The sequence below is a fragment of the Symphalangus syndactylus genome, chromosome 11 (genome assembly GCF_028878055.3).
Source record: "Symphalangus syndactylus isolate Jambi chromosome 11, NHGRI_mSymSyn1-v2.1_pri, whole genome shotgun sequence".
Taxonomy (NCBI): Eukaryota; Metazoa; Chordata; class Mammalia; order Primates; family Hylobatidae; genus Symphalangus; species Symphalangus syndactylus.
This window is the reverse complement of record NC_072433.2, coordinates 38,029,117-38,086,248: the sequence shown is the minus strand read 5'-3', so window position 1 is coordinate 38,086,248 and position 57,132 is coordinate 38,029,117. Positions and strand designations below refer to the sequence as shown.

The window sequence follows — 57,132 nt, the reverse complement described above, 5'->3', positions numbered from 1 at the left end:
TCAAATAGACTGTAGGAAAGGGGCAAAGTGGATGCAGTTGATTAGCTGGGCAGCCGCTGCATTGCCATAATTCAGGCAAGGGCTCCTGGATGCTTAGGGCTGTAGTAGTGGGGATGGGAGGAGTGGTTGGAGTCTGGATATTTTTGAAGGAATAGCTGACAGGATTCACTGATGAACAGGATACAAGGGGTAAGAAAGCGGGAGGAGTGGAGGATGTCCTGAGTTTTCTAACAGAAGCAAGGTCATACCCACACAGGGCAGCCTCTTGGAAACTGAGTGGACAACAATCCCTTGTCATTGTTGCTGATGGCAGTCTTCCCACTTGGCCGCCACCCAACTGGGGCAATCCTGTCTCTCTCCTCAACTTTTATTCTCTTCTACTTCACATCCTCTCGCCAATTCCATGTCTCATAGTGCAGCCAGACTAGCCTTCCTTAACAAAGTTAGAGCACATCCCTCCCACCTCTTAAAAGCCTGACATTCCTTATGAGAGAAATCCCCTTCCCTCCATGGAGTTAGTCCTTCAAACATATCTGCGTGTGCACCATGTGCCAGACTGTGCAGAAGGTAGGCTCTGCACCTGTCCTTCCCTCTAAACCCTGCCCCACAGCATCGCTGCAAGCCCAGGACATTTGGGTGTTTCTGGAATTGACCCTGCACAGTGACACCTGTGTCCTTTTGCTAATGCTGTTCCCACTGTTTAGAAATTCTCACTCCTTTCCTCACCTGTCAATACCATTCACTGCCCAGAGCCCACCGCAGGCGGGCAGTGCCTCCTCCACGTAGCCTGCCCTGCATCTTCCTTCCAGAGGGGCTGCTCCTCTTGCTGGCCTCCCATGGCAGCCCTGCCTGAACTGCACAGCCTCTCAAAGAGGCTGGACTTGCACCCCAATCCTGTTCTGCATTGTCAGCCATATTGGATTACGATCTACACCTTGTCCAGCTGGGTGTGGTCTGCTTTTCAGAATATCTCCCCCAGGCAGCCCGAACTAGCTCGTCATTCATTGGCTTTTGTAGAGCAGACCAAAGGTCCCAGAAGCCATAGGGTGTCAAAGGCTAGGAATTGTCGAGTTCCATCTGATATCCAGGAGGGAAATACAGCCCATGGGGCATGGAGCTGGGAAGATGGCACAGAGGACTGGGGTCTATGAGAGGGACGTGCAGCAACCCTGCTAACAAGTAATACCTAACATTTATTCAGCCCCTCCAGACACCAGGTGCTGCGCTAAGTATTTTGCATGTATTCAGCCATTTAATCCTCGCAATAACTCACCTCTCAGATGAGAAAAATGAGGCCCAAACAGGTGAAACTCCCAGCCAGTAAGTAGCAGAACCAGGCTTCAGATCCAGTTAATCTGGTTTCAAAGTCCATGCTCTGTTTTTAACAGCACTGTGACTAAATATGAAATATAACTGTACCCAGAACAAGCTGCCCTGATGGCAACACATGAGTCGGGCTCTCTCTAATCTGTGACCATATAAAAATTATTCATCAAAGGTAAAACCTAAAATTAGGACATGGATCAATATACTGCGAGTTCATCACTGATTCTTTTATTCATGATTTTCTCTGTAATAGGGAATCATGTCCTAGTCTAGGCTCCTTGAGTGATGAGGGTTCAGTACCTCCTGAAAGCCACCCATGGATCAACAGCAGCTCTTGTTTAAATATAGATAGACGGAACTGGAAAAAACTACTTTAAAGTTCATATGGAACCAAAAAAGAGCCCACATCGCCAAGTCAATCCTAAGCCAAAAGAACAAAGCTGGAGACATCATGCTACCTGACTTCAAACTATACTACAAGGCTACAGTAACCAAAACAGCATGTTACTAGTACCACAACAGAGACATAGATCAATGGATCAGAACAGAACCCTCAGAAGTATGGCAACAAAAGCCAAAATTGACAAATGGGATCTAATTAAACTAAAGAGCTTCTGCACAGCAAAAGAAACTACCATCAGAGTGAACAGGCAACCTACAAAATGGGAGAAAATTTTCGCAACCTACTCATCTGACAAAGGGCTAATATCCAGAATCTACAATGAACTCAAACAAATTTACAAGAAAAAAACAAACAACCCCGTCAAAAAGTGGGCAAAGGACATGAACAGACACTTCTCAAAAGAAGACATTTATGCAGCCAAAAAATACATGAAAAAATGCTCATCATCACTGGCCATCAGAGAAATGCAAATCAAAACCACAATGAGATACCATCTCACACCAGTTAGAATGGCTATCATTAAAAAGTCAGGAAACAACACGTGCTGGAGAGGATGTGGAGAAATTGGAACACTTTTACACTGTTGGTGGGACTGTAAACTAGTTCAACCATTGTGGAAGTCAGTGTGGCGATTCCTCAGGGATCTAGAACTAGAACTAGAAATACCATTTGACCCAGCCATCCCATTACTGGGTATATACCCAAAGGACTATAAATCATGCTGCTATAAAGACACATGCACACACATGTTTATTGTGGCACTATTCACAATAGCAAAGACTTGGAACCAACCCAAACGTCCAACAACGATAGACTGGAATAAGAAAATGTGGCACATATACACCATGGAATACTACGCAGCCATAAAAAATGATGAGTTCATGTCCTTTGTAGGGACATGGATGAAACTGGAAACCATCATTCTCAGTAAACTATCGCAAGGACAAAAAACCAAACACCACATGTTCTCACTCATAGGTGGGAATTGAACAATGAGAACACATGGACACAGGAAGGGGAACATCACACTCTGGGGACTGTTGTGGGGTGGGGGGAGGGGGGAGGGACAGCATTAGGAGATATACCTAATGCTAAATGACAAGTTAATGGGTGCAGCACACCAACATGGCACATGGATACATATGTAACAAACCTGCACATTGTGCACATGTACCCTAAAACTTAAAGTATAATAATAATAAGAAGAAGAAGAATAAGAAAAAAAAAACTGATAGAGGACAACATAAATTCAATTAACACTTTCGAAGGATGGCATAAATTAAGCATTTTTAAATGCTGTGAAAATGCTAGGGAGAAAAAAGAGATGTTGAATATGTTGTTTAAAAAAGAGATAAGCTGACAAAATAAAGCCATGAACGGTTCAAGAAAAAAAATAAATAAATAAATACAGATAGATAGCACAATCTCTTCCTCATTAATCATGGATTCTGCGTTTAAAAATTCACCTGCTTCCTAAAATGTCCTTATAACCCCCAAATCGATACTGGTGGCACTTTCATGGTCACACACAGGCAGGTACAGAGCAGGGGAAGCTGGATTTGCATGATGGGCACGTTCCATCTGAGATCCGGCGAGGCAACCTTGTCTTCTTGTTTCATCTCTCATGCTAACAAGTGTCCTCTTCACGGTCTATTTAGTGCCATGTGTTCTGCATTTTTGTGTTTTTTCATGGTGATGTCACAGTTTAGAGTGGCCCCCAAGGGTAGTGCTGCTGTCTGGCATTCCTGAGCTAAGCAGGCTCTGCTGTGCCTTACTGGGAAGGCACCTGTGTGAGACAAGCTTGGGTAGTGCTGCTGGCCGTGCATTTGGTGTTGAAAAATCCACAAAACTGCACATCCAGGAAAAGGAGGAGGAAATTGGCCAGTTCATGCATGAGGCTATGATGGGAAGTGCTAAAGTAACACCTACTGTGTGTGCTGGAGCTGTGGAAAGATGGAAAAGCAACTACATTGGGAAGTTCATGAGATGATGAAGGAACTTTTAACAAGCAGGGTGGACAGCACTGTTGTAAGGTTGAAAACTAAGGACATTTGCAGTGATGTTACCCTGGGTTACAAAAATGGGAAGGCCTTTCCAGCTGGAGTTTTATTAAAAATAATCCTACTTATAATTAATTCTTTGTAAGACTTATGTATTATATAAAATGTCTTTCAACAGAAACCCACACCATCATGAGAGCTTGTTTGGTGGCCAGGCATTGACTTCATCAAGAGTCATCATTACTGCAGCCATTACTTGAACTTTGGGAAACTTCTTCCTTTTGACACTCAGATCTCTGCACAGAAATCACCTTATGTTGACATCTGGCAAGGACATTCCAATATTCTGTTGTAATTAGGTGGTCAGAGTTCCTGGGGTCAGCCCAGTTCTAGGACTGGCAGAGGCAGAGATCTTGCAGGAAACTTTGGCCTTGGGGTGGAGCTCAGAGGGGAGAGGTGCACTCCCCATGGGCATAAGTGGGGGGATACCTATACCCCAACTTTTACAGGTATCCAATACCCCTAAACCCAGAGAGTCTTTTCTGTCTCTATTCCGATTGCATAGGTGCATGGTGGTATCTTTCTCTCCATGAGTTAACGTCTCCTTTTTCTGTTCTAAAACTAGTTCTCATCATTCTGTTTGCCTTCTAGTGTCCAAAATGCTGTCATCTCTTCTTTCACAATTTGTCTATGTGGTTTTGTAGCTTTAAAAACTTTATTTCCTTGTTTTTTTCAGGATAATTGGAGGAGGTTAATAAAAAATTTTGGATCCCTCTTCTTTCGCAGGAAGTGGTGAACCATTTTTCCTTTACACAAACATTTAAAAACAATTTTTTCTAGCTTTTTGAGAGCTACATTGCATTTCATTGTATAATACTCAGTAAATTATTTAACTATCTACTATTGTTAGCAATTCAAATGATTTCCTATTTTGTACTGTTGTCAACTTCCCTGAGGTTGATACGTATATCTTTGGGCTCGTTCAGAATTATTCCTAGAGAATAGTGCTTTAAAATAAAGGTTTTATCATTATTTAGGTATGGCAGGGCCAACAGATCAGATGTCAGCCATTGAAAAAACAATTGCGGCTGGGCATGGTGGCTCACGCCTGTAATCCCAGCACTTTGGGAGGCCAAGGTGGATGGATTACCTGAGGTCAGGAGTTCGAGACCAGCCTGACCAACATGGAGAAACCCTGTCTCTACTAAAAATACAAAAAAATGAGCTGGGTATGGTGGTGGGCGCCTATAATCCCAGCTACTCAGGAGGCTGAGGAAGGAGAATCACTTGAACCTGGGAGACGGAGGTTGCAGTGAGCCAAGATCATGGCATTGCACTTCAGCCTGGGCAACAGAGCGTCACTCTGTCAAAGAAAGAAAGAAAGAAAGAAAGAAAGAAAGAAAGAAAGAAAGAAAGAAAGAAAGAAAGAAAGAAAGAAAGAAAGAAAGAAAGAAAGAAAGAGAAAGAAAGGGAAAGAAAAAGAAAGAAAAGAGAGAGAAAGAAAGAGAGAGAGAAAGAAAGAAGAAAGAAAGAAAGAAAAAAAGAAAGAAAGAAAGAAAGAAAGAAAGAAAGAAAGAAAGAAAGAAAGAAAGAAGGAAAGAAAGAGAATACGTAGCTTGTTACTCACAGATCCCAAGACAAGGGGGCACTCCATGCCATGGGAGCAGGACGCTGCACAGACAACGCTGGAATCCATCAGAAGGTGGTGGTGACGGGGATGTGGCAAGAGGTGTTCCTGTGGTTTCCATGGGAAGGAAGTGGTGAGGCAGGGTGAGCAGGTTTAGGATTGGTTCATTTGAACAATTTCAGGGGGTTCTGCGGCATCAGGGCTCTTCCATCTGGTACCTAGCCCTGGGGTGATTAGGGTGTGAGGCTATTAGTCTAGAGTGGGAGAGCCCCACAAAGGAGGTGGTTGGGGATGTGGGCTCTGGATCGGTGAGTTTGTATATGAAAGGCACACTAAGAGACAAGTGGCTTATATCTCTAGCAATTGGCTAACCCTGGAAGGCGCAGTCCCTCTAGGAGCAAAGCCCTGCATCTCAAAGTATCAGAATGGAGAAAATAAGGAACATGGTTAATAAAAAATAGCTGAGGCAAAAAGGGTGCATTTTTGAAATGTTAGGATAGATTTTGCCAAATTGCCCCCAAGAAAGCTTGAACTAATTGATCTCTCACATCAGTGGTGAAAGTTCCTGGTTTTCTATAGTGTTGCCACTAGGCATTACCACCAAAAGAGTAATGGTAAAACTCCTTGCAAATTCAGTAAATGACATTTGGATATCTGGTTTGAATTTGCGTGTCTTGGTGTGTGTGCTATTGATCTGGGAAAATGGTATTTTGTCGATGTGAAGACCCCTTGGAGCCTGATTGGTGGGATGGAGGGGACTGTGGACTGTACCCACCCCGATGTGCTCCTGGCCTCCATAGAAGGACAGCTACGTGGGAAGTTTCAGAGGGACTACAGCTTTCCCACCCCAGCTGTGAACCAGCCCAGGAAGGAGTCTAGATATTTTGTCCCTTGCATGATCTTCTAAAGTGAGAACACAGGGCCAGCATCAGTAGTAGCTCCTGGGATCTGGGCAGAACTTTGTGCAGTCCAGCTTTTTGGAGAAGCTTATGTCATTTATGCTTGCTGAGTCCTGTGTAAGCCCCAAAGCCAAGCTTTCACAAGCTAGGACTTAGGCAACTTTGAAAAGGAGGAGTTTATCTTCTACCCTCCTGAAGAGTATGTAAGAGGTTCCCCCTGAGAGTAACCACTGGTCCCTCCAGATGGCTTGGCTGCTTCTGCCAGGCTATACTTTCAGAAATGCTCTTCATCGTGCAATTCCCGGGATTAAAGCCTTTCAGCATCTCCTCATTGCCCCAGGATGAAGTCTGTTCTCCTTGGCTTGGCATTGAAGCTCTCTGTCCTCCATTCACCCTTCTAGTCCAACTGGCCTCCCCAAGAAGCCCCTGAATCTGCCTTGTTCCAATGCTAATTTCTTCTCTGCCTCTCCAAATTTTGCCCATCTCTCAATACCCGGTACCATCAAGAGTCATCACAGCTTTGGGCATTAACATATAGGAATATTGATAGATCTCAGGGCAAGAAAACACACAGAACATGCATCTATATGGAGGCCACTCTATTCACCTGGATGCTTATAATGTAATCTGTAGTTTGAGTTCACAGGGTTCTTTCCAGATTATAATTCAATCTTCACTTTTCTGTATCTAAATTTTTACATGACTTTCTGAATCATCTTTTTCCCAATTTTATTCTTAACAGGCTAAAGGAAGGCTTAATAGAGTAGCCCTAATGAATAGGATCTGGGTTTATAATCAGGCTTTTGTGATTTGAATCAAAGAAATGCAAAAACTTAGTGTTTATCAGAGCGTGGTGCACTTATTCCCGGAGTTATGCAAGATCATTTTCGAGGGCGCCCAAACTAGAAACCACTTATAGAATGGTTGTTTATTTATTTTGCTGTGTATTAGGGAAAAAAACCCTTACTATCAAGTCCATGGTTTAATGGATATTACCTGTGAGAAAGATTGTTGGCAGTCTGTTAAAATCTGTCCCACCTTCCTTGGTACACAGCCAGATTACATTTTCCAGCCTTGGTTGCAATTAGATTGATCATGTGACTAAGTTCTCACCAATGTCCTCTGAGTGGGAGTGAAGAGTGCCACAGCCAGGCCTGGCCCATACAAATGCTCCATGGTCACACTTCTGCTCCTGCCTCTTCCAGGTGACAGTGAATTGACCTATGGCAACTTTAGAAACCATGAGTGAAGGAAGGCAAAGCCATCATAGCCTAGATCAAGACTGAGTAAACTACAGCCTGAGGGCCAAATCTGGCCTACCGTCTTTTTAAAAATAAAGTTCTATTGAAGCACAGCCATGCCCATCTGCATAGGTATTGTTTATGGGCCGCCTTACTACCACAGCAGTTGCCACAGACAGCCCATGGCCTGCAAAGCCCAAAGTACTTACTATCTCGCCCTTTACAGAGAAAGTTTGCCGATACCCTAATTTCCATCTCTGAATGACCATATGGAGGACAGCCACCTTGTTGACCTGAAAAACGCTCTAGTCCTTTACCTAAGCGAAAAATAAGCTTTTGAAATTCTGGGCTTATTTGCTACCATAGTTTACCCTACTCTCACTAATAATTCTTCCTCAGCAGTTACAGGGTGATTGACTGATGAATGTACATGGCCCGATCATCAGTTGTTTGAGCCATTGAGGTATACTAGTTATGTCCATGGGAATTGCTGGGTCATATGGAAACTCTTTGTTGAACTTTTGAGGAGCTGCCTACACCACACAACAGTTTATAACCTTTCACAACACATCCTGTGTTCATTGTTAATAAATAGCTGTGCACATCACTATTTTGAGTGAATACATCGTATTTCCTTAGCCAGCTGTACCAGACTGTGTTTAGTGAATTCTCTATTGTTGGACATTTAATGATGCCATGAAAGAGGCTTTGAGTGACTTGTGTCCCCAGCAGCTTGTAAATGACAACTTTCCAGGTGTGCCCAGAACACTCTGTATCCCCCCTATTTGGTGATTTCACATTGCCTTGACATCACCCCTACTGCTCCTCCACCCCATCTGTCTTGTCTACAATGGTGAGCCCCTTGAGAAGCTGAACCATGTCTCCAATTGGCCTTTGTATCCATTATACATGGCCAGGTGCCAGGCATTTTGATAAATGTTCACAGAATGGATGGGCACATGAATGGATGGATAATTAAAACCAGGAGCTATTGAGAGATGGAATCATTTTTACATTCTGTCCAAAAATTCCTGCTTTGAAAGGTAGTGATTTACCTGAGATAGGTGGTGTGTGACAGAAGGCTGGGCTAGTTGACAGGATATTGTGAAGCTAATTCAGGCAGCAGAAAGGGGACTGGATAAAATTTAAGTTCACTTCCAAACTTGAGAACCTGAAATGCTATGAAACACAAGCCCTGGGAGCTGAGATGTGTGTGAAGTTACCTAGCTGAGCTGTGGGGCTGTAAGTGGCTCTAAAATTTTTAAACTTTTTCTGGGGATCTCAGACCAAAGTCTCTCTTTGCCTAAAAGCATCTAACTGCTGGTGCAGGCCTTTGGGGGCCTTCCCAGTGCACTGAGGTTAGAGTCCTGCAAGGGAGAAACCCTTATGCAAAAAGTAATTGGGCGAGTTTATTAGCTCTCTGTAATTTGAGAGTATAGACCAGACTGCTTTGATGAAACAGGCCAAGGGACTTTTACTGAGGTGTCCAAGGATAGAAGAGGAAAGGCAGGTCAGGCAGGCTGAGAACTGGCGAGTTGGGACTGTGGGTGGGCGTCGCCCAGGGAGATCTGGAGAAAGGGAGGGCTTTTCTGAAATTTCACGATTAGAGCATTAGGCAATTGGCAGCGCAGGGCGGTAGCTCGGTGGGGGGCTGAGCTCCTGGCTGGACAGCGCAGTTGCTCTGAGCGGCAAGAAGACTTTGCAGGCCCTGAGAGCTGTGGTCCTTCCAGGATGCGGCTCCGTGCTCTTGTCCTGAGCACTCTCGCCGCTTCCACGGCTTGGGGTGAGTCCTTCTGAAATAAAAATATGCCGGACACTTTTTGAAATCCTTGTTCTGGGCCGAGGTGGGTGCAGCATCAACCTATGATGCCTAGAAAGGCCAAGACACAACAGGTCCGGCTCCGCGCGGTGCGCGCCCTCGGTACTAGGACTTGGACTTGGAGCAGCTGAGCCCGGCCAGCCTGGCCCGCGCGGAGACTCAGGGAGGGTGAACATCCTGAGATCGCCCTGCCCTGCTCTCCCCCATGCAGGCCGGCAGCCGGCCCATCTCATGCAGCACACACGAGTAATTCAGGCAGCTCAGTTTACCGTCCCCTAATTAGTCCAGTCATGGCTGGACCACGGAGAGCGGCTTGGCAGGATATTAAGAGCATTGAGACTCTGGAGCCAGGTGCCTGGGTTTGAGTTCCCGCTGGGCGCTTCCTGGCTGTGTGTCCTTAGGCAAGGGACTGAGCTTTTCCATGCTTGGGTTACCCCCTCTCTGAAATAGAGGTGGCAGTGCTACTTAGCTCACTGGGCTTTGGTGAGGAGGAAATGGGCAGTTGTTTCTAAAGCACTCTTGGCAGCGCCTGGTATGGGGAAAGCACGAAAAAGGAGTGGATAAATAAAGGCGTTGTTTAAAAACGTAGTGTATGAATAGAAAATTTGAGCTGTGGTCAGGCCACTATATCAAGACCTCCTGCCATTAAAAAGACAGTTTCTTACACAGGTTCTCAATAGGAGGGGGACACCAGTGCACGGGGCACAAGGGGAAGCAGCAGACCATGGGGAGGGGACAGGGCGGATCTGAGGCCAAGGGGCTTTAACTGTGGCTTCCAAGGATAGAAGAGGAAAGGCAGGGCAGGCAGGCTGAGGAATGGCTAGTTGGGATACTTCAGGGGGCTCTGGGGCACAGGGGGTTTCCCAGTTGTCTGGTACCTAGACCTGGCATAATTAGGGCAGGTGGGTAGTGGCCAGGGCATGGCAACCCGATCAAAGAGGCGGTTGGGGTGTGGGCTCCGGGTTGGCTGGACCCGGGGAGGGACAGTTTCTCCAACGTCAACAAGGCCTCAGATGCCAGAGCATCAGAATACAGGAAACAAAACACATGGTACATAGAGGGGCACAGCGAGGGGCCTTGAAATACCCCTGTGCCATTTTATAGACAGAGAAACTGAGACTCACACAGGGAAATGTCCTTGCCCAAAGTCAACCCGAAAATCATGCCTGGGTCTGTCTCTGGGTCCTGAATCCTGACAGCCCAGCCCCATCTGCCTCCTGTCTTCCTTCTGGCGGCCTGACGCTGTGTGAGCTCTGGAACTGTGGGGAAGGACAGAGGAAGACAGGAAGCCTATTTGTAACTGAATGTTCCTTTACCTCTGGTTACTCCTGGCAATGCCATCCATTTCCTTCCTTAGGAAGACCATACAGGCTGCCTCCACTTCCTCAGTTTCCTCTTCTGTAAATTGGGCATGTTGATGCCTACCCAGAAAGGCTTATTTGAAGATTAATTTAAACAAAATGGAATGCATGCCTGGCACATAGTAGGTGCCCACCATGTTCATGCTTCATATAACATCAGTGGCAACCGCTCTTGTTCCCATTCTTGTTTCTGCTTCCCCCCATTCACTCAGTTTTTCACCCTTGGCAATCTGGCTGCCATCCACCTCATCCTGTTGAAGGGAATCCCTGAGCTGAAAAGGACCAGCCCAGTGGTTTCTTCTCTGTCTTGACCCTCCTCCACCTCCCTGAAGTCCTCAGCAATCTTAGCTCACATCTTGTCCTCTTCTCCCTGGGCTTCCAGGATGCTTGGACGTTCTCTCCTTCCCATTCTGATGGATCTATTGGTCTTGGCTGTAGTGGTCTCTGTGTTTGATCTTTGTTTTTTTCCCTTCCCTCTCACACTGGCATCTTCGATGAAGCCATACACATCCATGGTATGTACCCTCACCATCTAGGAGAAGATTCTGCCCTGCTCCCCCACCAGGCTTCCTTCCAGTCTCGAAGTGCGCTCGTCCTATGGCACCATCTTGTCAGGATATCCCACTGACATCTCCACTGAGCGTACGTAAACAGGGACCCAGCATCACAAGCCAGCTCTTTGGTCTTCTTTATCTTCCATGTCCCCAAAACTGGTCAGGGACCAAGTTCATCTTTCTTTTTTTTTTTTGAGATGGAGTCTCACTCTGTCACCCAGACTGGATTGCAGTGGTGCAGTCGGCTCACTCCAACCCCCGCCTCCTGGGCTGAAGCGATTCTCTTGCCTCAGCCTCCCAAGTAGCCAAGATTACAGGCACACACCATCACGCCCGGCTAATTTTTGTATTTTTAGTAGAGACGGGGTTTCTTCATGTTGGCCAGGCTGGTTTCGAACTCCTGACCTCAAGTGATCTGCCCACCTCAGCCTCCCAAAGTGCTGGGATTACAGATGTGAGCCCCTGTGCCCAGTCTCCAAGTCTTACAAAATACCTTTTAGACATCATCATATTTCTTCATAAATATTTTCTTTTTTATTTAAAATTTTAAAATAATTAACGTGGGGGTGGGAAGGATTCCAGGTGAAGACTAGAAATCCCATGCAGTGCAGAAAGCATGGAAATCACCAAGAAAACAGGCCACCTGTAATGCCACCACCCATTGCTATGCTGATAAACATGCTTCCAAGGAAACTCATCTCAATGTTATTTGTAATTAGCAACAACAGAAAAAAACAAATATTCTCAATATGGGGTTGACTGTCAATGAGACATGGATGCTGTTGTGTAACTGGGCTTTGCATACAGAGTTTCCACTGTGATTGGATATTACCCTGTAAGATCAAATCTGAATTGTTCTGTTCTGCTGTGGCCCCACTTTGTATCCAAAGCAGAGCAGCTGGGAGGACAAGAGGCTGGAAATCATTTCCCAGGAGGGAAGCTCAGACAAACTGAGGTCACTGGAGCCAGACAGGACCTCAGGGGTGGGCGGGATGATCAAGTGTCTGAAAGGCCACAGGCCGCAGATCAGATCAGGCCAGTGCGGTCCCATGGCAGGTACTACCAAGACTGATGCAGAGGATGCAGGAAATGAATTTCAGCTCAATGAGGAAGCGTTGTCTGTGCTGCAGGAAGGGAGCAGACCTGCCCAGGGCCACCAGAAGATTGTACCTCAACCTGATCATTTCCCTAATCTGGAACGGTTCCTGCTGCTTGTTTGTCCACTAAAGAAAACTAGAGCGCCTAGCCTGGCATTTTAGGCTTTCCCTGACATGCGCCATCTCATTCCAGGAATATCTTCCACTCCGCTCAGACTCCACCTGGTGCACGTGGGCCATGCCCCCTTCCCCAGGCAGGCTCTGCATTCTGCTGCTCTGAGCCTCAGCACATTCCCTTCTCTCTGCTGTGTACCACTCCCTGCTTCTCATCTCCCCTTATTCAATCCTTCCCTACCACAAGTCCCAGCTCCTCCATGATGCCAGCAATCAGAAGGCCTTGCCCTCTCTTCTAATTCCTGGACTGCCTTATGGGTACCTCTCCCAGGACACAGCCACTTCTTTCCCAGCTATAGGCCCAGGTGTATATGTGACCCTTCCCTACAAGGGTCAGTACTTCTGAAATTACGGTGCACCTCTTGTTCACCTTCTCATCCAGCATGCGGCTCAGTGCCAGGATTCTAATGGATAAATGTTTCCAGAGGCTTCTAAGGGGGAAGCTAAATGTATTGTTCTTTCCTAGTGGCTGTCCTTGCATTTATTTTTCACTGGATGTTTTTATGCCTTCAATTCTAATTTGCTCCTTAAACCAGCTGGATGAGTTAGGAAGGATATTGATCCCTCATCCCTATTGTATATCAAGAGAAACTGAGGCCTAGAGGGTCTAGGTAACTTATTCAAGGTCACACACCTAGAAAGTGGGAAACCCCACCTGAAATCCGGGTCCAGCCTTTTGCCTCTGATGCATCCTGATTTCTTCTCCATGTCCAGCAGGGCATCCGTCCTCGCCACCTGTGGTGGACACCGTGCATGGCAAAGTGTTGGGGAAGTTCGTCAGCTTAGAAGGATTTGCACAGCCTGTGGCCGTTTTCCTGGGAATCCCTTTTGCCAAGCCCCCTCTTGGACCCTTGAGGTTTACTCCACCGCAGCCTGCAGAGCCGTGGAGCTTCGTGAAGAATGCCACCTCGTACCCTCCTATGTAAGCCAGGGGTGGCTGTGGCATGTGTCCGTGGGGATGTTCGCCTCAAAGTGATGCAGAAAGGAGTCAAGGCAGTCCCCCAATGGGCAGATCCTTTGCTCTGGAATCCTTAAGATCATTGTAGATCCTTAAGAACATTCCAGAACTCTCACAGCATTCTGGAGTCCATTATTTAACACATGTTTATTGAGCACCTACTGCTTGCCAGGAATGTTCTGGGTTCAACCAACAGCACTTGCCTGGGAAAGGCAGATGGTAGATAATCTTGGCATGTCAGGGCTTCAAGACTCATGTAGAAATCACTCCTCTCACTTAGGCCTGGCAGATTGGGACCCAGAATGTGAAAGGAATTCACCCAAGGTCACCCCGTAAATGCATGGGAGAGACAAAACTAGACCACAGTTCTCTTGATGTCGTCCCACAAAGATTTTACCACCAAGATATTGCGAGGAATGTCACCTCCCAGCGAGGATCAGTGTATTGGTTGCCTCTCCTCTTTGATGCTGGGAGTCCCGAAGGCTCCAGGAAGGAAAGAGGTGTGAAGCCCTTCTCACTTTCCTTGGTCTTAGGAGACCTTAGTGAGTCCCAGCGCCCCCACCTGAAGCCCCTGATAGCCTCCTACCCACTACAATGTCGTAAGTCTGTAAATATCAAGTCCATTTTCAGGCTTGAACCTCCCAGTCCAAGGCGCTGCCCTAGAAGACACCTGGCTTAGATCTGGCTGAACTTCAGGGATTCTTCTTTCCCCCTCCCCAGGTGCACCCAAGATCCCAAGGCAGGGCAGTTTCTCTCAGAGCTATTGACTAACAGAAAGGAGAACATTCCTCTCAAGGTTTCCGAAGACTGCCTTTACCTCAATATTTACACTCCTGCTGACTTGACCAAGAAAAACAGGCTGCCGGTAAGCCATGGGATCCCCTGGTCAAGGCGTGCCAGTGCCAGTACCCCGGATCTTCTGGGGCAGACCGGAAGGGGGTGAAGGCAGCTTGGGGAGGGAGCTGGACAGGCCAGGATTGTTTCAGGACCCCAGGGCCTCCACAGGAAACACTGGTTTTCCACGCCTCAGTTTCCCCTTGTGACATAGGGACTCTGGGGGAGTTTGCTGTGCATCTTTAACGAACATCTTAATTATTCCAAGTTCCCTCATGCTAATAGAAGGATGAGAATGATTACTTTTAGTTACTAGGTTAAAAATCTGATACCCAGAGTGGTTAAGACATGATTGTCAATAATGTTAGTGGTGGAAGGAACTTAGAGAAAAGCCAACACCCCAACTCTTCCTTTTCAGATAGAGAAACTGAGGCCCAGACAGGGAAGGAGAGGTCACCCAGTAGGATAGTTTTGGCTGAAGTCTTCTGATCTTCAAACCAGTGCTTTTGACACAGAGTAGGGCATTGAGCTCGTATGTGGCCTTTCTCCAGCACACGAACATTCATCTGGGGTAACTTTCATTGTCCGGGTACGGGAGTTGGGAGTGGAGCCTGGGACAATCCCAGAAGCTCTTCCTTTTGCCTTTGGCCAAATAGCTGGGATTTTTTTGTATCTAATTTCCTTCCCTAATTGTGTTGGCAAAGTCTGATGACCCAATGTGTCAGCATTTCCCAAATAAACAAAATGCAGGAGATGGGGCTGCTGCCAGCTGCAGGGTGGGGAGGGTCTCCTGGCAAACAAGGCCACAGCAGGGTGGAAGAGGAAGGGGTGTCACATCCAGCCAGTCTCCCAGGAGCACTATGGCATGGTGCCCAGGAGTAGGGGAGCAGGTCTGCGAACATGGGACTAGAAGTTGGCCCTACATGTGCTTTGTAAGACATAGGAAGTGAGAGAAACGTTTACTCACTCACTCATTCATTCATTCATTCGTTCATTCTTCTATTGGGTACTCAGTGCCCCATATACACAGTTAAACTTGTGGCTTCAGGGAAAGGAGGAACGTGAACCCACTCCACACAGCGCCTGCCTTCAAGGAACTTGCCTTCTGGGCTGTAGAGACATACCCTCCTTTCAGCATGTTATTGTAGGCCAGCCCTAGGGCTCAGCCTTCACACAAAGATGAATGCACACTCAGTCCCTCCCCAGGAGGCAGGCAGGGATTAGAGGTGTGAGAGAAACAAGAGCTCTGGGAACCTGGAGGCAGAGAACCTCCAGAAATGACCACAGGTTCTAGAACTACAAATGCTTAGAAAAGCACTTCATACATAGTTTATGAGTTCTTTTATATTTCATGAATAATATTATTACAATATTATTATTTTAGCCACTCTCACTTCTTCCCCACCATGTGGACTTTTAAAATGCAAGAACCATGCATGAGGAATTGTACCTACTCTTATCCTCGGGTATTGGCAGAGTCCCTGGCACGTAGTATATTCTCAGACAGTGTTAGTCCATTGATTGAAGGCATCCTGAAGAGGATGGGTTTTAGGCTGGGCTCTGCAGGACGGATAGGATTTGGGGATGCAGAGGCATAGAGGAGGCATTTGAGGAAGAGACACCATCACAGGCATGTGTGCTTCTCGAGACAATCATTCATGCACAGATAAGTTTACTTCACCATGAGAGTTAACTGAGATGAAGCTGAGATACAAGGGCTGCCCCAGGGGTACATGGAGGGCATGAACAGTCCAGGCTTGAGGGTGATGGGAGTGAGGGGGAGAAGAGGACATCCTTAGCCTTTGCTATGCCCATGATGATGTTCTCAGTGTGAAGAGCCTTGCGGGGAGGAGGCACTGGAGGCTGGGTAGAAAGGAAGGGGCAGCCAGGGTATGTGCAGTGGGGTGGTGGCTTGGGCCCCAGTTGGGAGAATTTTGGAGGAGAGAGACTGCCTTTTGCAACCTTGCTGGGCTCTGGTGAACTTCGGGTAACATCCTCCTTCAGTTGTGACCAACAGGTAGGTCACCAAACAAGATGCCCTCTGAGTGTTCCCTGGCTGTGTGTCCTGTAACTGGTATGTTGCTTTCCCCCTGCCCAGGTGATGGTGTGGATCCACGGAGGGGGGCTGATGGTGGGCGCGGCATCAACCTATGATGGGCGGGTCCTCGCTGCCCATGAAAACGTGGTGGTGGTGACCATTCAGCACCGCCTGGGCATCTGGGGATTCTTCAGGTAAGAAATTGGACTCTCCTCACTGCACTTTTGGCCCCCAACATGAGGCTGCTAGGATCAGCTCTGGTCATGTCAGCCCTCAGGAGACCTTAACTAGGTTCCTCACTGTAGCATACAAGCACCTTCATAATTGGACACTACCTACCCTCTCACTCTCCAGCCACACTCGTCCACCTGCCTCTGAGCTTTTGCATGTGCTGTTCCCTCTGCTTGGAATGCTTACTCTGCCTAAAGTACTCCTCTTCATCCTGCAAGACCCAGCCCCCAGTTACCTCCACTGAAAGACTCATCTCCTTTTCATCTGTGCTGCTCCCACACATTGCATTTCTCTGTCATGGCAGCTAGCAGGCAGCCCAGCTGTTGAAGGTTGACACATCTGACTTCTCATGGAAAGGAGGGAAGGGGCAGAGTCACAGAGGGAGCTCAGGGCATGTTGTGGATGAAGGAATGGGGTCTGCAGAAGGTGGGGTGTGGGAGCATCTGACCCCTTCCTGGAGGAGTGTTGGGGCCCACTCACCCCATTTTCTGCTTGAAATCTGGCAAGTGCAGGAAGCAAGGATGGAGTCCTCCTCATCAGATCTCCATGGGGACAGGAGTCAGATCTCCTTCAAGGTGCAATTACTATGAATCTTTTCTTAGTGTGGCCATCCCAGCACCCCAATCCCGAGTGAGTGATGCGAGGGCTGTGGGAGGCATTCCACTCACTGATGAGAAGGCCTAGGGAGATGGAGGATGGGTTGTGGTCTATCCATCAACAAGGCATCCCAGGCCAGTCTTGGCTGTATCACCTTCATCCCTTTCAGCCACAGCCTGTGACTCTGCTCCCCATTACAATAAAGCTGCTTCGTGATCTCTCTCCACTTCCTCTCCTCCGTGTGTCTCCTCCACCCATGCCAGTCAGGTTTCTTCCTGAATACGCCACTCGGCTGGTCTCATCACGGTCATCAATGACCTCCCTCTGCTCTCCACTGAACCTCTCAGGACCTCCCAGCAGCAGCAGATGGCCGCTCAGCTTCTGTGACATGCTTCCTTCCCAGCCCCTTTCCTGGTCCCCCCTCCTCCCTGTCCACAGGCCTCTCTTGTCTCCCTCTCCCTCCCTAGTAATTCCCAGTGATCCCAGGGAGCAGCCCAGAGCCCCTGTTTCCAGCCCACCTCACCTTTGAAGCCCACAGGCGTCACTCTCTGCCTCCTCCCTGCCCCTGGCTGTCGAAAGGTCACCCCACTCTTCCCAGGGACAAGCTGAATCCTTGACTCCCACTGCCCCTTCCCAGCAGAGACTCCCTTCTCCTCCCACTGCGCCTCCACTCAGCTGCTGCTACCGCATCCTCCCGGGGGCTCAGGAGAAGGCCTCATGGGCAGCCTGGACTCTCTTTTCTCACAACCCTCTTGGCTCCACCTTCAGAATCCACTACTTCGCACCTTCTCCCTGGCTCCTACCCCAGCCAAAGCTCTCTGTCTCTCACCTTGATTATGATCTTAAGGCTTACTTTCAGATCTCTGCCACTTTTATACTGAGGCTGAGTTGCACAGTACCGAGAGCGATCACTTAACATGTGCACTGAATCATGCGATGCCTCTGCATAAAACCCTGCAGGGGCTTCCCATGTTCCTTACCATGACAGCCAAAGTTCTTACCAGGGCCCCAGGGCTCTCTCTAGCTGCACCTCCTGACTCACACTTTCTTTCACTGGGCCCTAGGGCCTTTGCACTTGCTTTTTCTTCTGCCCGGAATTCCTTTCTTTGGGTATTTGCAAGGCTCATATGCTCGTTGTGCTTGTTTCATGAAGGTCTTTACCTCCAAGACTTCAAATGCCGCTGCCTCCAAAAGGCCTTCCCTGGTTGTGATCTGAAATAGCACCCTCTGTCCCACCCCTGTTTCTTCCGTACTCCATTTTATTTTCCTCAATGCACTTTCACTACCTGACATCATTATATTCTCTTTATATATCTGCTTATCTGCTTGTGATCTGTAGTGGGAGCTCAGTGTCATCACAGGTTTTGCCTTTTGTTCTCTGATGTGCTGTAGCTCATAGGACAGTGTCAGGCATACAGTAGATGCTCAGTAAATAGTTGCCAGTTGAATGAATATAGAACCATACATCACAACTGTAGCAAGGCAAAGAAGGGTCTCAGAGATGCTGAAGCCCAGCCTTATTCCTTTTTTTTTTTTGGATTTTTTCTTTTTTTTATTATACTTTAAGTTCTAGGGTATATGTGCACAACGTGCAGCTTTGTTACATATGTATACATGTGCCATATTGGTGTGCTGCAGCTGTTCTCGTCATTTACATTAGGTATATCTCCTAATGCTATCGCTCCTCTCTTCCCCACCCCATGACAGGCCCTGGTGTGTGATGTTCCCCACCCTGTGTCCAAGTGTTCTCATTGTTCAGTTCCCACCTATGAGTGAGAATATGCGGTGTTTGGTTTTCTGTCCTTGCGATAGTTTGCTGAAAATGATGGTTTCCAGCTTCATCCATATTCCCACAAAGGACATGAACTCATCCTTTTTTATGGGTGCATAGTATTCCATGGTGTATATGTGCCATATTTTCCTTTTTTTTTTTTTAGATAATGTAGGTAAAAACATTTACTTAGAGATAAAAGACACTACAAATGATAAAAAAAATTAATCCACCAGAAGATACAATATTCTAAATGACAGATTATTAACCAAAAAGCCTTCAAAATATTTAAAGCAAAACCATACTAAACTAAAAAAAACAGTCAAGCATATCCACAATCATGGGAGAAAATCTTAACACAAATCTCTCAATAACTGATGAAGCAATAAAAAAAGTAGACATTCAGAACATTTGAACAGCATTGTAACCCGTAGCTATGGAACATACATTCTTTTCATATGTACATAGAACATTTATCAAAATTGATAATCATAGGCCACAAATGAAGTTTTAACAAATTCTAACAAATTGAAATTATACAGAAGACATTCTCTGAACACAGTTCAGAAAAAAAAAAACTGTAACCAAAAGATAATTAGGGTTTTAAAAAGCCTCAATCCATACCTCACTTCATAGACAAAGATTAACTCAAAATGGACCATACACCTAAATGCAAAAGGAAAATTTAGAAAATTTTTATAGAAAATATAGGACCTTTGTTACCTTTGGTAGGCTAAGTTCCCTTATACAATACACAAAATACACTAGGTATAAAAAATAAAAATTATAAACTGGACTTCATTAAAATAAAAAACATCTAGTCTTCAAAAGACATCATTAAGAAAATAAAAGAAGATAATATAAAAAGAATATTTGGAACCAAATAATAAGAGGATGAAGAACCTGAATTTAAAATATGTGCACATGATTTGAATAGACATTTCACAAAAGAGTATATAGAAATGACCAAGTACATGCAAAATGCTCATCATCATTACCCATCACAAGAAATATAAATTAAAAAAATTATATACCACTGCAAAACAACTAGAATGATTACAATTAAAAGGATTGACAATACCAAGTATTAGGATGTAAAGCAGCTGGAACTCTTATGTAGTGGGAATACAAAATGGTACAATCAATTTGGAAAAGGGTTTCATAATTACTAAGTAATTAGTAAACACCATCTCACCCAGGGATTTCACATTAACCAAGAGAAATGGAAGTGTATATGCACAGAAAGAAATATACTAATATATATTCACAAATGCTCATGTGAGGTTTATTCAAAAAGCCCCAAGCCAGAAAAATCCAAATACTTATCAACAGGTGAATGAATTAATAAATTGTGGCATATACATACAATGGAATATTTCTTTTTTTATTACACTTTAAGTTCTAGGGTACATGTGCACAACGTGCAGGTTAGTTACATATGTATACGTGTGCCATGTTGGTGTGCTGCCCCCATTAACTCGTCATTTAACATTAAGTATATCTCCTAATGCTATCCCTCCCCTCTCCCCCCACCCCACAACAGGCCCCGGTGTGTGATGTTCCCCTTCCTGTGTCCAAGTGTTCTCATTGTTCAATTCCCACCTATGAGTGAGAACATGTGGTGTTTGGTTTTCTGTCCTTGCGACAGTTTGCTGAGAATGATGGTTTCCAGCTTCATCCATGTTCCTACAAACGACATGAACTCATCCTTTCTTATGGGTGCATAGTATTCTATGGTGTATCTGTGCCACATCTTCTTAATCCAGTCTATCATTGATGGACATTTGGGTTGGTTCCAAGTCTTTGCTATTGTGAATAGTGCCGCAATAAACATACGTGTGCATGTCTTTATAAACATACGTGTGCATGTGTCTTTATAGCAGCATATTTTATAATCCTTTGGGTACATACCCAGTAATGGGATGAAGCCCAGCCTTATTTTTTTATTTTTTGAGATGGAGTCTCGCTCTGTCGCCCAGGCTGGAGTGCAGTGGCACGATCTCGGCTCACTGCAAGCTCTGCCTCCCAGGTTCATGCCATTCTCCTGCCTCAGCCTCCAGAGTAGCTGGGACTACAGGCACCCACCACCACACCTGGCTAATTTTTTCTATTTTTAGTAGAGACGGGGTTTCACCGTGTTAGCCAGGATGGTCTCGATCTCCTGACCTCATGATCCACCCACCTTGGCGCTTGTTGAGAGCCGCCAGCCCCATCTGTTGTCCTGAAGGTCCTGCCATCACATCTCTGCTCCCCACTCTCAACCTGTTCTCTTCCTCACAGCACAGGAGATGAACACAGCCGGGGGAACTGGGGTCACCTGGACCAGCTGGCTGCCCTGCACTGGGTCCAGGACAACATTGCCAGCTTCGGAGGAAACCCAGGCTCTGTGACCCTCTTTGGAGAGTCATCGGGAGCAGAAAGTGTCTCTGTTCTTGTGAGTGTTCCTTGCACCGGGCCCAACCCCACTGTTGATGTGATGCTGATGAGACCTCTTGGACACCTGTCAATCCAGCTATGCACACCTCTGCTTACAATACCTGGATTCAGGACTGACCCTACTCACTGTCCAGCATCAGGAAACCTAAAGACCAAGCTCTTCTTGGCCCCCAGGAAGCTCAGGGCTCAGCTTAGTGTCCTGGGGCCATATGAATCTCCAGTTGTAGCCTGCAATGGTGGCATTCCTCTCTTCTAACTTGGCTGAGCTCTCTCTCTCTCTCTCTTTCTGTCTCTCTCTCTCTCTCTCTCCCACTCATTTTAATATGAAGATTCACTTCCCTTCTCTTGGGAAGTAGGGATAGGCATAAATTATGAGTAAGGGCAGGCAAAGAAACAGGTGGGCAGAGGTATTGTTTGGCTCAAAGCCAGATCTACATGTGGAGGGGACATGGACACTGAGCAGGCTGGGGATTCCTCTGGGGTGGTCTGATGGCTGGTTCATGCCCAAGAAGGAGGCAACAGTCTCTGCGACTGAGAGGCCAGGTGAGCTAGGGCAGGCAGGTGAGAGGAAGGAGGGATGGAGCCGGGGATAAGGAGGGATGGGGCAGGGGTTGTGGGACACAGACACAACCTGGGGGTGTGAGGAGTCCTGCTGGGGTGGGAGATTGGGTGCGGGAGACACTGGGGGAGCTGGGATCAAAAAGCCGATGAGAAGTGCCAGGAGCTGTAGGAAGCCTTCCGCCTGCCTGGAGGTGGGCAGAGGGTCAGCCCACTACTGGAGTCTTCAATCCTGTGTTGGTTTTGTAGTTGAATACGCAGAGGAAAACATTTTTATACTTTTTAAAGTAGAGAAAAAGGAAAACTACAGATAAGCCCAAGAAAGACAAAAGCCATCTACAATCCTACAACACAGGGATAGTCACTGTGCTCAGTTTGACATGGATTTTTCTGGTCTTCTTTTCCATGACTTTACAGCTATCTGTCCATCCATCTATCCATCCATCTACCTGTCAATAGATCTATCATCTATTATCAATCTTTGTCATTTTTATTTATGAAAGTACTTTCCCGAATATTATAATACAACATGAATACTTTACTAAATATTAAATGTTGTCCCTTAATAGTATATTTTACAGTTGCACAGTATTCCACGATAAGAATGAAAAACCATTTATTTGCTCAACCTCATAATGTTGGACCCTTGGGTTATGTCCAGTGTGTACCATTGTAAACAGCAGAGGCATCTTTAGATATCTTTGTGTGCCTCCAGGATCATTTTTTAGGATAAGCCCTGAGTAATGGAGGTGCTGAATTGGAAGTTGTGGCTAGGAGATGCTAAGCTGCCTTTCCAATACCTTTGTTGGTTAGGCTCGGCTGCCACACACCTCCTGTTATGTCCCTGCCCTGTGCCCTGTCCCGATCCCACTTAGGTTCTCTTGGGTGGGAGGTTCTCTTGGGTGGGAGGTGAGCCTGGCAAGCAGATCAAGTGAGTTGAGTGGCCATCGTGTCCACTGAGCCCCAGGATCTCAGGGGAATGGGCCAGGGCAGAGCTGGGGTGGATGTAGTCTGGAAAAGCGAGCGAGTAACTGACCCCACCCCAAACATGAACTCTCCTCCCCTCCATTCTGCTGCCAGATTTTCTCTCCATTGTCCAAGAATCTCTTCCACCGGGCCATTTCTGAGAGTGGTGTGGCCCTCACTCCTGCTCTGGTGGACGAGGGTGACATCAAGCCCCTGGCTGAGGTAAGTCTCCCGCTCGACGCCCCCACCCCTTTGGCTCTGTGCTCCTGAATCCTCAGGGGTCACTCTTGCTGTGGGTTCTAGCTGATGTTCTCCTAGAACCACTGAAGCCCTACCAGTAGCTGAGCAGGAAGTGCAAGGAGACACCCAACCTCTCAGTTTCACAGCCGGGCAAATTGACACAGGGCTTGGAAGGGATTTTCCAAGGGCAGCAGGTGGTCAGGTCAGAGCTGAGACTCCAGCTCATGGGCCTAGACAGCCAGTACAGTGCCCTGTCTGTGACCATACTCCTCCTATGTGCCAGGGCCTGGTGCCATGTTGGGCAGTGATGGTGTCTTATGTCTCTCAGGGTCTGAGTTATGTGGACCCACTTGTAGGCTGTAGGCCTGACGTGGTTCCACACTGAGCACCTGATAACCAGGGTTGGCTCCTGGAGAATTCACTCATTGATTCATTTGTTCACACAACAAAACTAGGTGAGTAAGGGAAGGCAAAAAGAAGAGGTGTGCAGAGGTCATTTTTGGCCCAAAGCCAGATGTCCATGTGGAGGGGACATGGACACTACATGGCCCTATGTGGCTCTGAATTCTAGCCAGACACCTAACTCCCTCTCCAAGCTTCTGCTATAATGTAGGAAATAGATTAATAGCTACAGAATCACACAACTAGAAAGTGTCACCTATGACAAGAGCAGTGAAGGCGAGATACTTGCTGCCACAGCAGAATCTAAAGAAAGCATTGAGTCCTGGGGCTGGAAGAGGTTACCAGGGAAGGCTTGCTGGAAAAGTGACCAATGAGTCAGGAGCAAGGAATGTCCAGGGAGTGGGAGCAGCACGTGCACGTGTCCTGTGGCAAGAGGATGCATCCCAATCACGAGGGAAAGAGAGAGAGACAGGGCTGACACGCCCAGAGCAGGGAGAGCTGGGGGAGCGTGGCGAGTACTGAGAGCGGGGACGTTGGGAGGGGCCACCCTGCACAGGACCCTGGCAAGGATTGTGTCATCATCTGGAGAGTGATTGGAAGCCAAAGGAAGAGGTGATCGATAGGAATCCAGACCTAGGCTGAGGATCACCCACTGGAGACAGTGGTGTGGAGGAATTTGGTAGCTTTGAGAGCTTGTTTGGGGAAAGCAGTCAAATTTAAAGGGCTGGTACATTGAAGGAGAGAAAATGGGGATGCCAAGAATTTTTTGAATTTTTGAGAATATTTTTAGAATTCACTGGTTATAAGCAACAGTTGCCCATTGACCAGACTGAAGTCAAGAAGGAGGATTGGCTAGGTGTGGTAGCTCATGCCTGTAATTTCTGAGAGTGATGTGGCCCTCACTCCTGTTCTGCTGGAGGAGGGCGACGTCAAGCCCCTGGCTGAGGTAGGTCTCCCACTGGACGCCCCCACCCCCTTGGCTCTGTGTTCCTGAATTCTCAGGGATCATTCTTGCCATGGGTTCTAGCTGATGTTCTCCTAGAATCACTGAAGCGATTGGGAGGTAGAGGCGGAAGGCTTGCTTGAGCCCAGGAGTTAGAGACCAGCCAGGGCAACAAAGTGAGACCCTGTCTCTACAAAAAACAAAAAATTAAGCTGGGCATGGTGGTGCAAGACTGTGAGCCCATCTACATGGGGGGCTGAAGTGTGAGGATCACCTGAGCCCAGGAGGTCTATGCTGCAGTGAGCTGTGTTTCCACCACTGCACTCCAGCCTGGGCAACAAAGCAAGACCTTGTCCCAAAATCTTTTTAAAAGGAGAATTTATTTTTCAAGGAAACAGAGATCTGGGAGGATGGGCTTTGTGAAAAAACAGGAAGCAGAAATTACAAAATGATGGGAATCCTAGACTCTGTTACTCTTGTTCTCTCTCTCTGTCTCTTTCTCTCTGTCTGTCTGTCTTTCTCTCTCTCACCCTCTACTTCTCCCTGTCCCTGTTTATTTGTTCGAGAAATACACTGGGCATTGATTCTGTCCGAGATCCTGCATGGGGCTCTGGGGACATGTGCACTTGCCCTGGCTCCCTGACCATGGAGCCTGCCTGCTCTCCCTCCGTGCCTTTCTTTCTGGCTGCACTTTGCTTCCAGTCTGCATGAGCACCCTATCTGCCCCTGAGCTTAAGGACTCTCCTTTGGTTCCAGAAAGTAGTCAGGCTGCCTTTTCTGTTGTGAAAAATGAGCGTTTTAACATTAGCAGCTCTCCACCCCGATTCCAGGTCACTTAGGAGAGAGGCTCACTGTCCCATCTTTGCTTCAATGTCCCTGAACTCTTAGAAAAGAAGGAAACCAGAGTGTGCTGGGCAGACTGACCCCAACGCCCACGACAGGCAGAAGGCAGCCTCTCCCTCAGGAGGGCTTTGTTTATTTTTATATTTTCTACATTTTTTTTAAAGATGAAGAGAGGTTCTTGGTGTATTAATTGTTGTTACTCTGTGGCTTGACTTAGGACAAAGGTGCAGAGACCATCGCCCATGGCCAAATCTGGATCTATGCCTGCATGGCCCTTGAGCTAAGGATGACTTTTTTTAATTATATGAAATTTAAATTTCACTGTGCATAAAGGAAATTTTCCTCGAACACAGTGACACTCATTTACCTCGGGTCTCTAGCTGCGCTTCATGCCAACAGCAGTATTGAAGTTGCAGCAGAGACCACGTGGCCCACAAAGCCTCAAATATTTACTATTTGATCTTTGATGGGCACGTTGCTGACATGTGGCCTAAAGAGTCATGTTTGATTACTGCTTGGAACTCTAGTACACAAATGTGCAGGTGGAAACTCCTGGCTGTGCCACAGACGCCTCACTCAGCTGAGAAACCCCATCTATGTCTTGCAAGGGATGACACCCTGTTTTTCTTTAGAACTCACCTTTAAAGCACATTCGCTACTTTCTGAAGTGCCTCTGTGGGAATCATCTTATCTAGGCCTCCTGCAATTCTGCACATGTTTATTGCATGGGAGACATGGCACTCTCCCACATGTATTAACTCATGAGGTAGGTGCAGTCATTATTCCCATCCATGGGTGGAGAAACCAAGGCCCAAAGAAACCAGGTGGACTGCCTGTGGCCTAATGGCTGGTAAGTGGAGCATCCAGGATTTGAAAGCAGACAAGTAAATTCAAGATTCTATCGTCTCAACCCCAGCTCCACCTCACCTTTCTTGACACATTCAGCTTGAGATGATTATGTCCATTTTTAATAAAGATAAGGTAGCAGAGATAAGAGACTGGGTAATTGGCTCATATCACAATTGAGATTAGTAAAAGAGGCAATGCTCTGTGGGACCCAGAACCCACACATGTGGGTCTAGAGTTTCTTCTGCTGCCCCCTGCCACTTGTACAAGTCAGGCTTAGGATAGAACATCTTTTTCCACATTGATGGAGGGAAGGGACTTCGCTCTTGAACTCTGTTGTTGCCTGTATTCTTTGCAGCAAATTGCTAACACTGCTGGGTGTGAAACCACCAACTCAGCTGTCATGGTTCACTGCCTGCGACAGAAGACGGAAGAGGAGCTCTTGGAGACGACATTGAAAATGGTAGGTTGCCTGTTCCTGTAGCCCAAACCCTGTAAACTTGGTCCCAGACTTTTTCATTTCAGCGGTCCTCTTGCCCTGGGACAGTTATCTGGGACAATTTCTCAAGTCTCAGGAGTCTCAGTATCTGAATGGGGAATCCAATTTGTCATTGTTTATTGAAAAAATGACACAAATATTTAAAAAAGTCCAAAAATAACATGATAAAAAATTGACCAAATTTACTATTTGACCAAAATTTAATATTTTGCCATTCTTGTTTTCAGATGTATTTTTGAGAAACTAAACATTACATATTCCCAGGGGACACCATCATCCTGAATTTGGAGGTTGGAGATATTAAGCTCAAAGATTTTCAGAAAGATGTCACAATTTATCTTGGTTGACTTAGAAACTGTCTGTATTAGACCTGGTGGTGGTCCAGTTTTCTAGATTTTCTGAGACTAACTCAGTTGTCATTCTAGGATAGTCATTCATCCACTCAATCATTAATCCATCTACTATTATCTTATGCATCTATCTGTTCACTAATCCATCCAATTCACTGATATCTTTTTATCAATCTAATATCAACCTGTTCATACCTTTTTTTTTTTTTGAGGCGGAGTCTCACTCTGTCGCCCAGGCTGGAGTGCAGTGGTGCAATCTTGGCTCACTGCAAGCTCCGCCTCCCGGGTTCATGCCATTCTCCTGCCTCAGCCTCTCCAAGTAGCTGGGACTGCAGGCGCCCGCCACCACGCCCGGCTAATTTTTTTTGTATTTTTAGTAGAGACGGGGTTTCACCATGGTCTCGATCTCCTGACCTGGTGATCCGCCCACCTCGGCCTCCCAAAGTGCTGGAATTACAAGCGTGAGCCACCGCGCCCGGCCTAATATAACTTTTTATTTATCTATTTTCAATCTATCTGCCATTCATGCATCATCCAGCCACCATATATCTTAACTGTATCACCCATTCCTCCAAAACCAACAATCCAGTTATCACCTATCTGTTAGTTTTCACCCATCTATTCATGTATCCATCCAATTCCACTGTACTCCAGCTATTGGCAAACCCATCCATCCCTCCATTTATCCACCCATCCATCCATGCTAAGTATGTAGGGGTGGGTGTTAGAGGTAGTGAAACAGACATGGCGTGTACACAGTCCCTGCTCACAAGGAACTATCCAAAGAGAAACACATTCATATACTTCACAGGTTGAGTATGGTGGTAGCACAGAGGGGAAGCATTCATTATAGTCATCAGGGATGCTTCATTGAGAAGGTGGACGAGCCGAATTTGAGACCAGACAGCAGAATTGGGGAGTTCATGCCCTTAACCCTGACTCCACCTTATCTTTCTTGAGAAATTCAGCTTTGAGATCATTGTGCCCATTTTAACAGAGGTAACAGAGACAGAGAAATTTTGTAATTGGCTCATGTCACAGTTCCAATTAGTCAGAGACAACACTGTGGGACACAGAACCCACACCTGTGGGTCTAGAATATCTTCTGCCATTCCTGCTGTCCTCACATATTAGGACTTCGGGAGGTTTATGATTAATGGAGGACCATGGCAATCTCTCATCACAGGGAAGCCCAGCAGGACAAACACCCAGATGACACAGCACCCAGGGCCATTGGGAACTATTCCCTTTGAGGGAGACGGGTGTGAATTCCAAGCTCAGGAGTAGCCTGATCCCTGGACTCCCTTCTTGGACCTGAGGCTACTCCCGGGTCCCAGGGCAGGCCTCTACCACTGAACTCTGCTTGTGTTTCCATGGGTTGAGTCCAATGAGGTCTTGGAGCTTAGGTCTTGGTTCAGGCTCTAAATGACAAAAGTGGTCAAGGAATTAAAGCACAACTGTTTTCTAGTGCCTGGAAGGAGGCAAATATTCCAGCAATTCTGCATGTGGCATCAGAGGACCCAGCTTAAAAGGAAAAACTTGGTAACTTTGGGAATATCCAGCCCTCAGATCCTGGGACATCCTGCTGAGATTTTCTAAGATCTTGTGGAAGAGTCTCCATGATTACCCACTGCCTCCAGTACACACACACGCAGACACACAGACACACACACATAGACACACACAGAAACACACACAGACACAGACACACAGAGAGACACACAAACACACACACACACAGGCACACACACACACTCCTGGCTAGTGGGACTACAATCCTTAATGGAGAGACCTGCACTGGTTACTTCCTGTGAACAGGCCAGACATGTGAGCTACAGTGCAGCGATACAATCATTGCAATCTTCGTGAACATATACCAAAGAGAAGCATGGGGTAGGGTGAGTTTCAGTGAGTTGTATGAGTCAGAGCTGTCTAATGGGAGATGAGAAAACTCCCCCAAGGTGCCTTGAATGGAAAAAGGAATGCATTGGAATAACATCCTTGTGTTAACTGAAAAACTCAGTAGTTGAGAGTTTCAGGCATGGGTGGGTCCAGATGCCTATAGGATGTTATTGAGAATCTACCATTCTCTATCCTTCAGCTTTGCACAACTCTGTGTTGGCTTCACTCTTAGGCAGATATATCTTCTGGGAAGGTTAAAGACAACAGCGCTCTAGAGTTATATCCTATCTACTTAGAAACCCTCTCTCCAAACAATTCCTGCAAAAGTTCCAGGGTAAACTATTGGATTGACATGGATGTATACCTATCCCTGAACTAATATCCGCGATCAGGGAGATGGAGCACCCCAGGTCACATATAGATGCCTGAATTCATGGACTGATAGGGAAAGAAAGAGGTCCCTGAAAAAGAATGGGGGTATTCTTCCCTGGGGAACAGGAAGGGGAGAGGGATGGGGGACAGGGCAGGCTCAAAAGCAGGTGTCCTATCCAGAGCTCTAGCAATGCTGGCTCACAGTTCCTGGCCCATCCTTCCCGTGCTGGTGCCCACTCTTCGGTTCTATGCCTTTACCCTGTGCTCAGGCCCAGCAGAGCCAGAGTCCTGCCCACTTCCTCTGGGCCCAGCCAGCTCGGCACCAGGAGGGAGAAACTGACCCCTCTGTTGCCCGCTCACTCAGCTCAGTGTTCTCCTGGGAAGCCTGTCACCCACATCGTCTGCCTTTGTCTTCACAGAATTTCTTAACTCTGGACTTACATGGAGACCCCAGAGAGGTAAGGACCTTTTGTTTCTCAATTGCAGGTTTTGAGTCTTAGCACCTTTAAGCTCCAATTAACTATGAGTGAAAGAATCCCCTCTCGGGTAATTATAGTAACTTCTGTGTGCTTGATGCTGAGGCCCAGAGAGGGGCAGTGACTTACCTGGGTAACACAGCCAGGAAGACTAGTGGCTGGCCTGGAACCCATTTTCCTGACTCCCAGTCCAGTGCTCCCAGGCATCACCTCTGTGTGCCCTGGGCTCTGCCCACTCCTTCTTTTTTACATTTTCTCTCCCCAAAATGGCACTGTGGGAGGAGGTTGAACCAGAACCTTCCACAATCAGGAGGCAGAGATAACAGGGATGATTAGGCATGGAGAGGGGAAGCCTAAATCTCAGTCCAAGGACACTCAACTCCTCCCAGCACACAGGAATCTCCAACAGTATCCTCCAGATCTCCTCACCCCCATCCCCACCTCCCAGTGGGTTGACAGTTTCTGGTGACATCACCTCTGCAGCATCTTATAATCCTGTCCTCTCTGCTGCCTGCCTGGAGGTCACAGCACTCTCCTAAATGGTTATGGGTGGAGTACATGAGATTCATCCAGCAAAGACTTAATAAACACTTCCTATGTGCCAGGACTTGTTTAGTAGCTGGGGATATAGCAGTGAAACAAGAAAGACTCCCTGCCCTCTTGGGACCTTCCATTACCGTGCAGGGAGAGTGCAATAAAAAAGCAAATCAAGTATGTATTCTGTTTGATGGTGTGCAGCATTAGGGGATAGAGTTTCCAGGTGGTTTCAATTTCAGTAGCAGGATGAGGGAATGGCTCAATGAGAAGGTGGCGTTTGAGCCAAGCTCTGTAGGAGGCAGGAAGTCAGCTGTCAGGAAACTTGGAGAAGCCTATTCGAGGCAGAGGGAACAGCCACTGCAAAGACCCTGACGGATGTGGCAGGTCGAGCTGGAGTGGACCGAGTGTGGGGACAGACTGGCTTGAGGCTAAAGAGGTAAGGGGAAGTGGGAGAGGGATCGTTTAAAGTAGTTGCATTTGGATTCTGAGCAAGATGGGAAGCCTTTGGAGGTTTTGAACAGAGGAGTCACATGATCTTAAATTTCACAAAGGTCTCTGCCCCTGGTGTTCAAATAGACTGTAGGAAACGGGCAGAGTGGATGCAGTTGAACAGCTGGGGGGCCACTGCATTGCCATAATTCAGGCAAGGGCTCCTGGCTGCTTAGGGCTATAGTAGTGGGGATGGGAGGAGTGGTTGGAGTCTGGATATTTTTGAAGGAATAGCTGAGAGGATTCACTGATGGACAGAATGCAAGGGGTAAGAAAGGGAGAGGAGTGGAGGATGCCCTGAGTTTTCTGACAGAAGCAAGGTCATACCCACACAGGACAGCCACTTGAAAACTCTAAGTGGACAACAATCCCTTGTCATTATTGCTGATGGCAGTCTTCCCACTTGGCTGCCACCCAACTGGGGCAATCCTGTCTCTCTCATTAACTTTTATCCTTTTCTACTTCACATCCTCTCCCCAATTACATGTATCATGGTGCAGCCAGACTAGCCTTCCTTAACAGAGTTAGAGCAAGTCACCCCCACTTCTTAAAAGCCTGACCTTCCTTATGAGACAAATTCCCTTCCCTTCATGAAGTTAGTCCCTCAAAACACACCTGCGTGCGCACTGTGTGCCAGACTGTGCAGAAGGTAGGCTCTGCACCTGTCCCTCCCTCTAGAACCTGCCCCCACGGTATTTCTCCAAGCCCAGAACTCCTGGGTGTTTCTGGAATTTACCCTGCATAGTTACATCTGTGTCCTTTTGCTCATGTGGTTCCCGCTCTTTAGAAATTCTCACTCCTTTCCTCACTTGTCAATACCATTCACTGCCCAGAGCCCACTGCAGGCGGGCAGCGCCTCCTCCACGTAGCCTGCCCTGCATCTTCCTTCCAGAGGGGCTGCTCCTCTTGCTGGCCTCTCAGGGCAGCCCTGCCTGAACTGCACAGCCCCTCAAGGAGGCCGGACTTGCACCCCAGTCCTGTTCTGTATTGTCAGCCATATTGGATTAGGATCTGTGGCTTCTCCAGCTGGGTCTGGTCCACTTCACAGAACATTTCCCCCAGGCAGCCCAAACTAGCTCGTCATTCATTGGCTTTTGTAGAGCAGATCAAAGGTCCCAGAAGTCATAGAGTCTCAAAAAAGCTAGGAATTGTCCAGTCGCTTCTGATATACAGAAGGGAAATACAGCCCATGGGGCATGGAGCTGGGAAGATGGCACAGAGGACTGGGGTCTATGAGAGGGACATGAAGCAACCCTGCTAACAAGTAATACCTAACATTTATTCAACCCTTCCAGACACCAGGTGCTGTGCTAAGTATTTTGCATGTATTCAGCCATTTAATCCTCACAATAACTCACCTCTTAGATGAGAAAAATGAGGCCCAAACAGGTGAAACTCCCAGCCAGTAAGTAGCAGAACCAGGCTTCAGATCCAGTTAATCTGGTTTCAAAGTCCATGCTCTGTTTTTAACACCACTGTTACTAAGTATGAAATATAAGTGTACCCAGAACCAGCTGCCCTGATGGGAACACATGAGTCGGGCTCTCTCTAATCTGTGACCACATAAAAATTATTCATCAGAGGTAAAACCTAAAATTAGGACATGGTTCAATATACTGTGAGTTCATCACCGATTCTTTTATTCATGATTTTCTCTCTAATAGGGAATCATGTCCTAGTCTAGGCTCCTTGAGTGACAACGGTTCAGTACCTCCTCAAAGCCACCCATGGATCAATAACAGCTCTTGTTTAAATACAGATAGATAGCACAATCTCTCCTCATTAATCATGGATTCTGCATTTAAAAATTCACCTGCTTGCTAAAATGTCCTTATAACCCCCAAATCGATACGGGTGGCACGTTCATGGTCACACACAGGCAGGCACAGCGCAGGGGAAGCTGGATTTGCATGATTGGCACGTTCCATCTGAGATCCGGCGAGGCAACCTTGTCTTCTTGTTTCATCTCTTATGCTAACAAATGTCCTCTTCGTGGTCTATTTAGTGCCATGTGTTCTTCATTTTTGTGCTTTTTGTGGTGATGTCACTGTTCAGAGTCGCCCCCAAGAGTAGCGCTGCTGTCTAGCGTTCCTGAGCTAAGCAGGCTGTGCTGTGCCTTACCGGGAAGGCACCTGTGTGAGACAAGCTTGGGTAGTGCTACTGGCCGTGCATTTGGTATTGAAAAATCCACAAAACTGCACATCCAGGAAAAGGAGGAGGAAATTGGCCAGTGCATATGTGAGGCTGTGATGGGAAGTGCTAAAGTAACACCTACTGTGTGTGATGGAGCTGTGGAAAGATGGAAAAGCAACTACATTGGGAGGTTCATGAGATGATGAAGGAATTTTTAAAAAGCAGGGTGGACAGCACTGTTGTGAGGTTGAAAACTAAGGAAATTTACACTCATGTTACCCAGGGACACAAAAATGGGAAGGCCTTTCCAGCTGGAGTTTTATTAAAAATAATCCTACTTATAATTAATTCTTTGTAAGACTTATGTATTACATAAAGTGTCTTTCAACAGAAACCCACACATAAAAGAAGGTTGATGAAAATGTTGTGGCCAGAGGTTTGCACGAACCTAACCCAGTATTTCTCCTTTGAGTGATGACTCTGTATTCTCTAATTCAGCACTCGTGGGAGCTTTGTCAGAAGCAACTGCAGGGACTACTGAAAAAAACTGTGGACACAGAGAGGGAAATGCATGTACTTCAAATTGAAATATATAGACATGTAATTTACATAGATAATACATGTATTTCAATCTGAGTGAAGATTTCTTCCTCTCCTCAACACCTGACCAGTGTCAGCCTCTGCCTGAAGTTCTGCCCCTGAGTCACACTACCCTGCTTAGTTAGGACCCTATGTGTGTGTAGCCATGGCCCAAAGTCACACCAGTCTAGGGTGCTGGTCTCACCCTCAGATAGGCAGACTTGGGGACATGGTTGTGACCTAGGGTGGGAATCACAGGCGCTGTGCTCCTCTCTCCCCTAGAGTTACCCCCACACCCCCACGGTGATTGATGGAGTGGTGCTGCCAAAAACACCCGAGGAGCTTCAAGCTGAAAGGAAGTTCCGCACTGTCCCCTACATCGTCGGATTTAACAAGAAGGAATTTGGCTGGTTTCTTCCAACGGTGAGAAGGTGCAGGTCTCTTGGAGGGACTCACCCACCCCCGTCTCTGGTCCCAGGAGTGCTTCCCTCTCCAAGCACCCCTCTGAGTCCTGGGCAGCTGTTCCCTTCAGCAGGGTTAACATTTCCATGGAAACCTTCTCCAGGAGGGCACAGTTGTCACCAGGGTATCAGGTCCCTGGGATCCCCTCTCCCCAGACTCTCTGATTGTCTTCCTATTGAAGAATCTTGAAGTGTCTATGCTGGGAGGGCCAATAGAGAAAATAACTGTGCAGATGGGAAAACTGAGGGGGCCTGGGTAGGGGGGAAGGAGCTGAGGAGTCCAGAGAGGCAGTCGGGGGCTTCCTGGCTTTCCACTTTGGGCTGGGTAGGCATAGTTACCCCATAAATCACTCATGCTCTTCATCACCTCATTGAAAAGATTCAAAAAAAGTGGCTGCTTTTGATTTACCATTGACTTCTAGGGAACAGTAGACAGCAGGGTCTACTTGAGAGATGACGGTCAGGGGAGGGTGAGGATGGAAAAGTTACCTAATCAGGTGCTATCCTCAATACCTGGTGACAAAATAATCCATACAGCAAACTCCAGAGACACAATTTACCCGTGTAACAAACCTGCACATGTACCCCCACACCTAAAATAAAAATTGGGAATAAAAAAGTGGAAGAAAAAAAGATTGACTTCTAAAAGTGAAAAAGCGTTCTCCTTCCAGTAGAGAACACACAAAGCTGACCATGATTAAAGCAGTAGGACAGAATTTATTGGGTAACATGATTGCACAGAGGAAAGAAGAGTCCAGTATGGATTGGACTCACATCCCCAAAACTAACCCCTGGCGCTGTTTTGAAGGCTGAGTGTGCAAAGGGAAAGGCACTGTGGGCTGTGGAGAGGGACTTGGTCCATGTGACTAGACCACCTGGATGTCTTCATCCTGGCTCACCTGGGGCAGAAACAAACTTCTCTTGTCTTCAGGAGAGGAAGCCATGCATTAGACCGCAGGAAGAACCCACTGAAGTCAGGCTCTACTCTTTCCAAAGGGTCTGGGAAGATCAGGAGTGAGCTCTCTGAATGTTTGCATTGCAAAGAGAAGGCTCTAAGGTCCTCAAGGAAATGGGGTTGGGTGATAGATTCCATCCCAAAGGGCAGAGAAAGTGTTTATCATTGCAGGCTTCTAAAGTAACTGCTCTAGTTGGGTTCAGGGGCCTGTCTGCTTCTCTCCAGGTTTTGGCTGGAGCAGAGTAAATTGTCCTGGCAGAGTTGAGCCTTCCCCAGGCAGGCATGTTAAGGATACTGGGGTCATTCTAGGGACATGGCCTTAAGCCGCTAGAAGTGATGCTAGAGTTTGGTCGAGTCTCTGAGTGCAGAGGTTTGAGCAGAGTTGTTTTGTGCGAAAAGATATGAAGTTCGCCCCTCAGAAGGATTTCAGAGGTTATACCAAAGACCAAGGCCATGAAGGCAGGCTCTATGGCTTTCAGTGTCATCTGTGACACATGGCAGTACTTGGGAGGTCTGCGTCCTCTTCCCCAGAGCACTCTATTCCACACTGGCCTGGAAGACACCTTCCCTCTGCATGTCACTGACCACTGTAGGGATCCTAGCCTGAGACACACACACAAAACACACACACACACACAGCAAAACACTGCCACAGCTTCTCCATTTTTTTTTTTTTTTTTTGTAATTTTTGTAATGCTTGAGTTTCTGGATATAAGCCCATTTTATTCATTGGTTTTGCCCATTTCAGTAAAAACCCATGCCCTTAAAAGCCCCCCAAATTAGAGGACTTTCAGTCTGCATTGGTTTGGTTGGTTGGTCAGTTTGTTTCTTCTTATTAATTCCCAATGATTCATAAATGCTTAACTGTTTTTTTTTTAACAGTTGATGGGCTATCCACTCTCCGAAGGGAAACTGAACCAGAAGACAGCCATGTCACTCTTGTGGAAGTCCTATCCCCTTGTTGTAAGAGTCTAGGAATCATGGGAATTGGCTGAGACCCAGAGAGGGACAAGGACTTGCCCAAATCATAGGGCAATTAAGTGGCAAAATGAATTTTTGGGGGGCCAAAAAAATGAATTTTTGCCACTTCATTGCTTCCATAGAGCAATAAAGACTGGGGCCTCAGGTTTTCCCCCATCTTTCCACCTTCCCCACTTCACCTTCCACCCTAGCAGGGAGTTGCACAGGACTCGTGAGTTTCACCATTGAGGTAGGCCTTCCTGATGGGCTGGAGAAGCTACATTGCTCACCAGGGGGTGGTGGTCACTTTATTGATCTATTTTAGCACATTCCTAAGGAACTGATTCCAGAAGCCATTGAGAAGTACTTAGGAGGAACAGACGACCCTGTCAAAAAGAAAGACCTCTTCCTGGACTTAATGGGGGATGTGCTGTTCGGTGTCCCATCTGTGATTGTGGCCCGGAACCACAGAGGTGAGTCCTAGAGGTCGAACAGGGGAGGGATATGGACCCCACCAGCTTCTGTATCTGACCCACCTACCTCCCAGCATAGACAGATGTGGAAAAAGCCGAGGGTCAGGCCTCAAAGGCTGATTCCATATGGCATGGGATGAGGTGCTGTCTTATTTTGGTTTATGCCAGTAGCAGACTGTGAGAAAAAAAATCCAGAGGCAAGTGGTTTTTTTACGGTAATGATCCCAGATAACAACAGTAGGGAAGTAGGGAAGTGGGGAAGTGAGAGAGGAAAGAGATGGAATCCAATCCATGATGCCTTGACAAGGGAGTATCCTCTGTGGACAACTGGAGCTGGGAAACTCTAGGAAACACTGAGAATACAGCGCTCAGGGGCATCCTATCTGAGCAGCAAGAGAGCCAGGGTATTTATCCACCAGCTTCCACTTGTCATTGGTTGAAGGCTCTTGCAAGGAGTTGTTTATTCCCTGTGACTTTGACTTGCTGCACACCAGGGCAGAGTAGTCTCTTATGACCAGAAAAAGGCCTCATGCCGGGACCTACAGATGCTGGAGGTGGAAGTCAGGCTGACATGCCCAGGAAGAGGGGATATGGGTGAGACACTGACAGCATCTGCTCAAGGGCTCCATGCCTGGAGTTATCATGGAACCTAGGGCTGCTGTAGGACAAATATTGAAAGATGAGTCTTGGAAGGTTTTTAAGGTCCAAGCTAGCTGCAAACAAGCTTGTCAAGTATTGGAGCTGGAAAAAGAGTGGGAGTCCTGCACAGGATCCAGAGGATTGTCCAGGACCAAGAAGGCCAAAAGGAAGAGCTGTGCTGGGTGTGGGGGAGGTGGTCTGAAGAATGGCAGTGTCTGAGGCTGGCTTTTGTCTATCTCGGTGTGTGCAGGAACACGCAAGCACAGGGCCAGGGAAGGGTCTATGCAGGACCTTCTACCACTGACCCAAGGCTGTGTGGGTGGGGCATGAGGTTAGGGATGTGTGGGCTCACCTAAAGAGGAGTGTCCTCTCCTGGGCGCCAACTAGCGGAGGCTCACAGGACTCCTCTTTTTCTTCCAGCTCTCATTCGCCTAGTCTGCAAGCCAGGAAATGTCCTCTCTCTAACCATGCTGGAAGGGTTTTTAAATTTAAAACTTCATAAGCTATAGCTAAAGCTGATCTAGCAGGTGCCTAGACACACCTTTGCACAGGAAGGGGCAGGTGCTCATAACTCTCACTTCTTCACAGGGTCCTGATAAAACCCTATAACCAGGACCACTGGAGTTGAATCAATTCTGTCTTAAACTTGGCTTTGCCCCATGCTCTGCGTCTGATCTGTATATAGTGTTCCCAAATCCATCTTCCGATAGTTTGATCAATACTGAATCTCTGTTTTTCATCTGATTTCCCATGACTTTGAGTTCAGGGTTTTTTGTTTTTTTTTTTTGCCAGGACTACACAGATCTTATCAACTTTCACTTATTGTTGTGTCTCACTCTTTTTGAGAAAAACAATATTTCTGAACATAAAGTTAGTATGTTAAAGTTAATATGCAGAAAGTTTCAAAAAATATGGAAACACATAAAAAAGAAACTAGATATCAGTCCTAATTCCTCCACCTGGAGGCAAGTGGTATAAATGTTTTTGTGCTTTCTTCTAAAGATTTTTCATGTCCTATATACTTTAAAAATCAATTTCATACTTTGCTTTTGTTCATAGAACACTATGTTGTGAAGATTTTCTGAATGTTGATACAAACTCATCAAAGCATTCCTTATTCCATGAAATCGCTGTATTAAATAGACTATAATATTCCTATCCTATTAGATGTTTAGCCTGGCTGCTCACATTCTGATGCTACAATAACACTGAGCTCAGCCTAATGTTTATAAGTCTCTAACCACATGTCTAATAATTTTCTTAGGATTCTTTTTAGAAGTGAATAACTAGGCTGGACCATAGAAATATTTTAGAACTCTTGGCAAATAATGCAAATTTGCATTCCAGTGCATAAGAATGTGGATTTCTTAATTCCCTTTCTCATTTGGGATGCTAAGGTTAAAAGTTAATGCTGCCAATTTGCCCCACCAAAAAGAAGCACATCACCCTGTTTTCTTTTGCATGTCTTTCATGACATGTCTTTCATTGTCTCTGCTTCTCTTCTTGTGCCTATTTGTTATTGCCCAAAACTGTGCCCTACTATCCTCTGAAGACTTGTGTTGTGACTGAAGGAATTGTATGAATATCAATGGCTTTAGCCAAAAAGCTTTGACAAAGTAAGTTTTGGGCAGCATGCTGCCTATAATAAGTTCTCTCATTCACAAAAGCTCTTTCCTCTGTAGTTGGCTCTGAGTTCCTTTGGAAAATGTTTGAATGGTAAAGGCAAGGTCAAACCCTCTTTTTAGCAAGTTTTGCTTGACCTTGAAGCAGCCATTTAACAGGTGGATTACAGAGCCACAGAAGGATGGCTTCTTCCCAAGCGTGCTTCCTGCTGAGCTGAGAGTGCAGGGCAGGAGGCTGACAAAGATGAGTGAATAGATTATTCTTCATTCCCACATTGAAATGACATGTGCAGGTGGGGCATGAGGTTAGGGATGCGTGAGCTCCCATTGTTAAATCCTTTTGTGGCTGAATATTTAAGGATGTTAAGAAATGATGGCTGGAGGTGGTAGCTCATGCCTACACTCTCAGCATTTTGGGAGGCTGAGGTGGGAAGATTGTGAGAGCCTAGGATTTCAGGATCAGCCTGGGCAACATAGTGAGACCCTTTCTCTACAAAAAAAAAAAATTGTTTTTAAAAAGTGATGGTAGTATATCACAAAATAACATATATAATATCATCCCAAGTTTATATACATAAAAGAGAGATATGCTAAAATAAAAAAGAAGCATTCTCTGTGGTAGAGTTATGAGTGATGTTTTAAATTGATTTTTAAAATGGATCTTCAAAATGATTTTTAAATTATATAGGAGGTGGAAACTGTAAAGTGCTGAGGCACAGGAACAGGCTGCCCACGAGGTAGTCCTGAAGGGGCAGCCATCTGTGGCTCTAATCAGCCAATCATTGGGAAACTGGCATCTTCTTGGGGCTGGGACAGGAGAGCTTTGTTGGTGGGAGAGGGGGGCAGAGCAGGAGAGAGGGCAGGGGAGAGGCAAGGTCACCCTTGCTCAGCCCCTTCTTTTCTCTGCCAGGACTTTACTGCCTTAACACCCTAACACTCCCAGGCCAGGCAGGCAGCAAGACACATGGGGACAGTGAGCTATAAAGCAGTGAGTGACGCAGATTCCTGAGACACAAGAGGCAAATTTTTCCCTCTCTGCATATGTTTGTACTTAAATAGACTCACGTTCATACAAGCAACTTGGATTTGCTTCAGTCTTCTCAGGATGGGTGAGAAAAACACTGCAAATGCTCAAACCGAGGCAGAACAGAAGACACCTGTCAGGGTGGAGATGGCGTCCAAGTGAATGAATGCGAGTCTGTTATCAATGAACTATATCCAGTGTAACCAGATGTTACACTTGTGAAACGTCTTGTGAAAAAATGTGCCAGCAGGCAAAGGGGTTTACAAGGCTGAGTTAGTGTCCCTGCACCGGCAGTTATTTTAAATGAATGGACCCAGGGTTTCCACATTCATTCATTAAACATTTGTTCATTGAACAAATATCTGGCTCAAATTCCGCTTCCACTTCAGCTAGCTATGCAGCCCGGAGCACGTCACTGAGCTTTCTTGCGATGTTGTTTCTCTACTGTGCTGACAGCCAGAGGCTTCCTGCAGAGCTGGAGACCTTGGTAGCCTCCAGGTGTGTGTCTGGCAACATGAACTGTGCGTGAATCCTTGTCTTCTCAGATGCTGGAGCACCTACCTACACGTATGAGTTTCAGTACCGTCCAAGCTTCTCATCAGACATGAAACCCAAGACAGTGATTGGAGACCACGGGGACGAGCTCTTCTATGTCCTTGGGGCCCCATTTTTAAAAGGTAATTGCTCCTTGCTGTCCGTGAGCTTGCAGTTAGGAGACTTACCTGGGTTCCAGTCTTGGTGTGGTGGCTTTCAGCAATTTTGTCCTCTCCTGGTCTTGGTTTCCTGATTCTGTATAACAGGGTTGAATGTCATTGGGTTGTTCCCTGGCTTCCTCCCGCTCTAACATATGTGAGGGGAGATATGTATTCATGGGCCCTCTGCCACAGACACACAGAATCATGCTCTGTGACATCAACAAGACAGGTGGTGGGGGGGTCTCCTGCAGGATTCACTATGACAGGGTTGAAAGTCATTGGGTTGTCCCCCAGTTTCCTGCTGCTCTAATACACCTGAGGGAGGATGTGTATTCTTATGCCCTCTGCCACCCACATTCAGAATCCTGGGCTGTGTCATCAACATGACAGGCAGTGGGACACATGGAGGGCCCTGCTGTAGGTTGAGAAGCCATCAGTCAATTTCCCTCTCCCAGGAGCGCTGAGAATGTGAGTGAGGGTGAGGTTAGAATTAGTGTTAACCCTGAGTCAGGTCTAATGTATGTCGGTTTGTGTTTCTGTCCTTCTGTCTCTAACAAAACCTCATAAAAGTTTAAATTTAATACAATTAATAATTGTTAATTTAGAAATCACAGGATGTATGAATTTGGAATGGGAGAGACTTTATTTTTGATATGGTTTATAGTCAGCAAAGTGGCCATCCCTCAAGCTGGAAAGGTGCCTCTGGCCAAGCCCAGAAACAGGCTCATAGAACGAGAAGGGGTTGGGTAGAAGTTTATATGAACGGATTGGCTAAATATACATGTTCAACAGGTTACAGGGGAGCAATGGATATTCATGAAGACAGTCCTGACACATGCGTATTAAACAAACATGCATGAAACATTGCCATTGTTCACCTGGTGGTGGACACCTAATATTTAAATTTATTACAATTAGGGTCTATAAATCCAAAGGTCTTCTCAGGACACAAAGCCCAGCAAGCGAGCAGCCTCTGTACACTGGCCAGGTCCAGTCCATGGTTGGTGATGTTCTTATCTGGAGAAAGTTACTGAAATCAGTCTCTTACGCAATCAAAGTGGTAGTTAAGTGTGGCGAGTCAGGGTTCTGTTTGTCTGCGTATCCCAGCTGCAGCCGTTGTTATTGTTTTCATTTTGCTTAACTCCAGGCCAGTGCTGGTTTAGCTGCTAGAGAAAGAGAAGCACCTCGTGGCAGTGAGAACAAAGTGGATTCTTTAAGGGTAAAGACGTAGGCCTGAACCCTTGCCCGACATGGCCTTAGGCCCCTTTTTCAATTTGGTGTCGTATTGCCACAAAGAATGTGTTCTCTCAGAATGATGACCTTTATTTTATTGCTGATGCTGGTGGTGTCTAAACCACAAAAGGGAGGGAATATTATGAGGCATGTCCGAACTCCTGTCTGTTTCCAGGCAGGAACTAGTTTAGCGTTTTTCTGGGCTCCCCTTAGCCCAGAAAGGGTCTGTTCAGTGAGTTGGGGGTGTTAGGATTTTAATTTTAGTTTATATTATACAATATTTTTAAAAATCCTTTCACAGTGTCTTCGAAGCCTTAACTCTCAGCTGTTACAGATCGCATGGGACTCACCCCATGGCTGCTCAGGGCGCACCATCACCACTGGGCATGTCCCAATTGCGCACACTTAGGAGGCTTGAGTTCTGTTATATTTCAGAATATGAATTGTGGGTTTGTGCAAGAGAGGGGGAAAAGACCCAAGAAAGAGCAACCCTGGGAGGTGGGGAAAGTGCATGGAATGATGCATGCCCATTGCTGAGGCCTAGGTCAGCCATGCTCAAAGGTAAAGTACACACAAATCCAACAGGATCTTCTAAATGTACAGACCTCAGCTCAGTGGGTGTGGAGCACGTGCCAAGACTGTATTTCTAGCAGGTTCGCACATGATGCTGACTCTTCAGGTCCATGGACCACACTTTGAGGAATAAAGGCTTTTTTTCTCCTTCCCCACAGAAGGTGCCTCAGAAGAGGAGATCAGACTTAGCAAGATGGTGATGAAATTCTGGGCCAACTTTGCTCGAAATGGGTGAGGCTCTTGGCAAAGACAGAGCATGGCTGGTTAGGGTGGGGTCAGAGCATGCCTATTGGGAAGGGACAGCTTCTAACGTTCTAGTGATCAAACTTCTGACCCTGTGACCATAGCACTCTGACAATGAGAGCTCTCTACAAATGGAGAGGCCGCCCCTGGAGATAGTGAACTCCCCATCTCTGGAGATATACAAACCTCTTGACAGAGATAACTTGGGCATCCTCGCACATCTCAGAAGATTGTTGGGAACACACAGCAGCTTTGGGGCAATTCTATTTGATTTCGTTTCCAGAAACCCCAATGGCGAAGGGCTGCCCCACTGGCCAGAGTACAACCAGAAGGAAGGGTACCTGCAGATTGGTGCCAACACCCAGGAAGCCCAGAAGCTGAAGGACAAAGAAGTAGCTTTCTGGACCAACCTCTTTGCCAAGAAGGCAATGGAGACGCCACCCCAGACAGAACACATTGAGCTGTGAATGGAAGATCCATCCAGCCTCTGGAGCCTGGAGGAGCAAAGACTGGGGTCTTTTGCGAAAAGGATTGCAGGTTCAGAAGGCATCTTACCATGGCTGCGGAATTGTCTGGTGGTGGGGGGCAGGGGGCAGAGGTCATGAAGGAGCAAGTGTTTTATTTGTGACCCCAGCTTTGGCAATAAAAGATCTTTTGAAAGCAAAATCAGTGCTTGTGTCTTGTACTGGAGATTAATCCGTCCTCCGCAGAGACAGGACAATGAAAGAGGCAATGTGAGAAGGAAGCTGGCTTTGCTGGGGATGGTTTGGCCTCAGGACAAGCAGAGTCCAGAGGGCTGGGTCATGGACAGTGCTCAGGGGAGCTCTGGGCCTACTGCATGCTTCTGAGCCCCAAACAATTTCCAACAATAGGATTTAGGAGTGCCAGAGTGCAGCATCCCTATGCTCCATTTGGAGCTGCCTGTGGAAATGGAAGTGGCCCAGGCTGAGAATTTGCCTGGATCAGGGAAGAGAGAAAGGTGCCGAGGTGATCCTGTGGCACTGTTGGATGGCCTTTATTGACTCTTGCACAGGTTTGCAACACCTTCCTCAGTATGTACACTAGCCTCCTAGACCCCTCCCTGAGGCCGTCTCTTTCAACAGCTGGTCTAAACTCCCTCTGTAGCCTAGACCACTTCTGTTGCAGACAGTGACCACCTTGGAGTAAGTCTCCAGAGGGTCATCCTAATATTGTGTCTTTCAGAACCTCAGGGGTGATTTCTGGTTTCTGCTATAATGTAGAAAGCTCTAAAGAGTGTCACTCCTGCCTTATCAGAAAGAGAAAACTGGATTGTCCTCAAAATCATAACTTTTCCTGCACCAAATAGCTGAAGTTGCAAGGCACATGATTACCCTGAAATCAATGGGAAGAAAAGCACTTGGTGGAAATGTGGGATGTGAGCACTGGCTTACCTCCAACCTGTAGGCAGTAGATGGGGTGACCATAATGAGCAGAAATACTCTATGAATTTTAATCAGTGCTGAAGGCCAAGTGTGGGCCACTGTGAGAGTATAAAATCTCTGGGAACCATGGGCCCAAGGAGGAGTTGACTCCCTTCACAGACTCTACCCAGTGGATGTCTATCAGGAGCTGACAAGAAAGATTGGGGTAGATAGTAAGACTGGAGAGGGCCAGGCATGGTGGCTCAGGCCTGTAATCCAGCACTTTGGGAGGCCGAGGTGGGCAGATGATGAGGTGATGAGATCGAGACCATCATGGCTAACACAATGAAACCCCGTCTCTACTAAAAATACAAAAAATTAGCTGGGTATGGTGGTGGGCGCCTGTAGTCCTAGCTACTCAGGAGGCTGAGGCAGGAGAACTGCATGAACCCAGGAGGCGGGGCTTGCAGTGAGCGGAGATCATGCCACTGCACTGGCATGTCGCGTAGGCGACAGAGCAAGACTCCATCTAAAAAAAAAAAAAAATCGCCCTAGGCAGAGCTGCAGGGGAGGGTGCCAAGTGGGCTCAGGGCCTGCACATGAGTAGCTGCCCCACCTGGTGCTGCCCCAGGTAACGCATCTACAAGATGAGCCTCCCTTCCCCCAGCAGGGACAGATCCCACTGAGTCCTGCCCCGCGTGCTCTGCTAAAAGTTTGTATCAAGTGTGTGCCTCATTACTCCCTGCGACGGGAAGGGCTGGGGAGAAAAAAACCTACCTTGCCACTTGATTGTGTCAAAATACAAGGGAATTCATTGCAAAGAGCTCGCCATGCTCCATGAACAGGGTGGAGCTCAAGTCTGAAATTAAAGGATGGGTAGGAAGGGGGACGGCCAGCCACAGCGTGGTGGAAGTGTGACCCTGAGCAGTGGTGGCAAGGGGGCCAGCCCACGGGCAGCAGGGCTGGTGTTGGCAAGGTTGCTGGAGCACACCATGGGTGCCTGGAGGACAGCTTATCTACCTTGACATGTAGGAAACAGACTTCTCTCTTTATAGGAAGATAATGCCATAAAATGTCTGTCTACCTATCTATCTATCTATTATCTATCTCTCATCTATTTATCAATTATCTATCTATCATCTATTATCTATTATCTATCTAATCTATTTATTTCATTAATTACATTTATGTAATTGTATTTCAAGCTCTATTTACCTCCTGAACTTTTCATGTGAGAGACTACATTTATTCAATATATGCTTTAGGTACGTTTCATTTGGATTTCTCTTAGTACACATGATAGAGTCCTGATTAAAATCATTGCTGCATTTGATCATTTATATTCTATCCTGTAACTATAATTTATATGATCACCAGTAATTTTATCTGTATCAATCTTGTCTCCTGTATTAGATAACAGGTTCTTAAGGTCTGGTACAAACATTTAAGTTTTTTATTGAATATAACATACATATAAGAAATATATATATACACATACACACACACAAACACACACATGCTATGTATATATTGTGACTTGATAATTTCACTAACTGATCACACTGTGTAATTAGGACCCAGATCAAGACACAATATTACCAGCATCCCAAAAGCCATATGGAGCTCAATTCCAGGCCCTGCTCACTTTCCCCTCCTTGCCTATCTACCCAAAATGGTCCCACAGTCCTGACATCTAGCAGCAATATTACTTTTTCCAGGTTTTGTGGTTTATATGAACAGAATCATGTACTCTTGCATCTGGTTTCTTTCCCTCAAAATTACATTTATGAGATTCACGTGTATTGTTGTATATGGCTGTAGTTTGTCATCATTGCTGTATAGTCATTCATTGTATGGATATGCCATAATTTACCGGTGTAGGGCATTTGGAGAATGTATTAGTCTGCTCGGGCTTCTGTAACAAAATACCATAGACTGGGTGGCTTAATCAACTGAAATTCGCATTTGCATAGTTCTCAAGGCTAGAAGTTCCAGAGCAGGACACAGTGAGAAGGCAGCAGTCTGCAAACAAGGAAGAGAGCCCTCACCAGGAAATGAGTCAGCTTAATCAACTAAAATTTGCATTTGCATAGTTCTCTAGGCTAGAAGTTCCAGAACAGGACACAGTGAGAAGGCAGCAGTCTGCAAACAAGGAAGAGAGCCCTCACCAGGAAATGAGCCAGCTTAATCAACTGAAATTCACATTTGCATAGTTCTCTAGGCTAGAAGTTCCAGAACAGGACACAGTGAGGAGGCAGCAGTCTGCAAACAAGGAAGAGAGTCCTCACCAGGAAATGAGTCAGCTGTTCTCATTTAATGTTCTCACTTTAGATGATCATGCAAGGGACAAAATCTCCAGAATCTTTCCTGGGCTGGGTCACAGCTGGGGTGGGAAAGCTGTAGCCCCTCTGAAACTTCCCACATAGCTGTCCTTCTATGGAGGCCAGGAGCACATCAGGGAGGGTACAGTCCACAGTCCCCCTCTATCCCACCAATCAGTCTCCAAGGGGGGTCTTCACATCCACAAAATATCATTTTCACAGATCAATAGCACACACACCAAGACACACAAATTCAAACCAGATACCCAAATGGCACTTATTGAATTTGCAAGGATTTTTACCACTACTCTTTTGGTGGTAGTGCCTAGTGGCAAGAATATAGAAAACCAGGAAGTTTCACCACTGATGTGAGAGATCAGTAGCTCCTGGGATTTGGGCAGAACTTTGTGCAGTCCAGCTTTTTGGAGAAGCTTATGTCATTTATGCTTGCTGAGTCCTGTGTAAGCCCCAAAGCCAAACTTTCACAAGCTAGGACTTAGGCAACTTTGAAAAGGAGGAGTTTATATTCTACCCTCTCGAAGAGTGTGTATGAGGTTCCCCTTGAGAGTCACCACTGGTCCCTCCAGATGGCTTGGCTGCTTCTGCCAGGCTATACTTTCAGAAATGCCCTTCATTGTACAATTCTCAGAATTAAAGCCTTTCAGCATCTCCTCATTGCCCGAGGATGAAGTCTGTTCTCCTTGGCTTGGCATTGAAGCTCTCTGTCCTCCATTCACCCTTCTAGTCCAACTGGCCTCCCCAAGAAGCCCCTGAACCTGCCTTGTTCCAACGCTAATTTCTTCTCTGCCTCTCCAAATTTTGCCCATCTCTCAATACCCGGTACCATCAAGAGTCATCACAGCTTTGGGCATTAACATATAGGAATATTGCTAGTTCTCAGGTCAAGAAAACACACAGAACATGCATCTCTATGGAGGCCACTCTATTCGCCTGGATGCTTATAATGTAATCTGTAGTTTGAGTTCACAGTGTTCTTTCCAGATGATAATTCAATCTTCACTTTTCTGTGTCTAAATTTTTACATTGCTTTCTGAATCATCTTTTTTCCCATTTTATTCTTAACAGGCTAAAGAAAGGCTTAATAGAGTAGCCCTAATGAATAGGATCTGGGTTTATAATCAGGCTTTTGTGATTTGAATCAAAGAAATGCAAAAACTTAGTGTTTATCAGAGTGTGGTGCACTTATTCCCGGAGTTGTGCAAGATCATTTTAGATGGTGCACAAACTAGAAACCACTTATAGAATTGTTGTTTATTTATTTTGCTGTGTATTAGCGAAAAAAACCCCTTACTATCAAGTCCATGGTTTAATGGATATTACCTGTGAGAAGGATTGCCGGCAGTCTGTTAAAATCTGTCCCACTTTCCTTGGTACACAGCCAGATTACATTTTCCAGCCTTGGTTGCAATTAGATTGAACATATGAATAAGTTCTCACCAATGTCCTCTGAGTGGGAGTGGAGAGTGCCACAGCCAGGCCTGGCCCATACAAATGCTCCATGGTCACATTTCTGACAACAACAAAATAAAAGAAGCTAAATATTGACATTACAGGGTTGGCTATTAATAAGATGAGACATGGATGCTGTTGTGTAACTGGGCTTTGCATAAGGGGTTTCCATTGTAATTGGATATTCCCCTTTAAGACCAAATCTGAATTGTTCTGACATGCCCAGGGAGAGGGGATATGGGTGAGACACTGACAGCATCTGCTGCAAGGGCTCCATGCCTGCTGTTATCATGGGACATAGGGCTGCTATAGGACAAGTACTGAAAGATGAATCGTGGAAGGTTTTTAAGGTCCTAGTTGGCTACAAACAAGTTTGTTGAGTATTGGAGCTGGAGAAAGAGTGGGAGCCCTGCATGGGATCCAGAGGGTTGTCTAAGACCAAGAAGGCCAAAAGGAGGAGCCAGGGTGGATGTCAGGGAGGTGGTCTGGAGAATGGCAATGTCTGAGCTTGGCTTTTGTGTATCTCACTGTGTGCAGGAACGTGCAAGCACAGGGCCAGGACAAGGTCTATGCAGGACCTTCTAACACTGACCCAAGGCGTGTAGGTGGGGCGTGAGGTTAGGGATGCTTGGGCTTACCTAGAGAGGAGTATCCTTTCCTGGGTGCCAACTAGGGGAGGCTCACAGGGCTCTTTCTTCCAGCTCTCATTCGCCTAGTCTGCAAGCCAGGAAATGTCCTCTCTCTAACCATGCTGGAAGGGTTTTTAAATTGAGAACTTCATAAGCATGATAAAAACCAGCTAACACTGATCTAGCAGGTGCCCAGACACTCCTTTGCACAGGAAGGAGCAGGTGCTCATAACCCTGATTTCTTCACAGGGTCTTGATAAAACCATTTAACCAAGACCACTGGAGTTGAATCTGTTCTTTCTTAAACTTGGCCTTGGCCCATGCTCTACGTCCGATCTACATATAGTGTTCCCATCTCCATCTTCTGATGGTTTTAGCAATAGTGTACTTCTGTTTTTCATCTCATTTCCCATGACTTTGAGTTCAGGGTTGTTTTTTTTTTTTGGCCAGGACTACACAGATTTTATCAACTTTCACTTTTGTCATGTCTCACTCTTTTTGATGAAAATAACATTTCTGAATATAAAATTAATATGTTAAATTATAGAAAGTTTCAAAAATATGGAAACACAGAAAGAAGAAACTAGGTATCACTCGTAATTCCACTACCTGGAGGCAAGTGGTATAAATTTTTTGTGTTTTCATCTAAATATTTTCCATGTCCCATATACTTTAAAAATCAATTTTATATTTTGCTTTTGTTCATAGAACACTATGTTGTGAGGATTTTCTGAATGTTGATGCAAACTCATCAAAGCATTCCTTATTCCATCAAATGGCTGCATGAAATAGACTTTAATATTCCTGTCCTATTAGACACTTAGCCTGGCTGCTCACATTCTGATGCTACAATAACATTGTGCTCAGCCTAAGGTTTATAAGTCTCTAACCACATGTCTAATAATTTACTTAGGATTATTTTTAGAAGTGAATAACTAGGCTGGACCATAGAAATGTTTTAGAACTCTGAGCAGATATTGCAAAATTGCATTCCATTGCATAAGAAAGTGGATTTCTTTTTTTTGGGGGGGGTGGGGGGGACAGAGTCTCGCTCTGTCACCCAGGCTGAGAGCAGTGGCATGGTCTGGACTCACTACCAGCTCCACCTCCCGGGTTCATGCCATTCTCCCGCCTCAGCCTCCTGAGTAGCTGCCTGCCACCACGCTCAGCTAATTTTTTGTATTTTTAGTATAGACGGGGTTTCTCCGTGTTAGCCTGGTTGGTCTCGATCTCCTAACCTCGTGATCCGCCCACCTCGGCCTCCCAAAGTGCTGAGATTACAGGCGTGAGCCACCGTGCCTGGCCAAGAATGTGGATTCTCTTTCTCATTTGGGATGCTAAGGTTAAAAATTAACATAATGCTGCCAGTTTCATAAGCCTTCCCCACCAAGAAGCACATCAAGCCTGTTATAATCTGCATATCTTTCATGACTAGCCCTCTCATTGTCTCTGCTTCTCTTATTGTGCCTATTTGTCATTACCCAAATCTGTGCGCTACTTTCCTCTGAAGACTTGTGTTGTGATTGTAAGAATTGTATAAATATCAATGGCTTTAGCCAAAGAGTTTTACAAAGTACGTTTCAGGCAGCATGCTGCCTATAATAAGTTCTATCATTCACAAAAGCTCTTTCTTCTATGGTTGGCCTTGAGTTTCTTTGGAAAATGTTCGAGGGGCAAAGGCAAGGTCAAACCCTCCTTTTAGCAAGTTTTGCTTGACCTTGAAGCAGCCATTTAACAGGTGGATTACAGAGCCACAGAAGGATGGCATCTTTCCAGGTGCGCTTCCTGCTGAGCTGAGGGTGCAGTAAAGGAGGCCAACAAAGATGAGTAAATAGATTATTCTTCATTCTCACATTGAAATGACATGTGCGGGTGGGGCATGAGGTTAGGGATGCGTGAGCTCCCATTGTTAAATCCTTTGGTGAATGAATTTTTAATGGTGTTAAGAAATGATGGCTGGAGGTGGGGGCTCATGCCTACAGCTCAGCACTTTGGGAGGCCAAGGTGGGAGGATTGTGAGAGCCTAGGATTTCAAGATCAGCCTGGGCAACATAGTGAGACCCTGTCTCTACAAAAGAATTTAAAGAGGAAATGATTATAGTGTACTACAAAATACCATACGTAATATCATCCCAAGTTTATATACATAAAAGAGAGATATGCTAAAATAAACAAGAAGTATTCTCGGAGTGGTAGAGTTACGAGTGATATTTTAAATTTGATTGTTAAAATTGATTTTTAAATTATATAGGATATGGAAACATTTTAGAAGGAAATACAAAAAATGCACAGCCCTTACCTCAGGTAGTGGAATTATGAGTGATATCTAGTTTTGCTTAATGCGTTTCCATATTTTTATCTCTTCTAATTATTCCTAATTTTTTTCATTTTATTTTCCAACTTTCTTACTGTACCCAAAGGGGAAGACATTGTAAATTTTCTCCACCAGCCTGGCATTGCCCTGACTCTTTCCTTCTTAGTGTAACTTCTCGGTGGGTATCACAACCAGTGCAAAGTGCTAAGGCACAGGGACAGGAGGCCCATGAGGTAGCCCTGAAGGGGCAGTGATCTGTGGCTCCAATGAGCCAATCATTGGGAAACTGGCATCTTCTTGGGGCTGGGACAGGAGAGCTTTGTTGGTGGGAGAGGAGGGCAGAGCTGAAGGAGAGAGGGCAGGAGAGAGGCGAGTTCAACCTTGCTCAGCCCCTTCTTTTCTCTGCCAGGACTTTACTGCCTTAACACCCTAACAGTCCCTGGCCAGGCAGGTAGCAAGACACATGGGGATAGTGAGCTATAAAGCAGTGAGTGCTGCAGATTCCTGAGACACAAGAGGCAAATTGTTTCCTCTCTGCATATGTTTGTATTTAAATAGCCTCACGTTCAGACAAGCAACTTGGATTTGCTTCAGTCTTCTCAGGATGGGTGAGAAAAACACTGCAAATGCTCAAAACGAGGCAGAACAGAAGACACCTGTCAGGGTGGAGATGGCATCCAAGTGAATGAATGCAAGTCTGTTATCAATGAATTACATCCATTGTAACCAGATGTAGAGGCATTGTCTTGTGTGAGAATGCACCAGTAGGCAAAGGGGTTTACGAGGCAGAGTCAGTATCCCTGCACTGGCAGTTATTTTAAATGAATTGACCCAGGGTTTCCATATTCACTCATTAAACATTTGTTCATTGAACAAATATCTGGCTCTAATTCCAGTTCCACCTCAACCAGCTATGCAGCCTGGAGCACGTCACTGAGCTTTCCTGTGACTCTGTTTCTCTACTGTGCTGACAGCCAGAGGTTTCCTGCAGAGCTGGAGACCTTGGTAGCCTCCAGGTGTGTGTCTGGCAACATGAACTGTGCATGAATCCTTGTCTTCTCAGATGCTGAAGCACCCACCTACATGTATGAGTTTCAGTACCGTCCAAGCTTCTCATCAGACATGAAACCCAAGACAGTGATAGGAGACCACGGGGACGAGCTCTTCTCCGTCTTTGGGGCCCCGTTTCTAAAAGGTAATGGCTCCTTGCTGTCCCTGAGCTTGGAGTTAGGAGACCTGGGTTCCAGTGTTGGTGTGGTGGCCTTCAGCAAGTTTCTTCTCTCCTGGTCTTAGCTTCCTGATTATGTATAACAGGGTTGAATGTCACTGGGTTGTCCGCCGGCTTCCTCCCACTCTAACACATGTGAGGGGGGATGTGTATTCATGTGCCCTCTGCACAGACACTCAGAATCCTGCTCTGTGACATCAACAAGACAGGTATGTCTGTGGGGGTCTCCTGAAGGATTCACTATACAGAGTTGAATGTCATTGGGTTGCCCCCCCAGCTTCCTCCTGCTCTAATACACATGATGGGGGATGTGTATCCATGTACAGACACTCAGAATCCTGGTCTGTGACATGAACAAAACTGGGCTGGAAAGTGACAGACAGGACCTGCTGTGGAATTTACTGTGCAAACAAACAAAAACAATACAGGATGCTCATTCTAACAATTTTGAAGAATTTCAGGACAGCAGGAGCACAGCATTAAAGCCACGTACAGCCCTCCCGCACAAGTCTCAGGCCCAGGAAACCGGCCCTGGTCACAAGAGCTGGAATATGAAGCTGCGCAGCCTGGATCTAGAGCCTGAGTCTTTAGGCGCGAAGCAGTACTGCCTTCTCACCCACAACAGTGTTTGAAATCCCTGTCTGGGCCTGTCCTGGTTTCTAATTGCAGGGTCGTCATACTGGCCAAGGGCGCCCATTTGGAGGCGAGTCTCTGGTGCCCCCTTGTGGGCGGTGTCAGATAGCCACTCTGCTTCCGGGGCGGAGTCAGAACCACAACCCCAGGCCCAGGCTCCCAGCAATGTCCCCAGATAGTGGTGCGGACGCCTTGGCTGACACATCCAGGGACAGCATCAAGACTGGTCTCTTGGCTCTTTCAGCCTCTAGAGTCGTCATCACGCATGGGCTATTTGGATGGGAGTTTCCAAATCTTATTCCTCTTTCAAACTGAGATTAAATGCCTTCTGGCTCAGGGTCCTCCCCAGCCTCTAACACAAAACCAATCCAGTTCCTGGAATCCCAGAAGTGTTCAGCAAACTCTGTTACTGGCTGTTACAGCCAGTCCCTCCATGTCAGGACATTGCATCCTAGCACATTCTACAGTTATTCTCGAGAAATGCAAGTGAGAAAAGAGGGACGCCTGTCCTGCACTAACCTGTGCTTCTGAGGAACTGGCTACCAGCTGGGGGTTCCCATGATCACCGCCCTAAGTTTGATCATTTGCTAGAGTAGCTCACTGAACTCAGGGAACAGCTTACATATATTTTTTAGTTTATTTTAAAGAGTATTATAATAAAGGATACAGATGAAGGCCAGATGGAACAGATGCATTGGACAAGGTATGGGGAATGGACACAGAGCTTCCATGACTTCTCTGGGGTTTACCACCCTCCCAGTACCCCCATGTTTTCAGCAACCTGGAAACTCTCCAGACCCTGTCCTTCTGGGTTTTGATGGAGGCCTCCTTACATAGCCGTGATTGATTGAATCATTGGCCATTGGTGATCAACTCAACCTCCAAGGAGGACCCAAGGAGGAGTTGACTCCCTTCACAGAGTCTACCCAATGGACGTCTATCAGGAGCCCATGAGAAAGATTGGGGTAGATAGTAACACTGGAGAGGGCCAGGCACGGTGACTCATGCCTGTAATTCAGGATGCTCATTGTTAGAATAAGCATCCTGTATTGTTTTTGTTTGCTTGCACAGCAAATTCCACAGCAGGTCCTGTCTGTCACTTTCCAGCCCAGTTTTCTTGGGCCTCGTGGTGACGTTCACGTGGTTGATACCAAGTGAACTGCTCGTAGGGTTTCTATGAAGACTCTCTGAGTTAATATGAAGAGTATTTTATAATTAAACACATAATAACTATGCAGTGAGTTTTACTTACTTCTATTACAGCTATTATTCTTTCTTTTTCTCTTTCTTTCTTTCCTTCCTTCCTTCCTTCCTTCCTTCCTTCTTTCTTTCCTTCCTTCCTTCCTTCCTTCCTTCCTTCCTTCCTTCCTTCCTTCCTTCCTTCTTTCTTTCTTTCCTTCTTTCTTTCTTTCCTTCTTTCTTTCTTTTGTGACGGCGTTTCACTCTTGTTGCCCGGGCTGGAGTGCAGTAGCACGATCTTGGCTCACTGCCACCTCTGCCTCCCGGGTTCAAGCGATTCTCTTGCCTCAGCCTCCCGACTAGCTGGGATTACAGGCGTCTGCCACCATGTCCGGCTAATTTTTGTATTTTTTGTAGACATGGGGTTTCACCGTGTTGGCCAGGCTGGTCTCGAACTCCTAACCTCAGGTGATCCACCCACCTCGGCCTCCCAAAGTGCTGGGATTACAGGTGTGAGTCACTGCGCCTGGCCTATTACTGCTATTATTATAGAGTTCAAGGGTACCACGGACTGTTCACCAAAGGCCAATGTGCACTTCCTTGGGTACAGATCCATCTGCTGGGCAGCTGTCAGTCCATCCACCAGGTGGCATTGCTCAGCACTTCTTGGGGAGCCCCAAAACGAGTTTGACCTTGGTCCTGACCCAAGGATCCCACGGTCTGACAGGTTTGGCCTGTGGGCTGCAGCTTACCGACCCCTGCTCCGTAGCGTCTCCCCCTCTCTCTGGACCAGAAGGAAAACATATGCTGTTTCTCACCCCCGCTGAGGCTCGGACAGGACGACCAGGTGTGGTGTGAGGATTCCGCACTGGGGCTGTGGACGACCAGGTGTGGTGTGAGGATTCCGCACTGGGGCTGTGGTCAGCTTTCTCATGGTAAGCTTTGAATTTTCCTCCAGCAACAAAGGAGAAAGCACCCAGGCTTTCTTATCAGCTTTCCAGGTGTCAGCAAGAGGGGACAAGGGAAGGCTGAGGCTTAAAAGCCACCAGGAGTCAAACATTGAAATGTGAATTTGGACTAACTATGACGCAGCATTAGGTTGCGTTTTCTTTAATCCAATCTGAAAATCATTTTTAATTGGTGTGTTTACATCATTTTTGTTTAGTATAATTATTGATATGGTTGGATTAAAATCTGTCGCTTCAGCAGTACTTTTTCATTTGTTCCTGTGTCTTTGTTCTTCTTCTCCTGTCTGCTTGCTCGTGTAGCGAGTATTTATGATTTCATGTTATCTCCACTATTGTGTTATTCTTCATGTCTCTTCTTAAAATTATTTATTGATTTTCCTGGGTATACAATATACGTATTTGATTAATCACCTTATATCTTCAGACAATACCAATTACACAAAGTGTAAGAATCTTACAAAATTGTACTTCATATACCTGTCTCTCATCTTTCATGTTATTTTTGTCGTATATTTTATTCTTACATATGCTCTAAATCCACAGTTCATTGGTGCTATTTTTGTTTTAAACAGTAATTAAATATAAGGAAAAATAGCTTACATTACCTTTGTTTTAAAGTTATATGTAGAGCTTCACTTCTTTGATAAATATCTAAGTTTTTGTCCTGTATCATATACCTTCTGCATAAAGAATTTCCTTTTATATTTTTGGTAGCACAAGTATGTAATTATAAATTCTCTCTATTGTTCATCTGAAAACATTTTTCCCTGTATTTTTTGAACAGTGTTTTTACTGGATATAGAATTCTGCAAAGATTTTTTTTGTTTGAATACTTTAAAGGTGTCACTCCATTATTTTTTGGCTTACGTAGTTTCCAGTGAGAAATCTGCTCTAATCCCTTTCTTTGTATGCAATGTCTTTTTCCTCTGGCTGCCTTCAATATTTTCTCAATGTGTATCTAAATGTGAATGTTGTTGTTGCTGTTGTTGCTGTTGTTTAATCCTGCTTGGAGTTTTCCAGGCTCTTGGACCTATGCCTTGATGTTTTTCATTACTTTTGGAAAATTCTCAGCCATTATCTCTTCAAATATTTTCTTCTGCCTGCTCTGTCTTCTCTTTCTGGGATTCCAGTTATGCATATGTTGGACCATTAGATATTATCTGACAGTTCTTTGATTCCCTGTTTTTTTTTTCACTGATTTTCTTCATTTTAAGTTGGGTAATTTATATTGGCCTGTCTTCTGCTACACTCATTCATTCCTCAGCTGTGTCAGATCTACTGATGAATACATTGGAGACATTTCTAATTTCTGTTACTATTTTTTTTCATTTCTAACATTTCTATTTGCTTCTTTCTCATAGTTTCTACCTCTCTGCTGAAACTAGCCATGTGTTCATGGAAGTATTCCATATAGTTATTTTAAATTCCCAGTGTGTTAGTCTAACACCTAGGTTATCTCTGAATCTGGTTCTGTTGATTGCTTTGTTTGTCTGTCTCTCTCTCTCTCTCTCACTCTAAGCGATGCTATTTCACCATAACACTATGACTAGAGTGCAGGTGGTTATTCATAGGTGCAATTACAGTGCACTACAGCTTTGAACTCACAGGTTCAAGGAATCCTCCTGCATCAGCCTCCTAAGTAGCTGGGACTACAGGCATGCACCACTATGCCCAACTGCTTTGTCTCTTGTTAATAGGTGTTGCTTCCTTTATAAGGTTTGCAATTTTGAATTCAATACTTGACATCATGTGTAAGTGAGTTGAAACTGAAGTAAGTAGTATCGGTGACAGGAAATGGACATATCTTTTCTTCTGCTGCTAGACTGATTTTGTGTGTGCACGTGTGTGTGTGTGTGTGTGTGTGTATTTTGAGTGTGGTGATCAGGGAGTAGTTTTGTTGTTGCTATCGCTAGCTTCAAATGCTTCCAGTGCTACCTTGTGCTGGTTCTGGTGTGCTTGTGTAAGGGCTGGTTTTCTAAAGGATTTTCCAATAATGTCTTGTTCCACTCTCAGCTTTAGGCCTGTCCTGTGCACTTGCTTTTACAAGAGGGTTGCTCTACATGCTTTGATCTCTCTCCCAGCAGTAGATTTCTGTGACCTGGGACTTGCCAACTCCATGGTAGCAGCCAGAAGTGTCTGCTCCTGTCGTGGTCCAGCCTCAACCTTAGGCAGGACCTTCATTTCTTGCTGTTGGAGATGGAGCTTTGTCAGAGATATTGACCATCCCCAGCAGTAAAAGACCAATAATCTGGGCCCAAGATGACTCCCTGTCCCTCTCCCAGGGGTATAGAGTTTTAAAAGGTTCCTTATCTTCAACCTCAATATGTCTCTACCAGTACCTTGAGGAGGACAAGATTTCCTGGCCATTCCACAATGGTTGAAGGATTTTGTTCTTTAGGGGTGAAGAGTGTGAGCAGGGCTCATGCCTGCATTCCTGAAGGCAGACTTTGTCCAGTCTTACTCTCTACCCTAATCTTTCTCATGGGCCCTGGTAGATACCCATGGAGTAGAGTCTGTGATTGGAGATAACTCCCCCAAGGGTCCATGGTTCCCAGAGATTTTATACTCTCACAGTGGCCCACACTTGGCCTTCAGCACTGAACAAAATTCATAGAGTATTTCTGCTCAT

The 57,132-nt window shown here is 46.1% G+C and overlaps 1 protein-coding gene across 3 annotated transcripts; it reads left to right on the top strand.

Moving 5' to 3' along the window:
* The first annotated feature begins 9,227 nt into the window (after positions 1–9,227).
* LOC129493279 (liver carboxylesterase 1-like) lies at positions 9,228–43,045 on the top strand. Of its 3 annotated transcripts, none has more exons than XM_055299267.2 (14): positions 9,228–9,279; positions 13,219–13,423; positions 14,180–14,324; positions 16,392–16,525; positions 21,211–21,364; positions 23,005–23,112; positions 26,523–26,627; positions 29,707–29,745; positions 33,784–33,924; positions 35,800–35,880; positions 36,203–36,350; positions 40,181–40,312; positions 42,295–42,367; positions 42,663–43,045. In XM_055299267.2, exons 1-14 carry the CDS (start codon positions 9,228–9,230, stop codon positions 42,844–42,846), a joined length of 1,701 nt encoding a protein of 566 aa, XP_055155242.1. In that variant the 3' UTR covers positions 42,847–43,045. The 3 variants fall into 3 exon arrangements, 2 of the variants coding, with proteins under 2 accessions (XP_055155242.1, XP_055155241.1); XM_055299266.2 differs by having other exon boundaries at positions 13,216–13,423; XR_008661099.2 differs by lacking the exons at positions 9,228–9,279; positions 13,219–13,423; positions 14,180–14,324; ... (7 more) ...; positions 36,203–36,350; positions 40,181–40,312 and adding an exon at positions 40,582–40,798 and having other exon boundaries at positions 42,663–42,738.
* The last annotated feature ends 14,087 nt before the right edge of the window (positions 43,046–57,132 follow it).

Bases quoted from the DNA above. Each gene is read 5' to 3' on its own strand.
- LOC129493279 (XM_055299266.2), top strand. From the start codon at position 9,228: ATGCGGCTCCGTGCTCTTGTCCTGAGCACTCTCGCCGCTTCCACGGCT. The intron at 21,365-23,004 runs GTGAGTGTTCCT...TTCTGCTGCCAG, and splicing joins CAGAAAGTGTCTCTGTTCTT to ATTTTCTCTCCATTGTCCAA. The intron at 36,351-40,180 runs GTGAGTCCTAGA...TTGTCTTCTCAG, and splicing joins TGTGGCCCGGAACCACAGAG to ATGCTGGAGCACCTACCTAC.